Below are 72,089 nucleotides of genomic sequence, written 5' to 3'. Positions count from 1 at the left end.
GCTGAGCGATGCTGTGGTAGTGCTGCGTGATGCTGTGGTGGCGCTGAGTGATATTGTTGTGGCCCTGAGTAATGCTGTGGTGGTGCTAATCTAAGCAATATCACTGAGTCCATAGTCACAGAAGAGTCCACCACAATTTTGGGCGACTTCAATTTTTATTTGGAGCAAATCAGTGATAGGGATACTACTGCCCTTATATCAGACTTAGAAATAATGGGCCTCAGACAATTGGTCATGATTCCTACCCATCAGGCAGGCCACACGCTGGATGGAATTTTTACAAATGTGGAAGGTCTGTGCATAACTTCAGTTCTCCCCATGACCTGGACAGACCACTCAGTCATTCTTAGCAGCCTCACTATTAAAGGCTCGTTGAGGAAAAAGGCTGTTCACTCGAAAATAGGTACGTTTAAAGCATGGAAGGACATTAACCCTAATGACCTAACGTTGCTTTTAAACAACACCAGCCCGGAACTATCCACTGATCCCAATATTGCAACTAACCAATTCCAGAAATGGCTGGGCGATGCCACGACTCAGTTGGCACCTACTAAATCCCTCTCAAGAAATAGAAGTTCGCCAACGGCCCAGTGGTATAGAGAAGAATTAAAAATCCCAAAACAACTAACTAGGAACAGGGAAAGGCACTGGCGAAGAACCTACAACAGCGAAAATAAGGAACAATATAAAAAAGCTCTCGCCTCTTACAAAGCAATGATAATAGCAGCAAAAAAACATTTTTTCACACTTCATATAGAGACTGCGAAAAACTCTAGCAAACAGCTATATAACATTGCCAAAACTCTTTCTGGTAATACCCCGGACCGTAATCCGCCCCCATCACAAGTATTATGTGATGCCTTATCTAAGTTTTTCTTCGCGAAGGTAAATGACATTTACCAAGCCTTTAACTCAGACCCTGGCAGTAGTAGTGCTACCACCCCCATGATTACTTTAAAAAATACCATGACCAGTTTTAAACCCCTTACCACTGACCAAATTAAGGGCATAGTTAAATCAATTAAAGCTGGGTCAGCCCTGGATCCATGTCCAACTTCTGTGATCGCGACGGTGCCAGATACGATCATCCCTATCATCACTCATGTTTGCAATACAATTCTGACATCTGGAATTTATCCTGACTCTTTAAAAAACACGCTGATCAAACCCCTGCTCAAAAAGCCTAGTCTAGATAAGGGTGAACTAAAAAACTATCGCCCCATAGCGAGTCTCCCTTTTTTAGCTAAAGTTACAGAAAAGGCTATGAATCAGCAGTTGTCGGAATACATAGAAAGCAACAACTTGCTGGATGACACCCAGTTCGGTTTCCGTAAACACCATGGTACGGAAACCGCCCTCATCAAAGCAGCTGATGACATAAGAGTCATCCGCGATCAAGGAGGAACAGCTTTGCTTGTCCTTCTTGATCTATCAGCAGCCTTCGACACGGTTGACCACAAGATCTTGGTCGATCGTGTCGAAAGGATGGGTATTCAGCTCACTGCAAGGGACCTACTCGCTTCCTTCTTAGCTAACAGAACCCAGGCGGTTACACTGGGCCCTTTTCAATCGGCCCATCTGTCGTTACCGTGTGGGGTCCCCCAAGGCTCATCCCTAAGTCCGACACTATTTAACATATATGTGTCGGACCTTGCTAGTGTCATCAAAGCATATGGGATGAGCCTAACCTCATACGCCGACGACACTCAATTGGTGTTGGCCATAAAGGGTGAATGGCAGGAGGTGGCAGAGAGGTTCCAAAGTGGGATGATTGCTATTGGTGAGTGGATGGCAAAAAACTGCCTGAAGCTCAATTCCGATAAAACGGAGGTGGTTATCTTTGGCACCCTTCTGCCAGTCTGGTCTGTAGCCTGGTGGCCATCGGCTCTAGGTAATCCTCCTTGCCCCACCGCTAAGGTTAGAAACCTAGGAGTAACATTCGATGACCAGCTTAACTTCATGGCTCATGCAAATAAGGTGGCAGCAAAAGCCCATTTCAAGCTCAGAATGATAAGGAAAATTATACCTTATCTACCAGATTCGGCCGCCAAGACGTTAGTCACCTCCCTGGTCCTGACATCTCTAGACTACTGTAATGGTCTTTTGCTTAATGCACAAAATAGAGTAACCAAAAAACTACAGACCGTGCAGAACGCGGCGGCACGTGTGCTGTCCAAAAAACCTAAATTTGCACCCATCTCGGATACCTTGAAAAGCTACCATTGGTTAACCATCCAAAACAGGATAAAGTTCAAATCATTGTGCACAGTTTATAAAACACTGCAGGACCAAGGACCGCGTTTCCTTAAAGAGCAACTAATTCCCCATAATCCGCCCAGAACACTCCGATCCACCTCACTTAACCAACTAGTGGTTCAACGCAGCAGAACAGTCTCTTGGGGTGACTGCCGCTTCTCAGTTGCGGCCCCTAAAATCTGGAATACCCTGCCATACCACATAAAAACAAGCCCCTCACTCCTTCAGTTTAGGAAAAAACTGAAAACATGGTTATTTAATCAGTAAATCAAGCTTCTGGGTCACCTGTTCAGGGAGAGACATTATCGCAGATTAGCGCCGAGACGCCCACGGGTAATTGTATGCGCTCTATTAATGTCATTAAATAAATAAATAAATAAATAAATGCTGTGGTGGCCCTGATTGATGCTGTTGTGGCCCTGAGTGATGCTGTGGTGGTGCTGAGTGGTGCTGTGGTGGTGCTGAGTGGTGCTGTGGTGGCCCTGAGTGATGCTGTGGTGATGCTGAGTGATGTTGGTTTCAAAATCATATAATTCACTCGAACTCTTCTTGAGTTTCTTTGCGCAACCGTTAGCGGTCGCACTATGCACAAGTCCAGACACAAAAGAGAGCTGTGTGACACTGACATTTCCGGACAGGTTATGGGCACGGGTAGAGATTTAAGGGCAATAGGCACCCATCACTATGCGTAATTGGGGTATGTAGTGTACAGAAAGTAACATACGCGGAACACTGAAAAGTAAATGTTCCATCATGTTTACAACAGGCTTGGAAAGTGCAGGCGTAGAGGATTCCTCTGACGAAGTGAAGCTGAGGACCCTCGAGGAGGAGGGGCCAGAGGTTAGTGGAAAGGGGAATGAGCCATTCCTACAGGTGGAACAGCAACCAGGTCCTGCGGACGAGGAAGAGGAGCTGCGGCGTAAAACCCAGGCTCTGTGGGAGAGGTATGGACATTGAAAGAGGACGAGTCTATACCCGGATGGCCAAGTAGTAGGACTAGACTAGTCTGTGCTAGTAACATTTTGTAGAAAGAGCAATGAATGAATGAGAGGTTGGAGTAGTAGGACTCTGGCAAATCAATGTTAGTTTAAATTTTTTTTCTCACAAAGCGGCTCCAGTTATTGGCGAGCGTAAACGAGCTGTCAGCTACATGGGGTGGGTGGAGCTGCTTTAGATTTTTTTGTTGCCCGTAGACGCGCCACGTGAACCTACGAACAGTGTAGTTTGATTTTTTGTATCTACAGCGTGTCAAATCATGCACGTAGCAGGGCGATTGCAAGTGTCACAACCCATTAATTAGCATTGGCTGGCAATCGTTCTATTAAAGATAACCCTAGCTAAGATTGGCAGCCCTGCGAGTGCACATCTTTATGCCTGCGCAGTTAGACAACAGTGAAAACACTACCAAAGCCAACAACTCAGTATTGAGAGCCCGATAACTATTGGCTTTGCTAGTGCTTGTTTCAAATTTTGCAGTGTTTCAACATTCATTGCTTGGCCACTAGATGGCAGTGTCTGGCAGCCAATGGAGATTTTGGAAAAAGAGAACTGATGTAATAAGCAGTTGCGGCTCTCCTGATAACCCTTTTGGGCTGTTTCATGCATAGATGACTGAAGTTCCTCGAATGCACAGTAAATTGATTGTATAAAAGCAATTAAAATATGCATTTTTTGTTACGACTTAATTTAATCCAGAATCATCTGAAAATGTTTTGAAGTATGATTTTTTTTAACAAAGTCAGTAGGTAGTATAGCACAAACAAACAAGCAAATGGTGCACGCGAAAGTGATTGCGAGCAAGACGTGGGGACGCGACCTGGAATTGTGTGCGCGTGCGTGCAAAAAGTAAATAAAAAAAACACGCAGGCTGGCGAGTGGTGTGCGCTCACCATGACGAGAGAGGAAAGCCATCTGGTGCCTCTGCTCGTCATTGTGCTCGTAACCGCACGGTCTCTGCCAGCCAAAAGCGTGTGGTAGGACTTTTAAAAGCCCACACACTAAATGTCTCGCAAACAGCGCATGCGCTGGCTCAGCGAGACCTAAAAGGGGGAAATAAAACCAAGGTACGCAGAGGAGTGGGGAAAGTAGACGCTACACAGACACTTTGTTGAGATTTTAGTGCACAACAGTTACCGGTGCCTAAGGTGTGTGGATGATTGTCTCACCATGAAATGCCCTCGGGCTGGTTAATAGATGTGTGCTAAACCATATACACTGTAGAGACAGTCATGCAAGTAACCTACAATCTTGAGATTAGATTTGGGATCATAGGAAACACAAGAGTGAAAACAGAGGTTCTCCTTGAGAAGACCATTATAAAGTTTACAATGAAACTGCAATTTTAATAGGGATAAAAAAAGAAAAGACTCCTAGTGCCCCACAGCACTATAAGATCAAGAACAAGCAGGAAGTTTTGGATTGAAGGTCGCAAAATCCGAACTCTAATTGTTGTACCTTCAGTTTGAATAACATATGTTCAGGCTCTCTGAGACACAGTACAATCCGAAAGGTTGGAACATATTATTTCATATTACTTTTTGACCTATACTGCAGGCCCTCACAGATATTTTGGAGTCTGTTAGCCCTTCCATACAGATCTTGGATTATTGTTGACCGAGCCAGTTTGTCCAATGTATTGTTTAATAATGGCTTGTTACCCCAGTCTTCATACCAGTAGCGGCTGCTACCAGATGGGTTGGTGAGGCAGGAGGGGAAGGGACAGTGGGGAGGGAAAAAATAAAAAAAGACTTACCTGAAATGGGTAGCAGCCTCGCCTTCGTCCTCTTCATCTTCTGGTCCTGGCCGGCAGAACTAGGAAGCACCTGGGCAGCAGGGTCTCCTGAGCCAATCACAATGCTGCAATGCAGCACTGGGATTGGTCTGAGCACCATGGTTCGGCACACAGGGGAGTACAGGGAGGCTTTGCATGTTCCTGACCAGGCTGTGTAATGCAGCCTGGTAGGGAACATGCAAAGTTCATAGGACTGCTTGGCCGGCCGCAGAGGGCTGGCCAAGCTGTCATACGCACTTAGGGAGTGCACATCACTCCTCTCTCTGCGCTGCCCAGCCTAGTGAGCCACTATCTTCCATAGGAAAAATACAATGATAATAACGATAATATTTTCCTTTGGAGCAGTGGGGCAACGCTTCTCCGCCTTAGCGGAGGAGCCACCACTGCATTGGTTGGCTTCATTGCCACTCTCATTTCCTTGCTACTCTTCGGTCAGGGCATGCCATCATCTTTTCCTCTTCGTGTGTTTGCCCATTCCTTGGAGCATAGCCTAAATACTGCTTCCTTGCCCAGTGTCCTACCACAGCTCACGATTTTGGAGCAACTTTTTTCTTTTAGTTGCAGCATTTCATTAGAGTGTAGTATGTAACAGGCCATCACCCCACCTCCCGCACCTCTCCACTGCTTTCCTGTTCAACCCTGCATTGTTGCTTGCCAGTGTTGTTGCTTGCCCCTCCTGGAGTGATGTAGAGTAGAGTGGCATAGAGTGCAGTGGCCGTGGAGTGCAATGTTGCTGAGTAGAGTATCACAGAGTGCAGTGGTGTAGCGTGGTGTAGGGTGCATTGGTGTAGAGAGCAGTTGCGTAGAGTGCGGTGGCGTTGAATACAGTAGTGCAGAGTAGAGTGCAGTGGGGTGGTGTAGAGTAGAGACGAATGTGTAGAGTACGTTGGTTTGGAGTGTTGCAGAGTATAATGACGTAAAGTGCAGTGAGGTAGAATTCAGCAGTATTCAATGCACTGTCGTAGAGTGCAGAGGTGTAGCATAGATTGTTGCATAGCAGAGTGCAGTGGTGCACAGTAGTCTAGCAGAGTGCAGTGGTGAGGAGAAGAGTAGAGTGGCACAGAGTGCAGTGGTGTAGAGTGGCATAAAGTGGTTCAGAGTACAGCATAGTCCCATAGACAGCAGTGGCATAGTTTGGAGTGCTGCACAGTGCAGTGGCATAGAGTGGAGTGATGCAGGGTAGAGTGGCATAGAGTGCACTGGCCGTAAAGTGCATTGACATAGAATGCAGTGGCATAGAGTGCAATGCTGCAGAGTAGAGTATCATAGAATGCAGTGATGTAAGTGGCATACAGTGGAGTGGCACAGAGTAGAGTAGACGTGTGTAAAGTGTATTGGTATGGGCTCCTGCCGAGAATAATGGTGTAGAGGGCAGTGAGGTAGAACTCAGCGGGGTACATAGAAGCATAACAGAATGCTGTGGTGCAGATGAGAATGTTGTATAGTAGAGTGCAGTGGTGCAGACTACAGTGGTGCAGAGTGCAGTGATAAAGTTTAGAGTTGCATAGAGTGTAGTGGCGTTGAGTGTTCCAGAGTAGATTATAGTGCCGTAGAGTGCAGTGGCATAGAGAGTAGTGGTGGAGAGTGGAGTGCTGCAGAGTAGAGTGCTGTAGGGTGCAATGGCTGTAGAATGCATTGGTGTAGAATGCAGTGGTGTTGAGTACAGTGGTGCAGAGTAGGGTGTAAGGGGGTGGTGTAGAGTGAATGGACTGGTGTAGAGTGCATTGGCATAAAGGAGCGTATTTACAAGTCCCTTGCACCACTGGTGCACCACATTTTTTGACACACTGGCGGCACAGTGTGGTGCTCCATATTTACAAGGAGGCATAAAGCCACCCTGCGCGGCTTTACGTGGCCTTGTGAATACGGCCCCTTTTTATGTATTACAGTGTGTGAAAGGGATGTGCCATGTGTTTTGCTTTGGGTGTTCCCACATAACTCACATGTATTCTGCCAAATTTCCAGATTTACAGCATTTTTTAAACCTTAGAATGCATCGGAATCCTATGCCTCCTTAGAGGAGGCACAAGTAGACACAATGAGGAGAAATATGTATATTTTTCCTAGTTTTTTCCTCTTTTACTCTTTCTACGCGTGCTGCATTCTGCAGCACACAGGTGTAGAGTGGTTCAGAGAAGAGTGGTATAAAATGCAGTGGCAGAGACCGGTGCAGAGTAAAGTGGAGTGGCGTAGAGTGCAGTGGTGTAGAGTAGATTATTTCAGAGTAGAGTAGAGTGGTGCAGGGTAGACTGTAGTGGCATAGAGTAGATGGTTTCAAAGTAGGGTTAATTGGCATATAGTGGAGTGGTGCATGGTAAAGTGCAGTGGCATAACGTAGAGTGTAACTGTAATTATATTGGACTTACTACCCCTGATGAGGCGTCAAAGCACTTTTCGGTGAGTAGCCGCTACTGCTGAACCCAAAAAAGTAGTGGTGGATTAATATAGGTAAATATGTGTTAATTTTAGCAGTGGATATGTGAGTCTGTTAGTTGGATAGAATAGGATAATGGAGGTCTAGAAAGTGTTATTTGTAGTAAGATGATCTTGGGATGAGTAAATGAGAGATGGAGGAGGAAAGAGTCTCTAGAAAGGGATTATGGAAATCATAATGGTAAAATGAAGTTTGGGATACACGAGTAAATGATTTAGAAAGGGTTGCTTGGGAGATTATAGTAGTAAAATGAGGTTTCGTGTGAGCGAAGGAGGAATGGGGAAGGAGTCTAAAAAGGTTTATTTTTTAGAACATAGTAGTAGAATGAGGTTTGGGATGAGTGAGAGAGTAGAGATACAAGATATATTGAGAGAGATATAGGGTGAGACAGAGTAGTGCCTTGGAGAGTGTCAAAGGTGTTTTTTTTCTTTTTCTACATTAGGAGTAAAGTAATAAATGTATAGGTACAAACCTACATCGAAAGGGAACAAATGTATAAGGAAGATAATATATTGAGATTTAAAAGTTGTATTGTACAAACTCGAACTTTTAGGTGTTGCTGTACTTGAAGCTAATTTTTTTATTTAATCTTTTCCTCAATATTTCAACAATGAAGTACTCATAGATAAAATAGTTATGATAATATGTACATATTGTGTGCAGATGAATAAAATAGGGACCCATAAACATCTAATAAAAAATCGTATATGAAAACTATGAAGTGAATATATTTAACTATAAGTAATATATGAATTCCTTAAGCAGACCTAAAGATATATATATATATATTTTAAAACCATAGTTATACATATTTGTTCAAGAAATACACAAATCTAGATACATAGTTATAATCAAATTGTAAAAGAAGGTTAGTGCAACATTTTTTGAGATGTGTAAATAATGGCTTTTTTCTTTTGGCTCTGCTCAATAGAAATATTTTTAAAACAAAATATTTATAGTCACATTGTAAATATTTTCAAACACATGGATATGCTGTACATTAAGTTTGAGTATAGTGGTTTATGTACAAAAGAGCCAACTCTTGAGTAGTCTTCTGAAGGTAAGATAGTCATTGTGGACCATTTATTTGGGGGTAATGAGTTCCATAGTTTGGCTGCTTGAACAGAGAAAGAAGTACCACCTATGTTATTTTGCTTGTGTGGTTAGGTTTTGATGCGAGGAGCCAATCTTGAGCGAAGGTTCCTTTGTTGAATGTATTTGGCCATTTTATTCCAGATGAAAAGTGGTCGTGTTCCACGTATTGATTCCTGGGTGATACAAACAGATTGAAGGTGGATCTTCTGGCAACCGGTAACCAATGTAAGGCCCTCAAGGCAAGGGAGTTGTGAGCGTGCAAAAACCAGCAAAGAATGGCAGTAAGGATTGACCGGTTGCACTACCTACACTATACACCAAAGTCACGGCAAATTCTTATTTGCATATGTTGCCCACCTCTTAGGTCCACTGCCAATGAACCCTAGACATGCAAAAATGAGAAGAATAGAGAGGCATCAAAAACACACATAGAGAGTATACAACATATTTTTTTTTATGCTTTCATAAAACGAGTGCTAGTCCTTCATTGATATGCACAGGTCATTTTTATTGCGTTCTTCATAAAGTCTCTTGATAAAAGATGATCAGACAACACAGCCAACGCGTTTCGCCCAGGTTGGGCTGCCTCAGGGCTGTAAATGTAACAATAATATAATCAGTATATGCATGTCCATGATTCATACAGAACATCAAAATGCAATTACAGGGTTAATAAAACTATAGATCCAAATTAAATATGATTCATAATGTATTCATTTAAAAGAACAAAGACAGAAGGACCCACAGTGTTTCAAAGAAAAGAAAAAAACCACACTGGAAGAGAAGAAAGCAGGAACGCCCAATATAACGTGCGGAGTATGTTGGGATTATGCATCCACAATCATAACCAAAAATAAACACAAGAAGAGAGAAATGCGATTATAAAGGAAGACAAAACACAGAATTTAAATACAATCAAAAATAAAAAATAAAAAATACTAGAATTGGGCAAGTCAGACGCCTCGTTATACACACACATTATAAGCCCACGAAAAAAGAGAACAGCAGTGAATATACAAAAATGAGAGAGGAGAGGAAAAAGGGGGGGGGGACGGGTAAATGTGATATAGAACTGGTACAGAGAAAATATCAATGGGAAGCCCAAGAAGTGAGGGAAAACGAGATGGCGGTGTGAATCACACACTGCTGCACACCTTGTGAGCGTGAGGCTTTAAATGTAGGAGGAGTCTGGGAGAAGAGTTCTGATTCCATTTTAGTTTTTTTATAGTTGACAAAGATGAACCATGGTAGAGGCCATTGGTGTGATCAAGTTTAGACAGTACAAGAGAAATAGTAGCCTTGACCTTGTGTGGAAATCCCAGGTGGGGGAAGATGCGTTGCATAGTTTTCATGGTAATGAAGCTTGATCTTTCTAGTTTGTCTGCTTGGGCATTCATTGATAACTTTGAGTTCATGGCAATTCCAAGGTTTCTTACTTCCTTGGATACTTTAGGAGTAGGTCCTAGATGGTCAGGCCAGGCGCAGAGTGGGTGATTATTTTTCCAATTGCTACATGTGAGTATTTCAGTTTTGGAACCATTTAATTTGAGATGGGTCCATGTTATGCACCGATCAATGCCTCTGAGGCAACTGAAGATGTGTGAGTTTCCAATGTCTTTGGAGTTTTCCAGTTGAAGGAGTATCTGTGTGTCATCTGCATATTTGTAGCATGTGAGCTGAAATTAATTGATCTCTGCATTATGGTGTAAAGTGGTGTAGAGTGCAGTGGTTCAGAGTAGTTTAGAGTGGCATACAGTGGTTTGCTTGGAGGGCAGAGACGTAGAGTGCAGTGGTACAGAGCAGATAGAATGTACTGGCTTAGAGTGTACTGGCATAGAGTGAAGTAGCATTGAGTACAGAGTGGTGTAGAGTGCAGTGGCGTAGAGTAGATTATTTCATAGTAGTGTGAAGTGGTGTAGAGTGAAGTGGTGCAGGGTGCACTGCAGCGGCATAGAGTGGACTGTAATCGCGTAAAGTGGTGTAGAGTACAGTGGTGCAGAGCAGATTAGAGTGGGGTACAGTGGATTGGTGTAGGGTGTAGTGATTTAGAGTAGAGTGGAGTGTTTGCAGAGTGGAGTTGTGTAGAGTGGAATGGCCTAGACTGGAGTGATGTAAAGTGCATTGGCATAGGGTAGAGTGTGCAGAGGAGAGCAGAGATGCGTAGAGTGCAGTGTCATAGACTGAAGTGGAATAGTGGAATAGAGTGCAGTGGTGCAGAGTACAGTTGCATAGAGTGGTGCAAAGTGGAGTGGTGCAGAGTAGAGTGGAGTGGCATAGAGTGGTGTATGCATGGTGTGATAGCACACTGTCATTACAGACAACACATTTTCAATTGAAACTATCATTATCTTTGCACAAACATACAGTTTTCCGAATAAAACTATATAGTGCACAAACAACAATGTGTGGAATTGCATCCTCTAACATATTGATTTGTGTTGATTATATTAAAATATTTGTTTCCAACACACTTCAGAATTAACAAAAAATGTGCCTCATTTGTGCTTTCCTAATCCTGATATAGTCTGAAATACTTGCACATTTCATTTAAATGTTGTTGGGTGGTAGAAAAAACCCTTTCCTACCCCCAGAATTCAGCAAGATTGTCACATAAAACCTCTCATTTTGAAGTCAGAGAAAGGAAAAAAAGTACTAGGCTCCCTTGAAAGACAAAGCCCGAAATGTGACCTCTGACTTTGAATGTATAGCAAACGTGACAAGATACGAAAAACATTTACAAACCTGTTTACAGAAAGGAGCACTTGTTGAAGTATAAAAACTAGGTGGTGTGAAAAGGCTTTGTTCCTTGGAGGGACGAACTGAAGCTGGGCAGCCTAAAACAAATAAAGCCTGCAAATAGAAAACTAGAAAATGTGAGTTACAAAGCCAATGGTAAGCAACAGAAGGACTGATTTCCCAGGGAAGATTCTGAATGTCGCCAAGATGTATTTAGCAAACCAGGACTTCCACCTAAAAAGCGTTATGATGCAGAGAGCGTTGCGTACATAATAGCAGTTTTCATTAAGTTTCAGCCATGCTGCACAAAAAACGCATTGCTGTACTACATGGCTATAAAAATTGAAAAAGGCAACATTTTGTACAGGCGAGACATATAGGCTTTGCCAATGCATGTTTGGAGGGCTGGCCTCTTAGGATTACTGTAAGGGGCAGACTATGTCCCAGATGATAACCCAGAATCCTAGGGCCACCTCCTCTTCTGGTGTTTTTTTTTTGTTCTTGGTAGTCCTATTATGCTCTCGCTGCCTTTTTCATTCTTTATTGAGTGCTCCATGTAACAGAGTTGTTTTCCATTTTTTAGGTATCGCCTGGCGTTAGCAGCACCATGCAAGGACTTCTTGGAATCAATACGATTCCAGAAGCTCGCTTTCTGCTCTGCCTGTGTTTTGCATTGATGCGCGTCATTTTGCATCACCAATTATGCAAAACCGGGTGTTACGATTGTCCAGGAGGGTTTTTAGTCCCTCCTGGTTACCACCCTGTCCACTTTTGGCCCCGCCCACTCGGATTGGATCTTTTAATTGCGGCGGGAGACAGTGTCTCTGAATTAGCCGCTAAGCACTTTTTTCTTTTCTTTGTGAGCCACTATCACTGCAGGCATGATGTGTTTTTTTTTATTAACGCAGCTTTGTGCTTTAATGCGCTTTACATTTTAAATGCAGTACTGGGCTGTACAGAGCCCTCATTGCTGTGCGTGTGCTACATAAACGGATATTTGTTTGTTGTGTAGTGTGCAGTACTGGGCTGTACAGAGCCCTCTTTGCTGTGCGTGTGCTACATGAACAGATATAATAAGCTCTTGCTCTACAAGGTCTGCTGGCTGTTTGTTTAGCAAATTCATGCAGGGCAAACTGAACTCAAGAGTAGCAGAGACCTTTACAAGACCCCCAGTTACATTACACAAGAGCACATTCACACAGGAACACATTGCCTTTAAGAAGGCACGGGAGATTAACTAATTTGCCCAGAATCACACATTGGTTAACCAACAACGTGACTAGAACAACACCAGCTTCCACACGCGATCATCATGCATGATTGATCAATGAATCGCACGCGATCATAATGCATGATTAATCAATTAATCTCCCCATAGTCCCCCTGTTTACTAAAAACGGGGTGCTAAGAAACATTCACATGTGCTATAAGAAGGGACCACCCTGTTAATTCTGTTTCGTGTTCTATCTACTTGACGTTTTTTGTTTCAAATTTTCGGCCTCTTTCTTCTCTCCCATGTGCTCCCTTCGAGATCCTCCTCTCCTTCCTCATTCTGCCAGAACGCTCCTACCCAATAGTTGTCCACCACCACGTCCATCACCACTGCCATTTCTACCACCATGTCCACCACCACCACCATGTCCACCACCACCACCATGTCCACCACGTCCACCATGTCCACACCACCACCACATCCACCACCATCATCACCACGTCCACCACCACCACCACGTCCACCACCACCACATCCATCACCACCATGTCCGCCACCACTACCACGTTCACCACCACCACGTCCACCACCACCACGTCCACCACCACCACGTCTACCACCACCACATCCACCACCACCATGTCCACCACCACCACATCCACCACCACCATGTCCACCACCTCGTCCACCACCACCACATCCACCACCACCACCACATCCACCACCACATCCACCACCACCACATCCACCCCACCACACCCACCAGCACCATGTACACCACCACCATATCCACCACCACCACCAAGTCCACCACCACCATGTCCACTACCACCACCACCACCACATCCACCACCACTACATCCACCACCACCATGTCCAACACCACCACATCCACCACCACCATTTCCACGTCCACCACCACATCCACCGCCACATCAACCACCACCACCATGTCCACCACCACGTCCACCACCACCACCATGTGCACCACCACATCCAGCACCACCCCCACATCCACCACCACCACATCCACCACCACCAAATCTACCACCACCACATGCACCACCACCGCATCCACCACCACCACATCCACCGCCACCACGTCCACCACCACCACATCCACCACCACGTCCACCACCACCACCACCCATGACAGGTAAAGTGTCACTGGAGGGCGGAGTAATAAGAGTGTCAACCCCAGCTGTACATGGGACAATGAAGGATGCATTGGGTGCAAGAAGACGGGAATAGGGTCTAGAAGTATTACACCAGACTCAAAATACATTTTGAAGAGGCGCAATGTCACAGGGGCTCCAGTTAAAGCACTCGTAGTATCTCTACCTCGCAGTGGCATACCTGCACAATCCACTCACTCAAAACAAGCATTGGCATAGCCAACAGGTCTCACCTTTGGGACCTTGTAAGTGTTTAGCCATGCAACACTTGATGTTGTTGCACCAAGGATATTGTGCTGGATAACTAAACACTTATAAGGTCCCAAAGGCGCGACCTATTGGCTATGCCAATGCTTGTTTTATTTGCCCTCCTGCACCTTGAGGCTTGTTATCTCAGAGTGCTGTGCTGACAAGGAACAGTCTGTCATTTAGAAGGCAGCAACAGTTAGCCCACTTATTCCATTAACTTAAACAAGTCTGATGAGATTTGGAATATATGGCTGTGTCCATGGATGTATGGATGGATTATGGTGACATTTGCTTTCTTGATGTTACTGTTTATGTTTAAAGTATTTTATTGAAGCAGGGTGGGGTAGGAAACAACAGGGCAAGAAAAAGATAAACCACAGGAGCCGCACAATCGGTGCGTATGATACAGCAGATATAGCAAAGCAGTTACATCTTTTCAATAGGCTTCATTCGACTCGGGAACACAGCTTCGCACCTGTGGTCACATACAAATAACGAGGGGGGGGGAAGGGGGAGGGAAGGAGGGACGGGGGAGGGGAGAAGAAGAGAAAAATAGGGGGAGCAAAGAAAAAGAAAATAAGGGGGGGGGGAAAGGGGGAAGGGTGGAGAAGCATCCCCGCTCCAAAAACCTACCTAACCATACAGAACCCCCCCAACTACCATACCCCAACCCACCCCCTGTACTGTGCCATTACCATCAGCTCTCTCTTCATATCGACCCTCCAGTAATCCCCGCTATACAATGCCAGCCCCGTCCGATCAGACAGGCGGGTCCGGTGGCGGCGTCAGCCGTAACAACCTAAGATATCTGGGACAGGTGATCTCCCGAAACTCAGAGCACAACAGGCTATGAAAGGGCGCCCACAGTTCCTCAAAAGTATCAGTGTCTCCCAGGGCTACTAAGGACATCTTCTCCATTCCAAGGACATGCCATAATCTATGCAGCCAGCCAACTACAGAGGGAAGTGTGGTAGAACGCCAATGTATGAGAATATTTTGCACCGCTGACCCCAGAGCAATCGCAATCTGTCTACCCCTCCTGGACCTAAGGGGATACATCAACCCGTTTGGCAATCCCAGTAGAACATAGGCAGGGAACCTCGGCAGCTCTATCCCAAAACATTTGTCCACCTCACCCAGGACCTCCTCCCAATAAGGAGCCAGAAGGGGGCATTCCCACAGTATGTGTGTAAGTGTACCAGTATTGCCACAGTTGCGCCAGCACGTCCCTGGTATTGCTCTGTCCATCTCGTGCAGTTTCTCCGGGGTGCGGTACCAGTAGGTCGAGATTTTGGTGAAAGTCTCCGTAAGACCCGTGTGATAGGCAGAGTGGCGTGCGCGGAAGGAGATGTGTTCCCATTCCTTGTGGCTCAACACTCGCCCGAGCTCCCGCTCCCATCGTTCCCGACCGGGGTTGTGAATATGAAAGGAGGGGGGTTGCAGCATTTTATACAAATCTGAGATCAGTTTGGCGTCCGACGTGCGAGTGATTAACCAGCGCTCATACACCGTGATCTCCCGGTTTGCCGTATCGCGCACCTGGGGTTGTAGTGCCCAGTGACGCGCCTGCATGTATCGCATGCGCTTCGCCTCTGGGAGGCCGTAATCCCGCCGCAAGTCCTGGAAGGGGACAACTCACTCAGGGCTGTACAAATGATACAAGGTGCAGCAGCGGGCCGCCCGCCAGCGCTCATAAGCACCATGCTCCATCCCGGGGCCGAAGTCCGGGTTGCCAATGAGCGGCGTAAAGGGAGAGGGGAAGGTAGTAAGCTCATGCCTAACAGCCACCGAGTCCCACGTCCGAAGCGGGACCCGCGTCACCAAAGACGCGTAGAGGTTAGGGGGTCGATGAGCCCGCTTCAAGAATGGTACTTCTTGTAGCGTCCTACCCGCCACCGCCTGATCCTGGAACAGCCAGTGCTTATCAGACTCCCACCGGCTCCATTCCACCATATAGCGGAGTTGGGCGGCCTGGAAATATTTCCGCAAGTCCGGTATCCCCAGCCCCCCAGAGTCTGGTGCCAGCGTAGCTATGCTCCTCTTAATCCGCGGCCTGCGGCCCTGCCATACAAACCGTGCAATGGCCGACTGGGTCTCCGCGAGCCACCCCGCGGGGGGCTGAAGCGGCAACGCCCTGAAGAGGTAAAGCACCTGAGGCAGGAGGGTCATCTTCACCGCGGCCACCCTGCCAAGCAGCGACAACGTGCCCTTATCCCACCGGCCTAGTTCCTCCCTGATTTTCGTGCTCAAAGCCGCATAATTGGCCGTGACCATCGCCGGGAGGGAGGGCGACAACAGGATCCCTAAATATGGAATCCGGTCCTTGGACCAGCTCAGAGGGTAAAGCCTCTGTAGTTCCGCTCTGGTGGCGCTAGCAAGCGAAATGTCAAGGGCGGCTGACTTCCCTAGGTTCACCTTGAAGCCTGCCACTTCGGTGAATAGGTCCAATTCCGCAATGCAAGCCGGTAGCGACCTCCGCGGGTCATCTAATGTCAGAATGACATCATCTGCGTACAGGCTAATCGCATGATGGAATTCACCCATCTTGACTCCGACAATGTCGGGGTTCTGCCTGACCCTTTGAGCAAATGGCTCCATGTATAGGGCAAAGAGCAAAGGGGACAGTGGGCACCCCTGTCGCGTACCCCGTTCAATGGGAAAGGGCCGAGAGCTGCCTCCGTTCACCCGGACCACTGCAGATGGGAACCGGTAGCAATTGAAGATCAGATGACGGAACTTTTCACCTATCCCGAACTTGCCCAGGACCTTCTCTAGGTAGGGCCAATGCACCCTATCGAAAGCCTTCTCCGCGTCTATGGACAGGAGCATCCTCTCCCCTGGGATCCTGGAGGCCTTCTCAAGAATGTGGGTCACCCTCTTTGTATTATCTACCGTTTGCCTGCCAGGCACAAAGCCCGCTTGATCCGAATCAACCATGCCCCGGAGATGCAGTGCCAGACTTGCCGCCAATATGCTGGTGAACACTTTCAAATCCGTGTTCAGCAAAGAGATAGGACGATAGGACCCACAGGCGGTCCTGTCCTTGCCCGGTTTCGGGATCACGGAGACCGTGGCCTGAAGAAATTCGGAGGGGATGGCACCCGGCTCCGCAAAGGTGTTGAAAAGGCGGGTCAGCAGAGGCGCCAACTCCTGACAGAAGGTCTTATAAAACAGAGGGATAAAGCCATCCGGTCCTGGGGCCTTGCCCGGTTTGAGCCGGGATATCGTCGTGATCACCTCCTCGACACGGATGTCACGTTCCAGATACTGAGCCTGTTCTGGCGTTAACGACGGGAGCGGCACCGATTCTAGATAGTCCACCTCGGCCTGGCCAGAGGAGGCCTCTCCAGTGTAGAGGTCAGCGTAAAAGCTGCGAAAGACGTCTGCTATTTGCTCATCAGCCGTGACCAAACCTCCGGCCGAGTCAACCAGTTCCTTCACTCGGTGCTGTTGGTGCTGCACCCTGAGTTTGTTGGCCAAGAGCCGCCCGCACCGATTTCCCCCCGTGTAATACTTGTGTTTCAGGCGAAGCATCGCATACTCCGCCCGGTCCATGTCTAGGGCAGCCAAGAGTTTCCTAGCTGCCTTCAGCTGCCTCCAAACCCTGGGGGCCCCCGTCCTATGATGAACCTGTTCCAGCTCCCTCACCTGCCGGGTAAGCTCATCCCTCTTGAGCTGTCGGTCCTTATTCTCAGCCGAGGAGATTGCTATAAATTCGCCCCGGAGCACAGCCTTCAGGGCTGCCCACTGTGTCGCGCGAGAGGTATCATCGTTATCGTTCACACTCTGAAAGTCCAAAATGGCCGCGCGGATCTGGTCCACTGTCGACCGCCTATGCAATAGCGTGTCTCGGAGCCGCCAGACCCCTCTCGGCCGAACCACCGGTGGCAGAGTGAAAGCACCCTCCACCGGCACGTGGTCGGAAAGAGAGAGGACCCCCATATCCGCGTTCGAAGACAGAAGGAGCATTGGACCCGACACAAGTAGATGGTCCAGTCGCGCATAGGACCTGTGGGCATGAGAGAAGTAGGAGTATGCGCGGGTGGTGGGATGAAGGTGGCGCCACATGTCATGCAAGTCCAGCTCCTCAAGTCGAGTGCGAATCGAGCCCGAAAGCTCACCCAACTGGTGGCGCCGCTGCACAGACCTGTCTATTGCCACATCGAAAACTAGATTCAAATCACCCCCCAATACTATGTGCCTATCAGAGGTGGACGCCACGTCTTCTAGTGCCCTGTGCAAGAATTGGTCCTGGTGGTCATTGGGGCTGTAGATAGTGCCAACAGTCAGTACTAAGCCCCCCACCCTGATCTTATATGCCAGAAGTCTCCCTTTCTGTTCCGCTACTTTGTGCAAGACCTCTCCCCTGAACCCCCTAGAGAACAAGAGCGCCACCCCTGCCGTTTTAGAAGCGCTAGAGGAGAACAGCTGCGTGAGGAACTTGGGCAGTCCTTAGCCAGCAAATGGGTCTCCTGCAGCAGGCAGACATCCGCCTGGGAGTTCTCCAACAAAGATAATACAGCCCGCCTTTTAACCGGATTATTCAGCCCTTTCACATTTAGAGTGATCACTTTAAGAGCCATCAAGGAGGGGAATCATTGGAGCACACACCAAGAAGTGGAGCCCAGCAGGTCAACATGGAAGTCACCACACGAGGCCTCAGCACAGAGCAACTACGAACATTCCCATGGCACAGTACAGTCCCCGAACCCCAACACCCCGCAACTGGAAAAGCCCCCCCCCTCCCCCCGGGACCCCACACATCCAGATCCACACCACTCCCAACAACAAACCCCCCCGCTAGTCCCCAAATTCAAAACATCCCCCCGTCGGTCCCGTTCCCGTACCCCACTTCTCAAACTTTGCAAAAAAGACATTGTCCCAGTCCGGTCCTTATCGGACAAGGTCGTGGTAAAACAGTCTAGTGGACGTCCAGCCACCACCTCCAGCACTCGCCATTCCCCCCGCCCTCCCCCTGAATCCCCGCACCTGCAAGAAGAAAAAGCTAGAGCAGACTCCCCCCGGAGTAAGTTCAGGCCGTCAGGGCCACTTCGCCATTCGCCGCCACTCTGGAGGCCTCCTGGATGGCGGCCGCCATGTCCGCCCGGATCGTGGGCAAGCCCGGTCGTTCCGACGGTGGAGAGCTCCTCTCTCCCACCTGCTGCCATCCGTCATGAGTGCTTCGTCTACGACGCGGTGCCGGGGTGTCCGTATCAGATGCTGTGAGGCCCAACACCGCGCAAACATCCTGGAGGGACCGGAGCTGGTGCAAAGTACCGTTCGATCGAAAAATCAGGCGGAAAGGATGCCCCCAAGAGTACTGTGTCCCTTGCTCCCGAAGGAAGTCGGTAGCGATCTTGAACGATTTTCTCTTTTGCAGCGTGACCGTAGATAAATCCTGATACAGGGCCACAGGGTGGTCTCGGAAGCGGAAGGCTGCTGCCCACGCGCCTCGCGGAGGATCCGCTCCTTCAGGGGGAAGTCCGGGAGGAAGGCCAGAATGTCCGGGGCGGGCGCCGTGGCTCTGCGGGGGCGACCCACCCGGTGTGCCCGGTCTATACGGATCCAAAAGTCTTCCGACTCCCCCAGAATTGCACGGAAGAGGGCCACCAGGTATGCAGTCACGTCTTCACCCTCCTCGCCGGACGGCACGCCACAGACCCTAATGTTATTCCGCCTGGATCGATTTTCGAGGTCCTCGGCGTGGGCCTGCAATTCGATCTGTTGTTCCCGCAGCCGCAGGACCTCCTGCTGCAGATGGGTGATCTCCTCGTCTCTAGAGTGACCAGCTTCCTCCACGGTGTTGACACGCTCCCCCAGGGAGTCCATCTCTCTCCGTACTTCACGGACCTCCCCGGCCACCTCACGCTTCAGCGTTTGAAAGTCCTCCCGCAGGGAACTGAAGAGCGACTCAAGGAATGATCTTGTCACCGGGGGTTCTCCGCCATCTGCACCCCTGCCCGGGGCCGGGGAGGTTGTGGTGGGCTGAGTTCCTCCACTACGCAGGGCGCCGCGCCCCAGCATGTCCGGCAAGGTTCGGTCACCCCTTCTCTGTCCTCTAGCGTTCGACATTTCAGCTGTGTAGGGGACGTCGAGGCTTTCCGTCCGGCAAAGAGAGCAGCCGTGCCGGCGCAGCTATACACCAGTCGGGGGCAGCGCCACACCAAGAGCACTAGGAAGGCCGAGCCGCCAGGCCGGAGTTCACAAAATGGCCGCCCTGTAATATCAATAGGCCAACGCCCAAGATGGAAGGCCTATCCTCGTCTCGGGGCCGGAAGCGAGAAATCCAGCCGGGAGGCAGACTCACGAAGCGATGGTCGCCGGGGTCAGCAATCCCGGGGAAAGATCTGCTCAGGAGCACAATTCCACTACTCCACCACCAACGACTGGCCGGAGCGACCTCTCAGGACGAGCCCCTTCAAGCCACGGACCGGCGTAGCAATTCGATGCCGGCTCCGCCTCCGCCTATCTCCTCCGCTCAGCTCCGCTCCCTGCATCCACCGCTGGCCGGCTCCGCTTCGCTCGCGAAGTCGCCGTCGACTCCCACTCCGACAGCACAGGCACTTCAGCGGGCCTCGCACAGGCGGCAGAGCGCTCCGTCAGGTTCCGAAGCCCGGAGGTCTTGCGGCTCCCGGCTCACACACAGGCCGCTCAGCGGGCTCCGACCCAGGCTATTCCGGACAGGATCTCACCCCGGACGGGGCAAACAAGGCTCAACAATCGATCCACACCTCTACCGGGGGCTCCAGGCTCAGTCACCGCGTGATCCGGGGGGGAATCAGCGGTTACGAGCGGCGCAGGATTTCAGGGGTCCGGGAGCTCTCGGCGAGTGCGACCTCTCAGCCCGCCATCTTGGCCACGCCCCCTCGATGTTACTGTTTAACCCAATTCTATCACATGGTTCTTTACTGACCAGTTTTCAGGCAGGATTGTCCCCTTATTGGTGTAGAGGCAGATGAATAAAGTTAAGTTGAGTTGATCTTGCCCTTATGTCAGATTCTTCCAAGGACATGAGATTGTGTCCCTAATTACTTGGTGTAAAGCGTGTTCTTCATTGCTGTGTATCTTCACCCTAGGTGGGAAATTATTTATTGACCCTTTAAGATCTTGATTGTGGGAGAACCCTATAGGCCTATTACAGCTATGTGTGTCTGTATTAATTCATGACAGAGTGTTGAGAGTGGAATCTTGCCATTCTGTGATTCCATGCGCTCTGGTGGAATGTAGATTTTCCCAATCGGGACAACTGCTGCCTGCGACACGTCTCTGGTGGCTTGTTGTATGCTGTAACCTGAAATAAACATCCTTTGATGAAGAAACCTACTTTGACTTAATTTTTCATTTGTGACATCTTTTTGGAGAAGAGTGAGAGAGTCACCAACAAAAAACCCTACCATTGAGGCCAAAGGTCTATGGAACTCTCTATGAGTGCATAGATCACAGTTAGAAATTGGCTGGTGCGTCTATGCGGAACGGGCTGGTGGGTCTCTGGTGATACTTGACGAGACTGTTCGGAAAATTGGAGTGCTGTAGTACGCTGAACCGCACTTGGAAAGGAAGGCCTAGGAACTGTCTACGCGTGGGATGGTGAAACACACTTTCTTTGTGTTGCGTTCCAGCTTCAACCCAAACTAAGGACTTCACATAACTGTGTATCAGCCATCGGCATCCATTTTGGAAGTTAGGTGTCCATTTTGTTTGTAAAATGGTCTCTATGTGTCTGTTGGCTATCGGCCAATCAACAGCCCAGCTTATTGGGAATCAAGCCTTCTCCAAGTGCCGGCTGGTTGTTTCTCTCTTTACATGCTGGAAGGTTGTTACTATGTTGACCCACAAACCGAGTGGGCACAATATTGGTTCTCACGTGGCCTTCTCCAAAGGCCGGCAGGTTTTTTCTATGCTGATATGCCAGTAAGTTGTTTCTACGATGACCCGCAAGCGAGTGGGCATGAAATTGGTCCTCTCACGGCATAGCAGTTGGGTCCTGCTCATTGGTGTGCTGTGTTCTGCATTGTATTGATTGAGAGGAGGAATTGATGATTACCTAGAAATGATAAGAAACTCAAAGTTAGGTTTGATATTCAACCAGCTTGATAGTGTTGCATCACAAATTCTTTCTAAGAACTTGAAATGCCGGCGATGATGTGGACACCTATATTACTGTGTTGAGATGGTTGGTTGCAGAGTGCCAATTTGAGAACTTTACGGATCAGTTAGTGAGGAATCACTTTGTCTGTCACTACAATGATACGATGATTAAACAGAAGTTGCTGGCAATGGGTAATCCAACATTGGAAGCAACAATTATCTAAGAGTATTGAAACCTTGCAGTTATCACCAAAAGAACTGGAGGGAAAAACTAGTAAGCCAGAAGCTGTTGTTAAAATGAAGTGTTGGAAAGATGGGAAGGACAACAGACAGGCAGAAAAACCATTGTCAGGTTATTTTAACAAATCCAAATCATTTTTTTTTGCAGCAGAATATTTGTGTCCATTGTGGGTATTGTACACATGTGAAAGGAGGCAAACAATGTCCAGCAAAATATGTAACATGTGGGTTGTGCAATAGGCAGGGTCATTTTGCGAAGGTGTGTCAATCTTCCAAAGCGAAACAACAGTCATCAGTCAAATGTGTTTCAGATAGTGATATTCAAGAAGAAGATGAAACAAGTATAGCCAAAGATCTAAGAAATATGGTTATGGTTGTACAAAATGAGGAGGTAAAAATGGGTAATGCAGTGTTGTGTGTTGATACATACATGGAGATCATAGTGGGTGACAAAAAGTAAAGGATTTTGGTAGATTCTGAGACACTGATCACCATAATCACTTAAGACGTATGACAGCGTTTGGCCGTTCTGGCAGCTTTTACCACCTAATCGGAGAGTGGTATCTTATGAGGGACGTGATATCAATTTGTGTGGCTACATTGAAGACATACTGGAGTTCAAAGGTTGAAAAATAGCTGAAAATGTATGTAGCCCACAAAAGACTGAACATCAAAGTGTGGTTCCATCAGGGCTTATTTTGAACGATTCTCAGACCATGGGCAAAAGAGCAGGTGTTGACTGTGAGAGACAACATAGAATAGGAAAAAATCATGAATAGGTATCCCCATGTATTCTCAGGTGAGTTGAGAAGGTCCAGGATTACAAGCACAACATAATAGTGAAGGAAGTATTACAGCCATTGAAACATAAACTTAGAAAGATACCTTTCAGTATACAGAAAGTTATGGAGAAACAATTAGACTCATTGGCCAAAAGTGGGATAATCAAGCCCATTGATTTGTTCTTGTGGTTATCTCCCCTGGTAGTTGCACGCAAATTAAGTGGTGAATTTAGGATTTGCGTGGACTTGCACCGTCTTAATAAAGAAATCTGGGTATATTCCCATCCTTTGCCTAATATCTCCATACCACCAAATCGAGCTGGAATCAGAATCTAGGCATTTAACAGCTTTTGTCTCTACTTTTGGTACCTATCAGTGCTGCTGCATGTCTTTTGGGCTTGCTTCTGCAGCCTCAGTCTTTCAGCAGGTAATTGAAAACATGCTGAAGGGTATCAAGAGGTTGTTTCTATTTCAGGATGACGTGCTAATATTGGCACCAGATAGACAGACAGATGATATTGTTCTTGAGGTGGTGTTGAAAAGATTCCAGATGAACGGTGGAGTGTAGTGTTAAGAAGGGATAAGTGTGTTTTACTCACTGACAAAGTTAAGTACTTGGGACATTTGGTTACTAGCAATGGTATCACACCAAAATCTAGTTTGGTTGACAGTATAAATCAGAGCAAACCGTCTGAAGACAAGGCTGACCTTAAATCATTTTTAGGCCTGTGTGAATTGGAACTTAATTGAGACTGTTGTCAAGTATGCTCATGATGGGGGTTATGTTTGTGTAGGATGTGTAATATCAAGAGATGTTTGAGTGGGTGAAATGTGAACTTGTTTCACCTAAAGTTCTGAAATATTATGATCCCGACTTGCAATTTGTATTAACTGTTGATACCAGCAATGTCAGGGTATGGGCGGTGCTTAGTCAAGTGGATGGTGGTGAGATGAGAATTTTTGGTTATGGTTCATGTGTGTTAACAGGGGCAGAAAAATTGCATTCAGTGATCGAAAAAGAACTGTTAGCTGTTAGTTGACAGTAATAAAGTTCAGAAATTATGTTTGGGGCAAGAAGTTTCAAATACAAATGGATCATAAACTGCTGATTTTCATTTTGAGCGGATGGAATGCTAGAGGTTGTTAGGTAAGCTGCTGCAATTTGATTTTATCCCGGAGTATTTTCTGGGTTGTAAGAATGACTGTGCAGCCTACTTGTTGTGGTCCTCTGAGTGTGTTGAGAAAGAGGATGGAGGACAGGATCAAGACACAGAAAATTGTATAATACAAACTGTAGACCTTCCGGAGATGTGTGCTGTTTCTAAATGTGAATGGATTAAAGCAGTTGAAGAGGATTCTTCTATGGGACAGTCATGAAACACATGGAGTCTGGGTGGCCTGTGAGAGGAATCTTGGCTTTGAACTGAAGACAGATGTAAAAGTGAAAGAAAATCAGCTAGTAGAAGATGGATTGTTGATGAGAGCTGACAAGTTGGTACTATCTGTTGTCTTGAGAAATGCTATCATAATCCATGCTCATGAAGGCCATTTTGAGGCTACCTGAATGAAAGACCAGATGAGGCTGTCTTTCTGGTGGCCCTTCTATGGATAGAGACATTGACGAGGTAGTCAAGGAATGTAGGATATGTGCTATTTTTGACTAAACCATGAAGCTGCTCACTCCTCTTATATGTCCAATTGATTTACCTTCTGCACCATGGGAAAAATTCAACATTGTAGGACCATTTAATGCACTGACATCTTCATCTACGTTTGCATTGAATATGATGGATTATTACTCTAAATAGCCAGAAGTAAAGTTTGCAAAGAAGTAACGTCAGGAGTGGTTGCTGAATTCCTGAAGGATGTGTTCCCAAAGGAAGGTTTTCCAGCTACACGTGTGTCTGATAATGGTATATAGTTTATTTCAAGTGATGTAGAGAGTTTCTTGAAAGCTAGTGGTGTAAAAAATGTGAAAATCTCGCTGTATCATCCTCAAATCAATGGCCTGGTTGAAAGGGTGAACAGTGTGTTAGGTGAGTGTATACAGTGGACTGTGGCCAACAATTGTGTTGTCGAGAATGTGGTTAGGCCTTTGTTGTGGTTCTACCGCACTACTCCACATGCATCTACTGGGGTGTCAGCATTTGAGTTTTTGCGTGGTTGTAGTGCCTCCACAAGTTTCTGCTCAGTTTAGATGAACAGATGGGTCAAGCAGGGCAAGTGGGCGGATGTAAATGTAAGGAAACCTGTTGAGATATGCAGGAAAAACAAAAGAATTACTTTGATGAGAAGGATAAAGACAAAGATTTTGAAATTGAAGTTGACAATATTGTACTGTAAAAATCTGTACATTTAATGAAAGGGGATCCAAGTATGGTTCACATGTGAGAGTGTTGAAAGTGAAAGGCAATAGTGTGCGAATCTAAGGAGGATACTGGTGGAATAGCTGCTGGTTGACTAAAGTGTATGGTGGAAAAGGAGAGGGTGGAGATGAGCGTGATGAATGTGCTGAAGAGATGGAGGTAAAGAATGGTGGTGGTAGTGTGTGATTAACTAGTAGAGTAAATAATGTACTCTTATGCTTCCGAGAGTGATGTAGAGGCACCCTGATTTAATAATCATCCCCAGTCTTTATGTCATTCAGAGAAGTGTCATGGTGTGAGGTGTTACTGCATGGCGAAATCAGAGCTTTGTTTATGAAGATTTTCTGTGTTCATAAACGATCTTTATGTGACTTTTCCTTATTGTTCAATTAGTTATGTAGTGCTATTGTTATATCTGTACTGACGGAGCCACCCTGCCCGTCCACACACGCACGCACGCACGCACACAGCCTGGGGGCGTCTCAAGCCCTCAGGTATAAATAAACGGGCGCGAGACCGTCTCGTGGTCTTCGGCCCCTAACCTTTAGCCAGGCATCCGTGTCATTTATTTGCACAGGGTATTGTAGGCCCCACTACGAGGAATAGGTGTCCCCTGCCCCGAGCAAACTCTACACTGGCAACGAGGCGGGTACCTTGCCCACGCCTCTCCCCCGAGGATGCGCTTGCCGTGTCCTGCGGTGTTCTGGTCACTCCCGCCGAGTTGGCCAGTCCGGCCCTACCTGGTCACCTGCTTCCTTGTCGCGCCTGCACTGGCGCTCAGGTGAGCCCCCCCCCGGGGGACTGCGTCCGCTGCTTGCCGCGCAGGACGATCCGCGCGTGTAGCGCCCACATCCGAGGCCCAGCTCTGCCTCGTTGACGGCCCGGCGACTCGGCTCTCCTGTGCCTGGGGAAGGAATCACGCGGCTGTGCGCCTGGCGTCAACCGGAGGGACTGTTTCGGCCCTCGACGCTTACCCCTCCTGGCATGAAGGGCGATGTAGCTCCGGCGCTTCAGTCTCGCCGGCACAGAGGCCAAGGGGCCTGGTGGAGAGACAACGCACGGATGAAGCACGGTCACCGCACCCAGAGCGACGGCAAGGGGTCCACCATACTGCCGTCACAGCAACCAGCCAAGTGCCATCGCCGCAGGCCTACATCGGCGCGTAGCTCACGCACCACCACGTACCAGGGATGAATCATCAGGCAGATGCAGGCAATGCAGCAGCTGACCCGGCCCTGCAAGCTCCGGCTCAACAGCCAGTGGTACCACAGAATTTGCAGGCTCCTGCCCCCATCGTCAACGCCACGCCAATCCCGCTGGACACGCCATGGCGGCCCCGCTCCCGCCATTCAGCGAGCTGTCAGACCCTCCCACGGCTGCCGCGCGGTGGCGCCTCTGGTTAGGCCGGCTGGAACACTACTTCATTGGGGTTAGAGAAACAGACGAAAAAGTCAAACGCTCGTTGCTCATGTGTTACGGAGGCGTTGAGCTGTATGAACTATTCCAAACCTTACCGGACAGAGGGGACGACAACGACTACACGGCCGCCATCACGGCACTCAACCGCCACTTTGACCCCCGCTCAAACCCGGATTATGAATGGTTCAAGTTGCGCCAGGCCCGCCAAGCGGAAGGCGAATCAATCAACGTTTTCTACGCGAGGCTTCGCAAACGGGCAACCTCCTGTGAGCTACCGGATAGAACCCTGTAAATCTGAGCGCAGCTCATCCAAAGCTGTCGGTCAGTTCAGCTGAGATGCCTCATCCTACGTCAACCCCGGATAAGCCTGGACGAGATCCTGGTGTTAGCAAGGTCGCACGAACTTTCGAATGCCCGAGCGGAAGCGATGCAGGCCGCATTGGACAGACCTACGATGCCGGCCAAACACGTGTCCGTTAAAGAGGAGCACGTCGACGTCGTCCGCAGAAGACCTTTTCCGTCTGCCCAGAAAGGCCAGCAGCCGGCAGCCTCGCGCTCCGCATGCGGGAACTGCGGAAAGGACCACCCTCCGAATGGCTGGTGCTTTGCGCGGGGGAAAACGTGCTCCAACTGTGGAAAAATGAATCATTTCGCGAAAGTGTGCCACAGCAGCGGCAATCACCGTGCTGGACCGAGCGGAAGGAGCGTTAGCCAGGGAGTGTGCCAAATCTCACTTAAAGACCCCGGACCTTGCGGCGACACCCCACAAGCAGCATTCCGCATGGACGAGGATGAGGACAACAATGTATTCTTCGTCTCTTTCATGGGTTGTGATGGATCGAGGAGACGGCCCCCACCAATGTGCGAAGTCCAGATTGAGGGCTCCCCAGTACAAGCGTTGATTGACACGGGGGCGTCCGTGAATGTGATGGACAACTCACAGTATGAACAACTGTCCCCCCGCCCGCCGCTGGCACCCTCAAAAGCCAGGATATACACGTACGACAGTGATGATCCTTTGCCTCTACGAGGAGTAATCTATGTGATGGTGTCATGCAACGGCCAAAAGGTGAACACGAAGTTTCACGTGACCGGAGGCAAGCGAGGCACGCTCCTCAGCTGCCACACGGCGGAGGATCTCCGGCTAGTATTTTTCGCCAACCAAATACACGAACGGCATGCAGACGCCATGCTGAGTGAGTTCACGGCGCTCTTCCAAGGACTAGGCCGTCTAAGAGGGAAGATGTTCAAGCTACATATCGACCACACTGTGAAGCCGACAGCATTGCAACACAGGAGAGTGCCCTTCCACCTGCGGCCGCAGGTGGAAGAAGACCTGAAAAAGCTGGAGGACCTTGGGGTAATCGAAAAAGTGCCGGTCCCTACGCCCTGGGTGTCGCCCTTTGTGGTGGCCCCCAAGCCCAAACAACCGGGCGCCATAAGACTCTGCGTGAACATGCGCCTCCCTAATAAGGCAATCAAGAGGAAGTGACATCTCACGCCAACGATGGACGATATAGTGGCAGATTTAAATGGTTCTCCAAACTGGATTTAAACGCAGGCTACCACCAGCTTGAGCTACACCCCGACAGCCGGAATATCACAACGTTTTCGACCCACGTCGGCCACCGCAGGTACAAGTGCCTGAGTTACGACATCTCCTCGGCCGCCGAAGTGTTCCAAAATGCAATCAGGGAGACGCTATCGGGGCATCAATTTGAGCGATGATATTCTGGTCTTTTCAAAGACGCTGGAAAAGCATCATGGACACCTTCGGACCACACTTCAACGACTGGCTGACCATGGGCTCACACTACACTGCGAGAAATGCTTGTTCTACAATGAGTCGGTGGAGTTCTTTGGGTATATATTCTTCCGCGACGGCCTGAGAGTAGACCCGAAGAAGGCCGACGCCATCCGGCCAGCACCCAAGCTGAAGTCTGCAACCGAAGTTCGCAGTTTCTTAGGGATGGCCACATATTGTGGCCGCTTCATCCCCAACCTGGCGTCCCTATCAGAGCCCCTGCGCGCACTCACCAAATTGGGCCACCCATGGACGTGGTCTGCGAAAGAGGACGAGGCATTCCGTGCCGTAAAGGACGCCCTCATAGACGAGAAGGTCATGGCATACTTCAGACCACACAGACAGACAGAGGTCGTCGTAGATGCTAGCCCGGTAGGACTCGGGGCAGTCCTGATGCAGAAGACAGAAGATCAAGAATGGGTACCCACAGCCTACGCCAGCCAAGCAGTGACAGCGACGGAGATGCGCTATGCGCAGATAGAAAGGGAGGCGCTCGCCATAAAATGGGCGTGTCAACACTTTCATTTGTACCTTTTTGGTCACGATTTCTAGGTCGTCACAGACCACAAACCACTAGTGCCGCTGTTCGGGGGGTCGGCCAGGCTTGCGCCACCCCGGATTGAGAGGTGGGCCGTCCAGCTTCAAACCTACAGATTCAAAGTCATTTTCTGCCCGGGAGCAGACAACCCGGCGGACTTCCTGTCGCACCATCCGGGACACTCCTCCCTCGCATCGGAGCTGGACGATCTGGAAGAGGTGGAGGAGCTCGTCAGGTGCTATCGCAAAATGCCTGCCCCAAGGCCCTCATGCTGGAAGAGATTGGGGCAGCCACGCCCGGGACGAATGTCTCCGTCGGGTGAAGACCACGCTCGAGAATCGCAACTGGAAGCGTTTCCTGGATGGGGTCAGTGTGTTGACGCAGGAGGAACAGACATTTCGCCAACAGATGTGGCGGGCCCAAAGTGAGCTCTGCACGGGGCCCCACGGTGAGGTCCTGCGTGGTGGTGCCACCATTGTCATCCCCTCGAGCCTACAGCGGGAGGTCGTCCGCCTCGCTCATCAAGGTCATCAGGGAGTGGCCAAGACGAAAGCTCATTTGCGTGGCAGGGTGTGGTTCCCAGACATCGACGGTGCAGTGGAAGAGGAGATCCGCAACTGCCTCTTGTGTGCCATCACAAGCCAGGAGCTGGCGTCACACCCCGTCATCACGGAGGACCTTTGTGACATTCCATGGTCAAAGATAAGTATTGAGTTTGGCTCATTTCCTGATGGACATCAAGCCTTGGTGCTGATCGACTCGTGCTCCAGATTCCTGGTGGTGGAGGTGATACCTTCCACCGCGTTCAGCCACGTGAAACCAGCTTTGGACCGGACATTTGCCATGCTAGGTTTTCCTGATGAAATAAGGTCAGACAATGGGCCACCCTTTCAGAGCAGTGACTTCAGGGCGTATCTAAGTAGGTGAGGAATAAACCATTGGAAGATCACGCCCCAGTGGCCTCAAGCCGACGGCGAGGTCGAACGGTTCATGAGGACAATGAACCGGGTGTTGCATATCGGCGTGGAACAGGGGGAAGTGCCAGAGGAGTGTCTGGCGCAGTTTCTGAGCGCCTACAGGCAAACACCACACTGCACCACCAAATGTGCTCCGGCTCATGTCATGTTTCGCAGAGCACCATGCGACTGTATACAACGAGCCCAGCGTGGCAATCCCCGGAGCTGAACCTCGTGGCAACCCAAGACAGAAGGCGACACACTAACGAAAGAGCAAGCTGAGCGCGAGGGGCCCGGGTCAGGCCGCTGGCGGTAGGAGACTATGTGGTACTAAACACCCGCCACCGCAACTGGAAGTATCTGACGACGTTTGAACCCGAAGTGTGGGAGATCGTGAACTTCCACGTCACTATGGTGTAAGCCTCCCACGGCACGAGAGCCGTGACGAGGAATCTATTGTGGTTTAAGCATGTCTCTGCAGAAGGAACCCCGAGGGGACCGACGCCGGAAGATACGGCGTGCGGTGACGAAGACCCAATTCTCCCCGAGATGCCAGAGAGCCAACAATACCGGGAGCTGTCGCCGCCCAGGCTAGCAACAGAGCCAAGTGTCACCCCGACCAGTCCCGCACGAGACGCCGAAGAACCTATGAGAGAAGAAATGGCCTGAGGGCAGCGAAACCAAAGGTACCATCTCCGACCAAATCCGACCCCCAGTCAGAGACTCAAAGACTACGCATGGGGTCTCCGTGCTGCTGAAACACCAAAGTAGCCGGGACTGAATAACTGTGAGTTTGGAGGGATGTACTGACAGAGCCACCCGGCCCGTCCTCATATGCACACACACACGCACACAGCCTGGGGGCGGGTCAAGCCCTCAGGTATAAATAAACGGGCGCGAGACCGTCTCGTGGTCTTCGGCCCCTAACCTATAGCCAGGCATCCGTGTCATTTATTTGCACTGTGTATTGTAGGCCCCACTACTATTAGGCATAGGTGTCCCCTGCCCACAGCAAACTCTACAATATCTAAATCGGTTATCATAGTGGAACTTTTGTCTAAGTAGGAAATGTCATTTATTCGTTTTTTTCCGTATAGTTCACTAGTCATACTGTTGGGAGATAGTTGCAGGGATCCTAGTTTTTAGGTTTCGCTGTGGAACGGAGCCTTTAGGCTCCGCCTCCAGAGAAATCTTATGTTTCTTAGTGTGTACTCTTAGTCCCTCCCTCTGTTTCATTGGCTAGCTCCATAAATGGAGGCTAGCCATTGGAACAGAGAGGCGTCCGTCATGGCCGGAGGAGACTCGGGGGCGTTCCCGAGATTCTTTGGCTTTGGTGACGTCACGCGACGCCGGGAACGCCCCCGAATCTGGTCCGGCCAGGCCGTGCTTGCTGCTGTCCTGGGCATCGTGAGTGTTTTTCCCCGGCACGTTCTCCCGCCGTTCGTGTTCTCTCCCGCCCCCCTCACGCCCCCTGTGTCCTCTCCCGCCCCCTCCCGCCATCCGCCACTGCTTTAATGTTAATTTTTTTGTCATCATGGCGCCAGCTTCATGGGTTGCTGCTTTCATATTTTGCCTTGCCGTTCCCGCCCCCCCTCGCCCACCCGGCATCTGGACCGTTTTGTGGCGGACTTGTGGGCCGATCGAGTGCCCACCTCGATTGATGGTTATCTTTAAAGAGCCGGTGCCCACCCGGCATTTGCCCGATAAAATCAGCCCCCGCCTGCCTGCCTAAGGAGAAGGGCCGCTGCGCTGCCCGCAGCAACCCGGAAGTGGTTGGCCGGAAGTGCCAGCCCCCGCAGCCCGGGGGGAAGAAAGAAGAAGCCTGGCGGCCGGTTTGCAGGGCTCCCGTGATGCGAGGGAGCCCTGCTGCATCTAGGAGAGCCCAGGAGGAGAGGAACCCCGCCCGCGGCCCCAAAGCGACCGCCGGAGGAGTGCTGCAGGGAGCAAGGCTCCCGTGTGAGGAGGTTAGCCCCGCCCGCCAGAAGACAGCCGGTGAGTGCGGGTGCTTTCAAAGAGAGAGGGGGGGGCTGTACTTGTAAATGCTTGTTGATTGGTGCCTCCTCTTGTTATTATATACCAGCATGAATCCCAATTGGGTGCAGTCTTTAGTTTTCCCCACAAATGCACTCTGGCCACATTTTCACTTAGTTCTTACTCCCGGTTGTTCTACTGGAAGGCGTTAGTCTTATCTCACTTTGAGATGTGACTCACGCAGGTCAGGCGATCCCTCTGCTCTTCTGTAAGTAGGCACTGTACAGAGCGAAGACTTTCCAAGGCCACATGTCGATCAGTCCGCCTACCAGTCTTCGGCTTGTGGTGCAGTGGCCCTAGTGCAGGTGTGGCCCCAGCTGCTGCTGCTTCCTCAGACAAAGTATGGTGTTGGCCCCACCCAGGGTCACGTTGACAGGTACAGCCCCAATTGCGCCAATGTAGGTGCAGCCCCAATTGCGCCAATGTAAGTATCTCGGCTGGTGTGGCCACCATGGAGCCACAGGCAGTTGAAGCCTTGATCAAGTCAAAAGTTTAGTAACTTGAAGAGGCTCCTGCCAGCAATTGGTGGTGAGAGACTACGGGAAACCCTCTTATGTGCAGGTCACTCCTAGCTCCTATACTTCCTGCAGTGCATGGACTGTTCTCCTGGACAGCCTTTCCTCCTGCCAGGCATACTATTCCCTTTCTCAGCAGGTAGAAAGGCCTCTACTCATTTCAAGCAAATACTCGTTCCCTCCCGTCTGGTCAGCCTGGCTATCAGGCGGTCCTTCAAATACTCTGTTGCGCATTTGCTAACCTGGTCATGAAGGACTTGAAACTTGAAAAAAAACTGGAATGTTTTGGGTCTTGATTTTATACACATTTTCCAGACAGGGATGTGGGTTCATTGTCCCAAACTGTTATAACCTTTGTGGGGTAGTTTTTCAAGTGATTTCTTTAGGCTGCTTTCAAAACGGAGCCTTTGTGTAGAGTGATAATTCTCACAGCAAGGAGCACTGGGGCTGTCTCCAAACTAAAGCACCCACAACAAAGGTCAAGTAAGATGTGAGGTTTCTGAACCTTGCTGTCATCAGCCCAAATGAAGTTGCAACTGGAGATAGCCAAAAGGACAGACCTGACATAGAAGCGTTCTCACCTCACACAACAGAACTGCAGTGCCTCACATACAGACAGCCAAATGACAATGCTTCAAGGACTAAGCAGCTTGGTGCTAACAAAACGTTTTGCATTTTTGACTCCTCACTTCAGTGTCATGATCTGCTCCCGAGTCACAGAAATGCAAGCAATAAACTTCCATTGAATAGTAGAGTGGTCTTTCACCCTCTGGCATGTGCTGTTCCAGGCTAGATCCCACTGGCCTCAGTACTCCCGCTCGCTCCCTCACACACCAGCTTAGATTCGTGTGACATCACGGCCAAAATAAAAGCCAGGCTAGCAGATGTGCATGCATTCATATTCTCGGGTCAGGGGGACGCCCGTATCTCATGCAGGGGACCTGCATTCATGTGTGCGCAGTCTGTTCATAGATTTGACATGTTTCCTGCATTGGTAACACTGTGTTGGCTGCTGGTTGTGTTTCGCGCTCCTGCTCCCACAGACACATTCTCCAACCAGCCAGGTAGGTTTAATTATATAGTGAGATCCTGGTAGGAGACACTTAACCCGTTTTAAACTCGGCTCCACCCATGAGGCCAGTCCCCCCTCTAGTAGCTGACAGATTCCTCACATTCTTCGGATGAGGAGAGCCATCGGGTCGTTTAGTAGTGTCGACCCATCCCCCGCCCCTCTACGTTGTGTCCAGGGTGTCTTTACTCTGGGATTGGAAGCATGCAGGCAAAGCAAAGCCACTCCCCGCCCCTCGCCCGGATCTCTGACTTCCGAAGGGCTGGTACGGCCCACAATTTGCCCAGACTTGAAGCTGGTTCTTCACAAGCTAGTAACATGTGACGTTTTGATCACGTTCACTCTGCGCTTGGCCTTGCGGTCTTTGTTGTGTTGTCGCTTCCTAGCTCTCAGATGACAGTGCCCAGTCTGTGCGGGCATCGGTTCAACCTTAGAAGAGAAGAGATGAGGACAAGCCATGCAGAAAGGACACGCCACTGACTGCTCAGAACCATTCCAGTGTGTTTATTTATTTATTTGAACTAAACCTATTTATTGGGTTACACTATTCCTTCATATTACCAGCCAGTGCACCGCACCACACCACTATCCCACTGCTCAGACTTGCCAGCAAGCGGCTGTGGCCCTTGGGTAACAGTTGTGTCACCCTTCCTCTGAGTACCTCCCAGGGATGCACAGTGCTATAGCACAACACCAGAGCAGGTCAGTCCACAGCACGTCGGTGTGAGGTACAGATGCTCATGCTACTTGCAGGTTGGTTGCTGGGAGCAAGTGGAGTGACGGCTCAAAGAACCAGAATTGGGGAGCTGTTGAAAGAAGAGGAGAGCGAGAGAAGTAAAGGGCTGTCAAAGTAAGCCTGGTCCCTGGGTGGGCAGGGTGGACTGCAAAGTGAAACCCATGATGGAGGGAAGGATGAAGGGGAACAAAGATATAACTTCGGCTCCAGTGTTGGTTAAATGTTCTATTGCTAAGAATGAGCGTGGTGAAGATGTGTATGAGTGGGAAATTGTTTAGATTGTGGGGGGAGATGGTCATTATTTGTTATTTTTAAGTGGGTTGTTTAGGGATGTTAAAATGTGCGGCATAGCTCAAGGTTGCTAGTATTGTGCGCCTGACTTGCTCCCAAATATCACTGTTTCCTCTCCCAGTGATCGACAAAGCGCGGCCCTCGACATGGGCGTCCGCATGGGGGGTTCCTCCCCTGCAGACACCCATGAAAACTGTGACTTCAAGACGGGGTTCTCACTCTCTTTCCTCTCCTTTTTTAGGTTTCGACTTGCCGAAAGCTGCGCAGCAGCGTTTCGCGCAAGGCGAAATCTTTTGAGAAGAGTATGCTGGCTTAGTCCCACCTCTGTCTTCCATTGGCTAGCTCCATAAATGGAGGCTAGCCATTGAAAGACAGATCGGTCCGTCAAGGCCGGAGCAGATTCGGGGGCGTTCGGCGATTTTTAGGCATTCAGCCCCTTTGGTAACGTCATTGCGGTGGTGGGCTGTTCCTATTTATTTGGGGGGGAAGGTTTGTTTTGGTCATTGCAGGCCGACCGCCGCCGGAAGAAGTCCAGGTGAGTGCTTTTTCTTGCCTTCTGCTTTGCCTTTCTTGCCATTTGCCATTCCCGCCCCCCCTCCCGCTGTCCGTGCCGTTCCCGCCCCCTCCCGCTGTCCGTGCCTTTCCCGCCCCCCCTCCCGCTGTCCGTGCCTTTCCCGCCCCCCCTCCCGCTGTCCGTGCCTTTCTGGCCCCCCCCTCCCGCTGTCCGTGCCTTTCCAGCCCCCCCTCCCGCTGTCCCTGCCTTTCCTGCCCCCCCTCCCGCTGTCCGTGCCTTTCTTGCCCCCCCTCCCGCTGTCCGTGCCTTTCCTTGTCTAAAATAAGATTCTAAATTTACTTTTGCATTACAATAAGAAGTGATCAAAGGCACACGGTGCGAGCATTTACGGTGCGAACATTTAGGTAGGTTTCAAAAGCTCGGTATCTGATCCTGGAAATGCTTACATGTGTTTAATTATTCAGACTGCGTGCTCGGATGGCTACAGTATGCAAATGAAATATGTGTCTCTGCTGGAAAAACTGGCTTGCACAACCCTGCATGATCCAGAGTTACATGCAGCGTGATGCAGAAGCAAAGGGTATTTCAATTTATTTTTAGGTAAAAGGAGGCTATTTTTTCAATCGTTGGCGCTGGTGAGAGAGAATTCCTCTTAGCAGGGTGAAGGTTTCCCCAGCATCCGAGCAGCTGTGTCTGTGTAGGCCTGTCTAGTCTGTCCTTCCCTTGCGTGCCCTTCCACTGCCCGCTCCGAGCACTTTAAGCGGTCTCCCGTTGCCCCTCTTTTCTATCAGTGCTATTTCTTGTGCGTGAGACACTACACTTGTATCCCTAATGTGCTTGGTCTTCAGCTTTGCCCTCTCTTTCGGAATTCCCTCCTCTGTATCGTCCTCTCAACTCCCCCCTCTGTTTCTGCCCAAGGCCTTTTTGAAATCATTCCGATTGATAGAAAGCCAAGAGGCCCTCCGAGATGAAAACATTATTCAAATTTAGAGCTGACCTTTCCGACGGAGTGTCCCGTGACCTGTGAAATATTTCTACCTGCTGCAGGGGATTGCTGTGGGGTGGGGGTGGTGGCCTCGGGGGTCGGGCCCGTTTTTCCTGTCGTCCTTTGGTCCGGGGGAGATTGTTGGCGCCTCGGCCAGGAGCCGGAGGGCACACTGCTGGGTGCTGGCTGGCACGCCACTAATTCAGGGCACTCTGCTTGCCCTTGGGCTAGCCTCGGATTCTGGCTTCAGTTGAGCATACAAATTCACCAAGCCTGGGAAATCCTTGCTGGAAGGAAACAGCTTACCTGGAGATGTGCACGTAAAATCGTGGGTTATGAAGCTGAGTTGAACAATGCATGTGCTGCACAAATCTTTCTGCAAGCAGCACATCACAGCTTTAAATCTCAAGGTAGTGGGGGGGGGGGTAAGGCAGCAGCTTTGGGGGTGCGGGGGCACTACGTGAAAATGTCGGGCTAGGACTGGCCAGGAACCCGGAGTTTAGGCAGCTTTGGCTGTTACGCCACATCATCTCCCCTGTATGAATTGTGCCGGGGGACACAGGCATCTGCTGGTCAGTAATGCCCTCCAGCTTTAAGAGAGAGGCTTATCGGGACGAACAGAAGGGTCTTCTTCGGAGAAAGGTGATGGTACAGCTATTTAATGGGAACGACGTGGTCAAAATCAAACGACCAGCGCAGCCTTACAGCCTGAGACAAAAGACAGAGCTGGACACCAAGTAGGATTCTGTTTCAGAAGATATTTTAACCATTCTTAAAACGGTCTGCCCAATGCTCCAAGTCTTTTCAATTGTAAACCCTATAGCATGATTATGTTGCGCAAATATGTGGCATTGTTTTATCAATTTAGAGGCTGTAAGTGTGTATGCAACCCCAGTTTTACAAGCCATTGCATTTACGCAAGTTTCAGCTATTGCCAATGTAAATGACAATACCATTTCTTTATCTGTTTTCAAAACCAACACATAAATACAAATGTTGTCATTTACAATGCCAATAGCTCTAACTTTTCCAAAGGCGAAACCGTTGCATTGTAAATGCTTGTTGTTTCTTCTCTTTATGCACAGCTTTTGTTCTTCTCATTGATGTAACCAGCGTTGATTGTTTTACTGTTTCATTATTAAAGGGTGGAAATCCATGTAGTATTCATGACAGAGTGTTCGGGTGGAATTTTGCCATGCAGCAATTCCATGCTCTCTGGGGCAATGTGGATTTTGACAGTTGTGCGAACTGCTGCCTGCGAAGTGTCTCTGGTGGCTTGTTGTATGCTGTAAACTGAAATAAATATCCTTTGATTAAGAAACCTACCTTGACTTCATTCTTTAGTCGTGACAGTGTCCTAGTGTTCCCTTGAATTCAGCCTAGATTAAAGAAGATGCATGCTGGATTCTGCTTGAGGGTTTTTGATATTGTTCCTGAAACCTGTATAATTGTTTTGGGGTTGTGCATTCCGCAGCACAGTTTCCAGTTTCCATAACACCTAACAGCTTTTTCCAAGGACTTTTGAACATAGCTACAGAAACGTAGGTGGAAAAGAATTGAAGGGGTTGGTTCATGGAAATGAAGATTTATGATGTTTTTGCTGAGGTAACAGAGGAAAGTGTATTGTGCATGACCAGCTTGGATACGGGTGGAGGGCTTGGTTTGGGGTGAGGCTGAGGATGGTGGGATCATTGAATCCCGGGATGGACTGAAGATGTTCCATTGTGTTTCATACCTTTAGTCTCTGTACACGAAAAGCTCAATTCCTCCTTTGCTTACCCATCTATTTTAGGTATTCAGACTTTTGTTGTAAGATGGTCTGAGCGTGAAGTATGTGCTGGAAGTGGCCAAATCCTTCGATCATTTCCGAGGCTAAGCTTTCAATATGCTGCTTGATCTGCCATGCATCCCTGCTGCTCTCTCCTACAAGCTCCATTGCTGACCTTCATTGAGACATGGGCACCAGTGAAGAGTGAGCTTTGAATGTACACCTGCTCCCTGCAATGCGCAACAGTTTTGCATGCTCTATACTTGTGAACTTTTTGGCTCACCACTAGGACCCCTTCTCATTCTGCAGTAAAACAGTCGGAGGTGTCGTAGTGTGGGCCTGAAAATGGTGAGGCCGAGTGGCACCAGAGATAGGACTTTAAGTAGCCTTGGGCGAGGTTTGGTGAGTTGAGGTGTCTTATGCAGAAGTGGAGAGGGCTGGCTAGCTTTCTTGTACCCTTGTAAGTGCATATGGGCTCTAATATGAAAGTTGTTTGCCATGAGAGCCAAGTTGTTGGAGAAATTTGATAAAGAGACTGTTGGCAACTTGGCATCAATACCTCGATGCCTTAAAAGATATTGTTTTGACTTATACTGGGTGCTTCCTTGTGTCTGTAAAAAACTAAAGCTCTCTGAAGAGCTATATTGATTGCAAAACACGTCAGGGGTTACTTTTTTTATTTCAGGTTGGCTTTGATGGCATTTTACCAATCTAAAGCTATGATACTGTGCCTTTATTGATAAAAGGCTTTTGTCATTTTATAGTTCAACATTGACTGAACTATGCTAATCCTATGCTCAAGGACTTTGCTGTAGAAAGGGCATGAGACTTTGTTCCTTTCTACCTCAGTTGTGCTGATACTATGCTAAAAAACGTTGATCGAAAAGCAGACATTTGAGGTGAGCAAAATCAGAGTGTCGCTGGTGTTGTAGGATGCTCTATACAGGAGCTACTCTCCACCTAAACATGGAAACTACCCAGAGTTATCTGCTATTTATTTGCGCATATATATATATAAATATATATACACACACACACACATATATATATATATATATATATATATATATATATATATATATATATATATATATGTATATGTGTGTGTGTATATATATGCGCAAAAAAATAGCAGATAACTCTGGGTATATATATATATATATATATGTATATTCCACCGCTTGGCTCACTTTCCCTTCGCTAGGCGCTCCTTGATTCTCGGTTGCGTTTCTCCTGCGGTAGAGCCAACCGCTGCAAATTATCACAAGATCTCCCCGGTCCCTGGGAGGAATGGAGTCGCTGAAAGACGGCACTGACACGCTTCTTTCAATAAAGAAAATGTATTTCATCAATCCATGTGGGGGATTTAGCAACAAAAAGAAACCAACGCGTTTCGACAGCGTCCGCTGTCTTGATCACGGTCAGTTAGGGAAGTGAGGCTTGCAGTTTTATGAAACAAACAAAACAATTTGGTTACACCCCTTTTAGTCAATGGTAACACCCATACATTTGGGTGTTGTGGGATATGTAGTCCTCATGCAAATCATATTACTTTTTCCCGTGAGAGTTTTTGGGATACATGTCATTTGTACATTTAAACATTACAATTGCTGTTTAACTTAGTTCTGTCCACATTTAAAATAATAATTTGAGGGGATGCATATTATTTATACATTTCAATTGCTGTTCAATTTTAGTTCCGTCCACATTTATTTTAACAGTGGCGATGCATTTTGGTATTGTGAGTGTCATGAGAAACCCGTGCATTTTATGGTCCCGCCCTCCAGTGGGCTAGGGCTGTGCCACTGATGACTGAGTTAATAATCATTTAACGCCCACCATTGCTAGATTTTTGGCATATTACCCCACCTATGACCTACATTTTATATGTTGGTAATTAGGCATAACATTTCATATGGGCCTGATTATTTATACCATTATTTACACCATGGGGCGTGCGGGTACAGTCCTTGGTTTTAATGTTCGGGTTCTCATTAGCATGATCCTGCCCTCTGGTGGGCTGATCAGTCCATTGAAACAGCAGTTTGTTTCATTTGTAAGCATAGTTCAAGTGAAAAATTAAGTGAAACAGTGAAAAATTAAAATAAATTGGGTTAAAATTGTTCATGGTCTGCGGGAAGTTAGTGGAGACTTGTTTAGTTAAAGATGTATGTATAGTTCTTCCGACTGATTGAGCCCGAAGGGGGTCATGGTCCTGAAGCTCAGGATATGTTTCGATTCTTTTCGTCGGAGTTCCTTCTCATTGTGTCCACCCCTTGTTGAGAAGCTTAAGGTTTCAATGCCCCAGAAGCGTAGTTTCTTCCAATCTCCTTCGTGATTCAGCTCCATGTGTTTTGCAACAGCGTTGCTTCTGTCCTTGTGTACAGTAGCTCTGACGTGCTCTAATATACATTTCTTTAACTCGCAGATTGTGCTGCCTATATATTTGAGCTTGCATGGACATTCAATCATGTACACTGTGTTTTTGCTGTTGCACGTGATGCATTCTTTGACTTTCCAGGTTTTATTGTTGGGCATTAGTATTTCCGTGGTTGGTTTGGCTATTTCGCAGATCTTACAATTGTAACATTTTACAAAACCTTTGGTTTGCAGCCATGATTTTTTGTTGGAGGTTTGGAAGTGACTATGAACCAGTTGGTCCTGCAGGTTTTTGGCTCTCCTATATGTTAAAATGGGGTGGTTACCCATTTTTTCTCCTATTACTGGGTCCAATTGTAAAAGCTTCCAGTTTTTTCTTAGTATTTGATTCAGTTGTTTGGTCTCTTGACTGTAATCCGTTATGAACCTGATAGGTTCTTCTTTTGTTGGTTCTGAGATATATGTATATATATATATATATATATATATATATATATATATATATATATATATGTATATATATATATATTTTGTGTTTCAAAGCGCTCCTGCTAGCAACCCTTCGCCTTCCATAGGGGTGGCTCGAACCGGCGGAGCAGCCGGGTTTAATATTCATAAAAAACGGCGTTCATAAATCTACGTGACGCGTTTCGCACTCCACGGAGTGCTTGATCACACGATATGTATATATATATATATATATAGAAATGTAAAACCAAGAACAGGAAGGATCTTTTATTTGCCACTGAACAGGCAAAGAAAGATAAACAATCCAATTCCACATTTAACATCCCTAGGATGATAACGGGGTACAACACTTACCATAACCATGTGAGGAGAATCTTGCAGAAACATTGGCCATTAGTACGAAATGACCCAGTGATAGGACATCTGAATGGTAATAAACCCTCTATCAATTTTCGGAAGGCCAAATCGATGCGCAGCCACCTGCTCTGCAATGCACCGACATCTGTGAAACCTGTCACATGGCCGCCGATCCAAAAAGGGTTCAGAAAGTGCACAAAGTGCAAAGCATGCAAACAGGGTATAAATACCAAAGAGGTCACAGTACTGTTCAGAAAGAAACCTTATGTGATCAGGGGCGGCTACTCATATAAGACCGATTACGCCGTCTATGTACTTGTTTGCAGCAGTGGGAAGCGCTACGTAGGGAGCCCAATTCATCAAGCTCACATCAGGATCCTACAGCATTTATGTGCCATTACTAACAATGACCCAACATACCCAGTGGCCCAGCACATTAACACTCTGCATGAAGGGAACATCAAGCACCTCTCCTATTTTGTGATAGACAGTGTCCCCAAGAATCCCAGAGGGGGGAATTGCAGTATGGCCCTAAGACGCCTGGAATCTAGATACATCATCTTGCTAGATTCAAAGATCCCCAATGGTTTAAACTCGGACGAAGCGTTAACAGTGCATTTATAATCCGGTTTAGCCTCTTCCCGTTCACAATCCCATTCCAGTAACACATCTGCTTCATTACATTTGTAAATACTTTCGTTTTTGCTGTATTATTATTTAAAATTATGTGTCTGATGCATGATCAAAATCATGACTCCATGAACGAGTGTGTAAGAGACATGGATACAAAGAGTCACGCATTGTGTGTCAATCTGGACAGGTGTCATTCATAGGTTCATATATTGATTTCTGCGCTAACAATGTCCTAAAACATGTTAAATTTCACTTACTCCACTTGGAGACGAGTTTAGTTTGAGCTGCCTTTATACAGATGGAACATTTTCCAATTATAATATTGTGTACAAATCATTTTACCCTACCAGACAGAACGGCCCAATTTTATGCTTTACAATTATTGGCATATGATTTCCCTGGTATAGGCATGTAGGTATATAGTTAGCATAACCCTACTTAGACACATATGAATCCAACCGGAACGCTTAAAGGTTCACCATGTCGCTACATTTTGTTCGACATTAAAATAACCAGAATGACATCACAACCATTAGTAAAATTGTAATGTTGTTATAATTTGTCTCTGTTTTCAGAGATGCGCCGACCATTTTGTTCCATTTACCTTAATTTCGGTTATACAATGACTCAAATTGTATAGATCGGCTTTGTGACAAACCTGCACTAATTGCCACACAAAAGTTGAGAAATGTCTATATAATTTACGAGTATACACAGATAACAATTGTTATTGTCAAAGTGGTCAAAACTCAACATGTTGTTTGAAGTATGTTTACAATTTAAACGCTTCTATGTCCGTCTCTTTTAAATGCATGACTCATGGTAACTATGGCAACTAACAACCACAAGCCATAGCGTTGTTGAGATGTGTCAGCATGATTATATATGCCAGCGTCACTATGAGCAGAGTGAGTGAGCAAGGCGGAGGCTTCCGCCGAAACGCGTCTGTGCAGCATGTTGGAATAAATACCTTTCTTGAGTCGAATTCACGTTGTCAGTGTCTTCCTTACATCGCTTTGGCAATTGGATTGGTAAACAATATATATATATATATATATATATATATATATATATATATATATATATATATATATATATATATAGTATCTGCAAATAATGTTGCACTCACGTGAATCCTTACAAGTTCTTCTTTATTCAGAGAACAGCGTTATTTTCAGATACAAAAAGTTTATGCGGGGCGTGGCCAATATGGCGGCGTGAGCGGTTGTGCTGCTCCCGAGCTCCCGCCGACGGCCTCCTTAAGCACAGGCTAAGAGCCTCTTATTGCCCCGTGTTGGCATGTGGTGTGGGTCCGGAGGTGTTCCTGACATCGTCTGAGACCGGAGCGGCTGCGATTTTGGTGGAGTTTGTGCTTCGGGGCAATAGTCTTGCGGCGGGGCCTGGGAATCCGGGCTGTGATGCCGTAGAGCCACGGCAGACGAGAGGCAGTGCCGAGCTCGGCGGCTAGGCGTGCCCGGAGGACGCTGAATCTTGTGGAGCAGACTCGGCTCACAGCTCCGTCAATAGGAGTGGAGTGGAGGTCGTCCGCGATGGACTAGAACCGGTGCGGTCCAGCCCACGTGAGATTCACGCGAGGACCCAATTGAGAGGCCTACCGAGGGCTGATGTAGACCCGCCGGATGGTGCTGCTACCCCCTGCCTGGAGAGAGGAGCGGAGGGAGCGGAAGCCCTGTCATCCCAGCGATGGCAAACGTGGCCGGGGAGTTCTACCCGCAGGTTCCCATGATGCCGAGAAGTGGAGGCGGCGTACCTTCAGTGGGAGGCCTGGTGAGCGGGGCTGGCCGCGGCCTACTATGGGTCCGGACTTCAGCAGGGTCGGTTGTGGGCCGCTGGGGTCTTCTGGTTTCCCTTTGCCCCCATAGCTGCCAGCCAAGGTACAGGTACAGGGATAGCAGGAGGTACCGGGCATGGTATGCCGCCCTTCATGACCCCTTGCTTGGACTCGGTGCCGTGGAGGGAGCCTCTGTGGCCCGAAAGGACTGAAGCCTGCTCTGCACTGGGGGGCTTCTGGAGGAAGGACGTGGCAGGAGCATCCGCAGGGTCATCCGCAGCGGTTACGTGCCGGGTAGCTTGCTGGAGCTGGGAACCCACTGGTCAGGTAGGCCGGCTTCACGACAAGTTTAGAGGCCCGGGGCAGCCTTCTCTGGTGCCGAGGGAGAGACTTTGGTTGGGCCGTGAGGTGGAGGGTGGTCTTGTTTGCGGGGCCGGTAAGTCTCTCCGGGTGTAGCGGGGCCCAACAGCCTTTTTCAGACTAAGATCCTACAGCTTCAGGGTTCGAGGACCTGTGGCCAGAGCGGACCCCCCCCCCCCCTACGGTAGGACGCTAGTGGTGTCACGGCCGGGCACTAGGAGGGTGTGTCAAGGTGTGGCAGGACATTTAGGAACATGCAGCCCTGACATGGTAGCGGAGATCCACGCGGGTATACTGTGGAGTGGAAAGCTGTGCAGGACAGGTGTCTGAAAGCGCCCTTCCTGAAGCCAGTCTATTGGGCCAGTACGCGCTTTTGTTGGGGGCCGACCTACGGGAGGCTTAGGTAAGAGTGCCCGGCTGACATTGGGACTGGTGTTGTTCTACGGAGTCGCTGAGCTGGATAATAGACGCCGGACGGTGGTGCGAGCACTGGGAGTGGGGTGCCCTGACATCCCTGAAGCTCGGAAGGGGAATCCTAGGCCTCTGTGTGCTAGTGAGGGCTGACGTTCCACAATCCGGTCTTATCATCTAGCTGGCCTCGGCGAGAGTGCGCTGCACCACCCGAGATCCCGGTGGGGGACTGATGTGCGCGATGTCCTCTACTAGAGGAAAGAAAGACAAGACCCTTAAGGAACTGTTTGCTAAAACACCGGCGTGCCAACAAACCGACCCCATGGCGGGGACGGTTACACCCCCCCCCAGTTCCGGTCGGGAGGACGGCTCAGAGCCTATCACTAAGTCATTCTTGGAATCCTTGTTTAATACTCTGCGTGATGACATAGACACCTTAAAATGGGAGCTCAAGGAGGAAATCAAGGAAGTCCGCCGGGACACGGATGCTATTGGGGAACGGGTGGCAGACCTCGAAGGGAAGCGTGAGGGGTGGGATGCCGAAGTGGAGGCGCTACAACAGGAAATAATACGGATCCACGACCAACAGGTGGATCTTCAGACCCACCTAGAGGATCTAGAAAATCGTTCCCGACGCCATAACGTCTTCAATCACGTCCTGGGGCACCCTCTGGATGCGGAGCTCCGTCTCGACAGGGCACATCGGGTGGGTCCCCCGCGCTCCACCTCTGCTCCACCCTCGGACTTTTTAGTATGCGTGCAGGACTATCGCACTAAGGAGGAGATCCTTCAAAAGGCCCACCAGATGCACCCTCTTACCTTCAGAGATCACTCGCCAGCCATTTTTCAGGATTTGTCCGCTCTCACATTGCAGAAACGCAGGACCTTCAAGCCGGTTAAGGCACTCTTGCAACGACACAACATTTCCTATAGTTAGGGCCACCCATTTCGCTTGGTGTTCAAATGGGCCAATAAAGTCTACCAGTTACAAACCCTGTCAGAGGCGTGCCAGCTACTGAGCATTGATCTACCGACGGACGAGAGGAACGTGACCGACCAAGCCGTGGATTGCAGCGATTCTAGACCGCAGTGGCGTCAGCAGAGACGAAGGTGTCGGGTGGGAAAGCCTCCTGCGGCAGTGATCGAAGAGGGTCAGCGGGCGGCTGTAGAGACATCGGCACCAGAATTAGCCTCCAACCCACCTGGCTGACTTTTTTGATATTATGGCCTACAGTTTGTATTTTTTTCTTGTAGGGCATGCCGTTGGCGGGAGGGAGTATGTTAGAAATTCACTACTTACCTGTATTGTTGTATTACCAAGCATCTACGGATGATGGACAATTTGTTTGCAAGTATTTCTTTTCTTCTTTTGGGGGTTGTGGGGGGGATGGGGGGCGAGGGGAGGGGTTTGCGGTTCTTTGTCCACCAAGTGCTTATGTGCGTACCAAACGCCCGGGGTTGGCCCTTTGTGGGCTCTGACACTTAGGGGGCGCACGGATTTTTCCTAATTAATGTGCCTTGGTTGCCGTCCCAACATCATGTGGTTAGATGTCAGTCACGGAATTGAAACTACTCACACTTAATGTGAGGGGGCTGAATAACCCCGTCAAGTGTTGCTCTGTTTAGAACAAGCCCACGCCAACATTTGCCGTCTGCAGGAGATGCATCTCTTACTGCGTGATTGCCATCGTCTCCGGTCCCGGAAATTCCCCTTACAGTTTTTCTCTTCTAACTCCACTAAGACGGCGGGTGTGGCTATTCTCGTGTCCCAGACATTCAAGGGTAAGGTCCTGGATAAACTGGCAGAGATTAAGGGGAGGTTGTTAATCTACAGATTCCCTTTAGGCACCACTGTGTTCACCATTGGCTCCATCTACGCACCCAATGAAGGGCAGGAGGGTTTTTTTCACACTGTGCTTACCGAAGCTACATCTACACCAGACCGCCACATAATACTAGGGGGTGACGCTTGAGGAGAGGAATCGAGTGAGAAGAATATCGCCCTGAGGTTCTTTTTCTACACGGACAGACAACACTCGGCGGCACCCGACTGAATCAGGGTAAGCCGAGATATCTTCTGCCCGTTTTCTTGAACCTTAAAGAGATACTTCGAAACGACGAAAGCGTTGGTTTCAGCGCAGGGATTCTCAACGGAACTGTAGCAACAAGCGTGGTAACCCGGGAGCGGGAGACCCAACAATTTAAAAACAACAGCATGTTTAACATCTCACAACGTCGCGATTTGGCGACAGGAATGTTTAAAAATAAGAATCCGGATATTACTGCTCAACCGGTGACTAAAACAAAGACAACAAGTGCTCCTAGCCAGTTGGCTATACAGTTTGCCAAACTAGAGAAATTATACGAGCGGGAGCTTCGGAAGTGGTGGGAGGACACATCACTCCAGGGCTACATAGAAGTGAAAAGAGTGCCAAGAGGATTGCGGATTCCCGCATACGAACACCCAGACCCACAGCTTCTTGAAACCTGGGCAGCACACATTGCCAAATCCTGCGAGGGGATGCTAGAAATCCTAGTTCAATTCGCTTGGAGCGACAGAGATAAGGTCCTCAAAGAAATTGAAACCATGGAGGCAGAACTAGCGACCAACGAGGATAAGGAACAACAGGACCAGCTGAGAGCCCAGATGAAGAAACGCCTGGAAAAATATGAGCATAAAATACGAACACGTAAACAAGAGAAATTTGATAGAGACGAAAGGGACTATGCTATGGGACGAGTCCTGACGTTCTCTAAAAAGTACGACCAAACACGGAAGGATCTACTAAGAAACAAAGCTGCAGGTGCGGCTGCACCGACAAATGTTGAGACATCGGAATCTGAGGTTACGGAAGGTGAACTGTCTGGAGACGACACCGGAACCCTGCCACAAACTGAGGATACCCCTTTTCAAACGGAGGTACAAGTGATGCGACTAAACTGGCTGAGGGGGGGAAGAACAAACCCCCAGAAAACGAAGAAGAAAAACCAGACGGGGCGGTCGGAAGTGGCAGAGGAAGAGGAAGAGCGACGGATGTGGTGCCCCGCACGCGCAAAACACGAGCCAAAAGGGGATCCAGATGGTAGGCTCTGACACCACAAATGACAATCTCACCATCATTAATCTTTCTGAAAGGGCGCTCTCACCATCAGAGGAATCAGTCCTCAAATTGGGACTAACCTTTTGCCCTGACAGTAACCTCGAGTACACCCAGACCAGGATTGATTTGTTTCAGTTCATCAGAAGACTTCGCCTGCATAAATTCTTCAAAACCAAACCAACAGCGGATGAAGCTAAAATAATCCGATCCCGGTACAAAGACACTGACCTATTGAAAGTGAATGAATTGACTACTCTGGAACTGTTGGAAGAATTACGTCTGGAGAGCACAGCAGACACGATACCCGTGCCATCGGACAGCCTGACCCAGAGACTAAGGGCTGTGGATATCGAACAAGAGGCTCCTACGAGTGGTCTTAAATTAAAATCCAGGTTTGTTCCTCCAACACAAACCGACATGATAGACACTTTCTCAGAGCTGGTAATAAGGGATCTCAGGAGAATGCGCATACATAAAAAACCCTGTGGACGTCAGAACAACTTAACTGAAAAACAACGAATAGCTATAAAAACACTGGCCGAGGATACATCAATAATCTGTAAACCCTCAGATAAAGGAGGCAATGTTGTTATTCTTTCACGTGTAGAGTACGTCCAAGAGGCTATGCGTCAATTGCAGGATAAGTCTTGTTATGAACTGACTACCAAGCAAAGATACCAGTCCAGTATTGAAGAACTGCATGGACTACTTAAAAAGTGGCATGATAAACAGATGCTTGACACCGAAGAGTATCTCTTCTTGAAAACAACACACCCTATTACCCCTACCTTTTATTACTTGCCCAAAGTACATAAGAGGATGGACAAACCACCTGGGCGCCCTATCATTTCATCTATGGGCAGCCTAACCGAGAATCTATCTAAATTTCTGGACTATTTCCTGTTTGAAATGGTTTTGGGTCTAAAGTCCTATATCCGAGACACTGCTGACTTTATTCAGAAGATCGAATCAATTGAATGGCAACCAGGCTATTGTCTATTGACCCTTGACATCACAAGTCTCTACACGAGCATTGAACACGCACAAGGAATGAAGGCGATCCAGTACTTCCTAGGGAAGAGACCGATGAAATATGCCCAGCATAATGTTATGCTGATGGAGCTAATTGCATTCTGTCTATTTAACAACATCTTTTTATTTCAGGATGATCTGTTTAGACAGCTCTCCGGTACCGCCATGGGTTCCTGCTTCGCCCCCAGCTACGCGAATTTATTCGTGGGCTGGTGGGAGGAGCAGGAGGCCTGGGGCCCCGATAGAGAACAGTGGTCGAGCTGTATCGTTTCATGGTATCGTTATATTGACGATTTGTGCATAGTTTGGAATGGTTCGGTAGAGACTGCCTGGCAATATGTCAAAGTGTTGAATGATAACAACTGCAACCTTATTTTCACTGGTCATGCAAGTGTGAGTGAGGCGGTATACCTAGATCTAAAGATTAAAGTTATCGATAACAGCATTCAAACTTCCCTCTATAGGAAGCCCACAGCGGGAAATAGTACGCTACATGCGTCAAGTAATCATCCCCAGAAACTCATCAAGAGTATACCGTATGGTGAGCTTCTACGGTTGAAACGGAACTGTAGATTTGAGGCCAGGGGGTATAACAAGCAAATGTTATGTAATACCTTAGACAGAGTAAGGACACAACCCATACAGACTCTGTTTGTCAAGAAACAAAAACACATTACTGACACAGAAAAATTCAGGATGATAACATCATATTCTCAAGACTGTCAACAATTGAGGAACATCCTGAAAAGACATTGGCACATATTGCAAAAAGATAATATCATTGGGAATGATATACCTGTAAATCCCTTAATAACTTTTAGAAGGGCACGTTCGTTGAGGGATACTTTGGTACATAGTCACCTGTCACCAATCCCCACACGTACAGGGAAATTAAGAGATGCAAAAGGGTTCTTCCCATGTGGACGATGTAAGGCCTGTGCCAATAGTAAAAGGGTCTACTCTTACGAACTTGTGGGTTGTAGAAAGAAAAAGAGGATTAATCAATTCCTTACCTGTACTTCCCCATTTGCAGTCTATTGCCTCCTCTGTCCCTGCGGGCTTAGGTATATAGGCAGTACTATAAACCCGGTGAAATTGCGTATTTTAGAACATATGCGGGCCATAGTAAACAGAGATTTCACATACCCTGTTGCAAGACATTTTTCCATCAAACATAAGAGCGACAGGAATCTGTTACAGTACTTTTGCCTGGACGCAATTTCTGATAATATAAGGGGAGGGGACAAACTACAGAAACTTCGTAGGTTAGAATCCCGTTATATTATAGACTGCCAGACCAAGGCCCCCTTGGGATTGAACTGTGGGGAGGAACTGACTGTGCATTTAGGGAGTTAAATGTCAATATTGCAGTATCCCAAGTATGGACATCCTTGTTATCACAGCTTAACGATTATGGTTTCTATAATATGTGTTCTTCTGTGAATAATGGTTATGGTGCTTTAGAATGAATTGAGAGCTTTTTTCACCAACATGGCACCATGTACTTGATAATTGTTCAGTATTTTTGGTAACTTCTGGATTATTGTTTAATATTTGGCAACTTTTTTAATATTTTGATATTAATCATTCAACACTGTTTGGTATAAATTTGTATACGGGGCCAATGGAAATCTAAATGGCAACCTTCGAGTTGCCACAAGCCGATCCACGGTGAGATCACATTCCAATACCCACCGTACCAAGGAGAGGGTTACCTGCCGATCCACGGCAATATCACAATGTAAATTCCTCGTTGTAAATATGTGAGGTTTTTAAATAATGTTTCATTGACATTAGTAACCACTAAATGAATGTGTTATTTAATCTCAGTCATGCTACTGTAAGAATTACATGCACTAGCAAGATGGCGCTCACGTGTCAGTCCCCTCTCTATGCTTACCAACATGAGTTGTTTGTTATTTTGAAATAAAATGGCGCCAGATCGCGCATTGCGGTGTAACAAACATTGAGGAAGGAAGTGTGGCTTCCGAAACGCGTCTGTGCGAGTAAAGTTGCTACCAACGAGAATTCCAGAGTGTGCTGTCTTTATTTCCACCCGGGACCGGGAGGGAGAGAGCTTTTATATTCCAAGCGCGAAGCTCTGACGCGCTCAGACTAGCACCCGCTGCAAGAGTGCCCCGAAATTTGGAGCAGTGAGCCTGGATATATATATATATATATATATATATATATATATATATATATATATATATATATCATCCGCAAATTGCCCTGAAGCATTGGGAGAGAACACATCTTAGTGCCAGTGCTGACGCGTTTCAGGGGCGTGTTTTCGTTGCACTGTCCCTCAGTGCATTGTGGGGGATGGAGTTGAGATGTATGAATAATCGTCTTTAAGTAAGTTCTGGCATGAATTTTACATATGTTTTAAAATTGTTTCTCTGAGTGAGTCACGATAGGGTTCAGGCAGGCTTACTCCGCATATTGAACATGGCGCTGAAAATATCACGAGCAGTTCGAACAGCAGCCTCGTGTAGCTGGTGATGTGCGTTGTCTCCAGCTACCGGTGGTTCTCCTCCCCACTGCCGGGCAGCCGGGTGTAATAGATCATTCGCAAATTGCCCTGAAGCATTGGAAGAGAAGACACCATGCTCTCCCCACCGGCTGTACCATGCAGCCCGCTTGTTGCCTCTGTGTTCTCAGTGCCAGTGCCGACGCGTTTCAGGGCTCACACCCCTTCTTCATGGGTAAACAAAAAGCATACCAGAGACCTGCATCCTTCATTTTCCAACTTTATTAAATGCCATTCCCGCCTTCCGGGGGCGTGTTTTCGTTGCACTGTCCCTCGGTGCATTGTGGGGGATGGAGTTGAGATGCATGAATAATTGTCTTTAAGTAAGTTCTGGCATGAATTTTACATATGTTTTAAAATTGTTTCTCTGAGTGAGTCACGATAGGGTTCAGGCAGGCTTTCTCCGCATATTGAACATGGTGCTGAAAATGTCACGAGCAGTTCGAACAGCAGCCTCGTGTAGCTTGTGATGAGCGTCGTCTCCAGCTACCGATGGTTTTCCGCCCCATGGCCGGGCAGCCGTGTGTAATAGATCATCCGCAAATTGCCCTGAAGCATTGGGAGTGAATACACCATGCTCCGCCCTCCGGCTGTACCATGCAGCCAACTTGTTGCCTCCATGTTCTTAGTGCCAGTGCCGACGCGTTTCAGGGCTCACACCCCTTCTTCATGGGCAAACAAAAAGCATACCAGAGACCTGCATCCTTCATTTTCCAACTTTATTAAATGCCATTCCCGCCTTCCAGGGGCATGTTTTTGTTGAACGGTCCCTCAAGGCATTATGGTGGATGGAGTTGATATGCATGAATAATCGTCTTTAAGTAAGTTCTGGCATGAATTTTACATATGTTTTAAAATTGTTTCTCTGAGTGAGTTACGATAGGGATCAGGCAGGTGGGTTAATGTGTATGGCAGGGCTCAAATTGTTTTCTTTTTTTTTTAAACCGGCAGGTGTTTCCCAATGGGGCTTCTTTTATAATTAGCCCCAGGGGGGGCCGAATCTCAGGGCAAATTTTAACATTTTATGGGGGGCCCAGAGGGGCCTCTTAGTTCCAGGGACTGTCACCCCCAGGGGCTATGAAATAAATGTTAGGGGGCGTCCAAGGCCCCCCCTGAAAAATTAGTGGTGGGGGCCTCAATGACCTCCCCAAGCTCCGGGGGCCACCACCCCTGAGGTTTTCTGAATTGTGGGAGGGGGCTGCGTTGCCCCGCTTCTGTAGCCCTCGAGGGCCCTGGGGACCGGCACGCCCATGGCCAGCTCAGGGCCAGCTACTGCAGAGTCCCGGGGTGCCTACCCCCGGGACACTGCTGTCTGCTATGAGAGGGCGGGAGTCTCGCGGCTCCCACCATAGCAAACTTGGTTTAGATTTTGAAAGAGAGAGCAGGGAAATCTGTTCTCTCTTTTGAAATCCAAACCAGATTGCTTTTCCACGTGGGGAGCTGCATGTTAGCAGCTCCCCATGTGGAAAAGCACTGCCGGCTCCCAAACGCGTAGAAGTTGTGCACCAGATGCGCTGGAGTCGCTCACCCTACAGATTATGAGTTGTGCATCCAATGCGTGCATACCAGGGGGCCACACTAAGCGCCGCGCTGGGTGCGAGACTTCTAATTTTACAGTAAAAATATAGCCCTCATCAGTAATTTCTAATATCCTCGGTGATCCCATCCCCTGGGGCTTATAAAAAACGTTGGGGACCGTGGGGGGAGCCCCAATGCCCCATGGTCCAGCCGGCTCCCTGCGGGACCATGGAGTCGGCATTGCTTTTCCACATGGGGAGCTGCTAACATGCATGTGGAAAAGTTTTCTGGTTTGGATTTTATTTATTAAGGAAAAATTCAGTAGTCAAAAAAGATTACCCCCAGTGCGGTCTGTCAGGACCACGCATCGTAATGCTATTACAACAAAACTTTTACATCAAATATTCCATTACAACGCATGTTATTACAACACATGCCATTACAATACTTATTCAATCACAACGCAATTATTATTATTATTATTTTTAAAATAAGTACTTGCTTTAAAAAAATAATACATAGTTATTATTTAATAATATACAATTTAGTTTATTAACGCATTAGTGGAATTAGTTAAAACAGTACTCGGGTATAAATTAAAAAACTCGATAATTAAATAAGAGTATCTCTTGCATGGGATGCAGGGAAAATAGGGGTTTTGGGTGGGGTAGTGTATTAAAATCAAGACAAGAACTATAAAGAAAGATTATAAATATTAGATAAATAAATGTAAGAAAACACAGATTAATTGAATTATACAAATGAATACTAGGGTATGAATTAAAATAGTTGAAGAATAAAAGAGAGTATCTCTGGCACAGGGTGCAGGGAAAATAGGGGTTTTGGGTGGGGTAGTGTATTAAAATGTAGGCAGGAGCTATAAATAAAGATTATACATATTAGTTACAGAAATGTATGAAAACACGGATTAATGGAATTAAATAAATTAATGCTTGGGTATGAATTTGAATACTCGAAGATTAATAGAGAGTATCTCTGGCACGGGATGCAGTGAAAATAAGGGTTTAGGGTGTTAAAAAAAAGTTAGAAATAAAGCAGTTAATAGAATACTAAGTCGGGAAAAAAAAGGGAATGAATGTAAATACTCGTATTAAAAAAAGAGAGTAGCCTATAGAAATGCTTTTATAAGAAAAACGAGTTTAAATAAAGCATTTTGGAAATTATTTGAAAGTTAAAAAGTATGGAAAGAGGCACGTTTACATAAACACGTGACGTACTAAACAGTGGAAATGAGAGCACCTGTCAACTGAAAAATGTGAGTAACAGAGGGAGGAGCAATAAATTGATCCCTTAGAGTGTTAACTAACCAAAAAGTATATAAACCACACCAGTGGGATGATTAGTTTCGTTTCAGAGAATCAATACGGGTGAAGGAACTACAAGGAAGGTAAAGATACGGGGCTGCGGAAGGATCTTGAGAATATCTTTCATTTCTTCCGCAGGAACATACTGGTAATGTATATTTAAAAATACATAAAACATTATGTCCCCTCCAGAGGACTGGGATGAATTTTGACGGAGTAAGGAAAGAATATCAAAGAGAGGTAAATTATGTGAAATGGTATATTTTTAATATTTTTAAAAAGAAAGCAAAAATATTTAAATGATTATAGAATGTAGTATGTTTAAGTTTAAATGGAATATAATAACGAGTTGAGGAAAGAACCATTACAAGAAATATAGGTGAATAAAAGAATTACTTCGTGCAAGGTAATGATTCAGAGTGATGGTATCATCTTGAGTTTATCTTTCATTTCCACAGAGGGAACATATAGTTAATGTATAATTTAATTTACATTCAACTTTATGATCCCTCAAGTAGAGTTGGATGACTTTCAACAGAGGATTTGGAAGAATAATAAATAATATTTTTTTAAGAATGCAAGTATATTATAATGATTGAAAAATTTACTATAAATACACCATCAACGCAAAAAAGGAAATATTTTGGAATAAAGTAGAGTACTCTTTATCTCCTAGAGTGAAAATGTTTTTAAAGTATTTATATTGAGTAGTGCTTTTACCAATTTTCACTCGTAAAGAACAGGAGGATTATCTTTGCAAGCACTTTTTATGACAAAAATAATATAATTGTGCATTCAAATGTTAATTAATAATGCTTTTATTTGTCAAATATGATTGTTAAATGAAATATTTAAATGAAATGTACATAAAAAAGGAAAGATGAAGTAGTGAGGGAGTGTTTGTCGTAGCACTTCTATTCTACTTTATCTGAAAGTAAAAAAAGCCCAATCATTTAATTAAAGATGACGGGGCAACACTCATATAATGTAAACATAAGGAATGAGTGCTTATGATAAAATAAAAAATATGCGGTCTAACGCGTAATACTAATGAATGAAAAAAAGATTTTGCAACTTACCCATGTGATGATTTAAAAAGACTCAATAAAAATATTTGGAAAACTTGTGTATTTTTCTTTCAAGGATGGTTTGAAGAATTATACATTTAAGGAAAGGACACATTACTCCATGCTAAAGGGGAAAAGTCGGCACAGTTATGATAGAATAGAAAATAGAAAAATATTTCTAAATACCTTCACAGTCAACAAACTCGTGAGCAGACTAGGCAGTATCAGTTAAAAACACCATACCACAACTTGTTTTTTGAAACGCATTGTAAAATAAAGTGCATTACAAAGTGGCTTTGTACATGGTGAGGGTATCAGGAGGTCACATATAAAAAACAAGCCAATCAACATTAGGCTCTGGAAGCTACCGTTAAGCTCACAACAGCCAATGAAATGTTTTTGAAAATCGGCGCAAGGTAAGGGATTGGTCTGTGGTTTGGGCCTACATGAGGCATCCGAACCACTAGGACGGGCCATCACAGCGCTTGCGATGGGAGCAACTGTAAAATGGTGTAGAGCACGTGTGCCTGTCTTTTTTATCGGTAGGGTCACATGTGTAGTGACCCATGTGCTGGATGGGTGTGGTGTGGGTGTATACCAGGCATGAGGGAGTGTGTGTGTGCTGTTCTGACAACTAGACCTGGAACTAAAAAGTCAGTACAATGGAAATCTAGGCAATATTGCATTTTTGTTTTTTCCTGGAAGCTTAAGCGGAGTGGGCTGGCCTGACGTATGCCAGTGCTGCGCGTGGCTCTGAACCATGATTCCGGAGCTATGGGCGTACTTCCGTTGTGAGCTGTATGAGAAATCAAGTGATTTGGGTGTCCGTCTTGTAGTGCTGTCGTCACCCGGGTCTTAAACGCAAATGTGTCATTATATCTATAAAGTTCCCCAACATGGCCAACTTGGAAGGTATGGGGTATCACTGACTCTATATTCATTCAGTTGCATACATAAAAGATGGTGGACATGACACATTACTGCGATTATGAATGTTTGTTGTACATTCAGTGGAGTGTTGTAGCTGTAGTAATACAGGGCTGTGAAAGGTTTAATTTGCAGTTTTTGGCACATGAAATGCAGATAATATATATACCTATGTGGTCATTCAGATATACTGTTGAACTTGGTGTTGGAAATCAGTGTTTGAGGCTCGGAGTTGTGTCCACTTCCTGTTATTGTAGAGTAATGACGTAATCTACGCGTTCCTGAAAATGTACTGTAAATACAGTGCTCATGTAAATTGCTGATATAGTTTTGGGTTGAATTTGCGCTATATAAATATGCTAAAATATTTTTTTTTTAAAGGAGGAATATCCCACACTTACTGTCGGAGGTAAGACGGTTGTATACGCTATTTATATCACAAAATAATGTGGTAGGGCGTAGGAGCAGCATTTTACAAACATAATAAATACACAGACACAAATAGATAGATGAAGTGTGTATGGGCACGTGTGCTCAATTCCATTTTATTACTTTGCTGTTGGTAACAAGTAGAATAGTAATCATGATATCAAACATAGACATTCAATCGTAAATGGTTTATGACTTCTGCTGTACAAAGGTAGGAGCACTACATGTGAAATAATGCACAGAAGATTCTATCGTAAAGGGTTCATGAGTTGTGGTGCACTAAGGTCGGGTCGGTTTGTGTGGAACCTGCCATGATGTGTGGTTCAGGAAGACCACACTGCTAATAATGTCTTTTGGCTACTGAATTTTGCCTTAATAAGGCCACGTGGCGATTATTTATGGTGCACTTAGTTAGTGGTACATCTGGTAGTCAGCGTGTTGCCTACTGGACTGCATAATCTGTAATCACGATTGAAACGAAAGATGAAACATGTATAGAATACATTGTCGAAATGTGTAGGTTTCAGGGATATTATAGTTCAAGTTGTGACCTGTACTGTCCGCAGTGTAGACTGCCATTTAGTGTGCCTTTTGCACTTGCAGCGTGAATTTTGTTTTTCAACTAAACCTAGAACTGATATAAAAGAAGTTTTTGAAGGAAGGCTACTAAAGGGATATATTATAGGGTTCGATAGACGTTTTATTTAGTTTGGTACTGCATTCTGCAAATAATGAATGAAGAGTCAGTTGAATTCTGCCTGAATCCGGCCACGTGGCGATGAATTACAGTGCACTGAGTTATTAGTACCTTTGGGACTGAGCGTGTACGTAACATGCGATGATGCGTGGTCCGGAAAGGCTGCACTGAAGTTAATGTTTTTTGACTACTGAATTTTCCCTTAATAAAGCCTTGGGAGATTATTTATGGTGTACTGAGTTAGTGGTACGTCTGATGTTTAGCGTGTGTTCACCCTGCGATGATGCGTGGTCTGAATGGGTTGCACTCAAAGCATTGAATGTTGCATACTGGATTGCATGTACTTTGAGGGGAAAAAAAAACCTACCATCGATGGTTATCAGTTGTTATGCAAACTAGGTCTACTGATTGCTCCCCATAACAAACTAAACAATTGCACTTCACGCAGTGCATTCTAACTTTCTCAAAATGGGGACGTATGCTTAGTGGCGATGTTGCAGACATCGATTATAGTCTCTTACACAATTTGCATTGGTACTAATCTTGAAATGTGAGCCCTAACGTTAGCAGCATAGACCGGAGGCAGTCGTCAGGAAGGGCCCTCAGCCATGTGGCAGTGACTTGAGCTGTATAGAGTTAGTGGTAGGTGTAGCTCTCAGCGTCTACGCAGCCAGCGATGATGCGTGGTGTGGGCCAGCTGAACTGGGAGCAATGTTTTTTGCCTAGTGAATTCTGTCCTAATAAGGCCACGGGGAGATGACTTGTGATGCAGTGAGATACCTAAAGAACTCAGCGTGTGCACACCGTGCGATGATTCGTGATCCGTGCGGGTCGCACTGGTACAATGTCTCTTGCCCACTGGAATGCGTCATGTAAAATCGCCATTCCACCTGAATCGTGAGCCCTTACAATGTAGATCGAAAGTAGTAGTCATCACATACATCACAAAATTATTTTTGTCATATCTGTTAACAAAATCTGAGGACATAAAGTACAATTATTTCTACCTTAAATAAATCAAGGCTAAATTTCATGCTATCCGTAGTATAGATTCAAAGCTGAATTGAAGTTGTGAACCCTGCTGTCCACACTGTAGATCGAAGGTAGTGCTGAGCACAGATATGGACGAATGATTTTTGTCTCTTATTTTAACAAAAGCTGAACACTTACAGTATATTTGTCTCTGCATTAAATAAATTAAGGGTGAATTCCCTACTGTCCGTAGTGTAGATGCAAAGTTGAATTCAAGTTGTGAACCCTGCTGTCCACAGTGTAGATTGAAGGCAGTAGTCGATACAGACATAAGTCTGCGGTGCTGTTGCGCTGCGTTCACAATTGACCTGTATCGATGAGGCACTTGGTCATGGCGGCAGCTAGGTGGCAGGGTGAGGACCTTCGCTGTGGTAGAGTCTTTTCTCTTTGCAGAAGTGAATGACGCCCAAGGCATAGGCTAATTATTTATACTCTTACACTGGAGTTGCGTATGTTGGATCAGCCCACTCCTCTTCTGCTTCAAGGGGGGGAGACAACACAGCAATATGACCGAGATATTCCTCAGAGTCTGAGATAATATGGTTGCGTCCACTATGCAGTACACACGTATCAATGGCATATCTACACTTGGAAAAGTTTTTAGTTTCTATAGTGAGTTGTGTATAGCATTTCACCAGTAATCTTGGCATTGTGTAAATTATTGTTGATGTGCGAGTTCCTTCCCTTATACATATTTGGTTACCACATCTCTGAACATTGAGCTAGTGTGCTGTTGAGTGGATATATTATCTTGGGAAGGTCCGTTGTCCTGTTTTGCGCAGCCTCTGAGGTAGTGAGGGAGACGGGTGAGGAGGGTTGATTGTAGTGGTTGTGGCGCTGGGTATTGTGATTTTGTTGGGTTCGGAAGTGTATAATTAGTACCTCTATCACTTATTGGTCTTTAAATATGGGTATGAGTTTGATGTAATTCACGCAGTACATAGTTGACGTCCTTACACTAGTTAAATATTGATATTAATTTGTTAGTGGTGAGTGAAACGATTGCTTGTTTTTTTAGGTAGCATTGCAGATTTGGTTTCTTGTTGAAAATATGGGGAAGTGGTCAACATTATAATTAGGAATTGTCATTTAAAAAACCTTTGAAATTCAATGAAAAAATCATAGGTTTCAGGCAGGTTATAGTTAGGAATTATCATTTAAAAAACCTTTGAAATTCACTAAAAAAATAGTTTCAAGCAGGTTATAGTTAGGAATTATCATTTAAAAAAACTTAGAAATTCACTGAAAAAAACATAGATTTCAGGGGTGTTATAGTTAGCTGGGCATTTCACTCATACAAAACCATTGAAATTCCTCCGTTATAGTTAGTTCTGCTAACTATAACTCACGCGCCCGCAATGCACTGCTGATGATGTCACAAATTACATCATTCAGGACATGGTCAGTGACACCACTGATGGTTATATATATATATATATATATATATATATATATATATATATATATATATATATATATATATATATATATATATATATATATATATATATATATATATATATATATATATATATATATCACAAGCTCGCTCTGTCTGTACTAAAAACTGGGAGCCAGTCCTAAGTACAAGGCTAATCACCCCTCCACTTATAAATCACATCCAATTTTTTATAAACAGAAGCATGATAAGGAAAAAGTGTTCCGAGGTGGGAAGAGTAGCTGATTGGGAAAGGAACTTTCTTCATTCAATGAGTTTCTAGGAGAGCATCTTGAAACATTTGGGCGATATTCCCTGAAATTTTACTTACATCCTTTATCACCAAGCATGTATCTTGAGATTTTCGCATTAAGTATTGGAATTTTCCTAAAACTCAACAACTGACCCCATAAATAATGCCCCCAAAAACCTAGAAAGTGCAACATGAGATTTGCAAGCCCGAAGTCCCAATGTGGAATGGCCCCATGAAAATATCTTTGCATAAACTGTTCCCATTGTAACACCATAGTGCCTGACAAATTGTAACAGCTAATGGAATTCCTGATAAAATTGCCCCCAATCACCAGACTCAAACAGAAAACTTAAAAGCAGTTCTCCTGCATGCCAGAAGTTGATAATACACTCACAATATATAGGGTAGCAATTGTTGAAGGAGAACTGTGAGAGACAAGGAGAAAAAGAAAAAATGGGAAAAGAATGGAACAGGGGCACAACAGAGTTGTTGACGAAAACCCTCACTCTGCCCCTCCTTGTCTTATTGAGTTGGTACATCCAACACAAGCTTTGCACTCCTGCTCCTTCCCCCTTGGGTAAGTTGTAGCCCACATGGGGTACCTTGTGGTCCCCATGTGTTGGAGGAACCCTATGATGAAGCATGTCACCCTCGTGTGAGTGAGGGCTTTCGTCCACAACTCTGTTGTGCCCCTGTTCCGTTCTTTTCCCCCTTTTTCTTTTTCTTTTTCTCCTTGTCTCACACAGTTCTCCTTCTACCCTATATATTGTGTGTGTATTATGATTACGGAAGTGATATAGGATAGAAGCTTCTATATTGTAGCATAGTCCTACTTTAGAGTTTAGACCCCTTTGTGTTTGATATATGCCAGTAGTTGATGCCATTCCCCTCCAGAAGTGATGGACTGAGCTGCATATAAGGGCCACCATGTAGTCTGATGTTAGTTTTTTTCTTTTCTCCTTTAGACATTAAGTTGGAGATCCACAATTCCTTCTTCACTCTGCAAACAGATTTTTCTTCATACATTTTCCAGTATGCAAGGGACATCATCTCCTAAATGAGAGGATTCAGACCTTGTAGATATTCTTGCGGACAAATGTTTATGAAAGATCTGTGCCTCTGGCGTTTAGGTTCTTCACATGACTCCAAGGCCTGTGACAACTGCTTGCAGACGAACCCTAAGATTGAACAGAAAGTGAGGCAAAGCTCTACGTGCTGAAACACCTGCGTGCCCCATTACCGTCCCTTTCCAGGTCAAAGACAAGGGCCAGTTCCCACTCTCGCTCTCAAAGTCGTTCTCGAGGTAGATGTTTCTTGCGGTCAAAGTCTTTGGGTGAGTCATAGAAAAAACACAAGAAGTCCAAGTGGAACTCAGCCTCTTTTCACTACTCTTGATCTCCAGAGAAGGCGCAATGGCTTCACTGTGCCTCCAGTTTTTGCTCCCATTCTACTAAGGTGCTAATCCCATCTCACATCCCACGTCACCTGAAGTTTCCGGGATCCATCGGCGATGTCACCAGGGGTGGAGGCCTTTAATGGATGCAACCTGCACATCTCAGCAACATTTCTGTCTCCCTCTGGTGCACCTTTGGACCCCAGTGATATGTAGGGAATCTCAATTGGGGTACCGCTTGCGGGTTTTACATCTACACTGTCTGAGCCACTGTCATCATTTGGGGTTTTGTGCCAGCGTCAGGATTGGTCCCAAAATCTGCAACAGTTCCTCGACCATTGACGCCAGCACCAATGCCACTGGCAATGGAGGAAGACTCGCAAAACATTGTTTTTGCCCAACTACGAGCTGGCATTGTCTTGACCTCAATTGTGGCCATGTCCAGATCTTTATATACCGCAATCTCTGCTGAACCCATCTAACTCATACACAATTCCCCAGCCCTGAAGTGGTGAACAGACATTGCACCTGCGTGAAGAGAAGACATTGTACCTGCTTTTTTCTCTGACTCTTACTAGAGACAACCTAATGATGACCCATTCTATGATGACCATGATGTGTATGGGGACAACAGTTACATGGAGCTACAGGATGCTAGTGAGATGGATAACTCCCTATATACTGGGCCACCAACATAGGAATGCAATGTATTTGTTACAGTAATACAGAGGACTACTGAGGTCCTTGTCCTTATCCTCCCCATAATGGAAGTAAAACCTAACGTGTCGCCAGAGGTCCTATAGCTTGGCCATGTAGCAGGCAACCCTCTGTTGCCCTTCAATGAAGCCCTCATGGACATGCTGTTGGGCACTTGTTCTAAACCATTCTGTGGCCCACTAGTCAAAAAGCAGGTAGTGTGCTGCCATACATGCGCTCCAGGAAATCTGAACTTCCGCACACAGGACCCAACACTGAAAGTCATGTGGTCAGTGCATCCACCAGTACAGTCAACCCTAAAACCCTTCAAACCGTGTTTGAATAAGAGATAAAATAAAAGGACCCTTTTGGAAATATTATGTTCTCATTAGCCAGTCTTTCCTTGAGTTCAGTCATTGAGAGCTGTTTGTTATGCTGCTACACCCACGCATTGTGGGACATTGTGGGACATTGTGGGAGAGATCTTACCCACGGACCCAGGCATGTGGCTTCTCTAACCTAAGGTATTCAGGATGATCAGGATGCTGCCAATATTTCATCTGCTGGTGCCTGGACACTACAGACTATCAAGGTAGAGCTATGGGAACTAGCGTGGTGCTTCAACCCCACACCCCAAAGAGTTCCACTGGCTTCTCAGGAGACAGGCAGCTGTCTTTAATGGACATATCTTTCAACAGATCCTGCCTGTTTGGTGAGAACACTGATTGGGTGCTAGGGTGCTATAAGGATAGTTGGGACATCAAACACTCCTTGGGCCTTATCAGCCCCAGCAAGGCAATCCACCCAGCCATTTTGTCCTTTTCAGGGATATGATACGGGCTTGACATTTTGGCAGCATCAAACTCCTCTGTCTGCAAAACAGGCCCCATAAGGCTTTCAAGATGTGGGTCATGGGCCCAACAGACAGCAGCCTGGCCACCAGAGGCAACATTCATTCCAGTCTTTTGGCCATCCGGCCACAACCCCATGTCACTTTAGTGCCCCCTTACCAGATCACAGCTACCCCGTAGGAGGCAGGATCAGCCATTTCTTCCTGTAGTGGTGGCAATAAATCACATCCAACAAATGTGTCCTGCAGATTTTTCAATGAGGCTATGCTCTGCCATTTGTTTTTGACCCACCACATCTGCCACCTATTTATGACCACTTTGAGGAGGACCACGTGTCCGTTTTATACCAGGATGTGCAGGCTCTTTTGACCAAAGGAGCCACAGAGAAGGTAACAGCATTGGAGGTAGGTAATGGGTTCTATTCCTACTAATTACTTATGCCAAAGGATGCATGCCTCTGTCCTATCCAGGATATTTGCACTCTCAATACCTTTCTGCACAATGAAAATTTTTAAGTGCTCACCCTGGCCCAGGTCCATATCAATTTGCTGGAGTTACAGGTGATTCAAATGACATTGAAGGCCTTCCTATGCTTCTTCAATGGACAGCTGGTAAAGGATCTTATGGATAGAACCATCACCATATTTTACTGCAACAAAAAGGGTGAAGTTGGGTCCCTGGTCCTGTGCCTAAACACTCTCTCCCTCTGGAGCTGGCTGAATCAATAGTGGATCTCTCTGGTGGTACTCTACATGGCAGGATCTTTAGATACCAGTGGTCACATTTAACCTGATGTGCCCAATGGATCACAAATGGCAATAAAACCAGGTGTCTCAGGGTATCTTCTAACAATGAGGAGAACCCTGGCTTAATCTCCTCACCACCGCCGAGAATGTGCAGGTCAATAATTTTGTGCACTGAAGTGCCCAAGAAGGCTCTCTCTATGAGATGCATTACGCTTAGAGTGTAGCACAGGACTCCTGTATCCCTTTATGCTGCTACGGCTCTTGCCCTGAGATCTGAACAAGATCAGAAACAACTGGGCCCAGGTGTTGCTAGATTGGGCCTGGAAAGTGTAGTACTCAGACCTTCTCAGCTTGAGCATCCATCCTCCGATCCGGCTATCACTTTGACAGGATCTCCTAGTGCCACATCAAGGCAGAGTCCTGCAAGTGAGCTTGTGCAGCCTACAACCCCATGTGTGGAGTTGAGCAACAACATTTGATCCCCTCAGACCTTCTGAGGTAGTTGATGTCTTGTTGACAGCTAGGCGCCCTTCAAAGAAGTTTGTGTCTTGGAGCACTGCCCATTTGGCCCACTACAGGCATGCAGTGTTATTGTGTGTGGATCTGTAATTGCTTGCTTTGTTTTTAGTCCAGCAAGGACTTGTCCATAAAGGTTGCCTGTTGACCATTCCAGCCTTTTTTACATTTGCTGGACCAACTGTCCTTATTCAAATCACCTATTATGATAAGGTTTCTAAAAACTTGGCTTTTCAATTATATCTAGCTTCCTCCCTTCCTCTTTAGCAGTTGACTGCCTCAGAGCTGGGACGCCTCCGTTAGGGATAGCTGTGCGCTATACAAACTTCAAAATAAAATAAATAATAATAAATAAAAGTTTACAACACTGGTTTCCACCTAAGCCACAAGTAATGCTAAAGTGTGACTTAAACATGCTTTTCATGATTTTAAAGGGTACCCTTTTAAACAAATGAACAGTTGTCTGTTGCACCTACTCTATCGTAAAATGGTCTTCCTCGTTGTGATAACATCAAAACAATGGATTACTGAAGTCCAAGCCATTTTTGTCCAACCTCCCTATACAGCCTTTTTTCTAGACAAAATGGTGTTGAGTACTTGAGCTGCATTGCCACCAAAGGGGTTGGCGCCTTGTCATGTTATACAAGCCATCGCTGTTCTGACCTTCTTTGCTACGCCTCATCTCTCGAAAGAGGAGGAGGAACTCCACTGATTGGACCCCAAGATGTCACTCAGTTTTTATTCCAGTTATACCAGAGAAAATCAAGTGGATGATCAGCTCTTTCTGCCGTTCTTTGTGGTGAAGAAGTGCAAAGGGGGAGTAGAACAGAACATATAAAAAAAATATATATTTGTATTGGTGTCTTTATGTATAACCACATCAACAATAAGCTCACCACGATGGTGTATACAATCTGCATACAGTTCACAGGATTGTAGAAGTCAAACTCAACGAGGCTCCACCAAACTCCAAAGGATAATGTTAAAAAAGGTAACCGTATCTACTGGCAATGGCTCCCAATACTCCAGTCTCCATTATCCATCAGGCTGAGCTCTTTGTAGTAGGTCTGGGCTTTCCCCCTCAGGCATCACCTTCTCTTGTTGGGTACACAATTGACCATTGGGTTCTTAGTCTTAGCCGTAATGAGCACACCAGGTCCTCACACCTTGAGGAATTTGTTTGGGTAGCCCCTTGCAGTGTAAACAATTCTCTCCACTTCCATACAGAATGTCACACCATTAACCTATTGGCCTAGAGTAGGAGGAAGTCAGGGCACCCCATTCTATAGCAATGTCTCACTTCCCTAAAATAAAACCCAGTGCACAGACTATGAGCTGTCTCCAGGGTAGATCCACCTCACTGGGGATGCCCAATATGTGGAAGTGGGGGGTGCAAGGAACTTGCACCCCCAATATGGATGGCAATCTTGAGGGTATCGCCTTTCTATATGGTTGTGCACAGGGCAGTCCCAAAGTGTATGAATGTCGGAATCCATTTCCTCCCCACATCTCAGACATTTGGGCAAACATACCCTGCTCATTTGAAATATTTGATGCCAGTGGTAATATATACTATGGAAGACTTTTAACTGATTCTCAGACTTGAAATTATTGTTTTTTTGTCTGGGGTGCATCAAGTTATCTCCCAGTTCACGTCTTCCAAGGGGGGTACTCCTACCTCCCATCAAGTTCTGAGGAAATGGAGGTTATCAGGTCTATTATTTATCAGACTGCGATAAGTGTGGGATTTTTCCTTGGGATCAGTCCCTCCAAGAGTATTCTGCTGTTGTCTTCCAGATCCCCCAAGGGATGTCCTCCGTATGTAGAGTGTGTTGGAGCTGTAGGTATTTGAAGTGCTGGGATTAGTGTAAATCGTATTCTTCCTGCAATTCCCAAAAGGACTTCATGACCACCCCCCAGTTAGATTCCTAAAGGTCGACCAATGAGATTGCAATGTTTTAGCCAGAAAGGGACCTTTTCTTCTTGGGGGAAGTTCACAAGGCAAGGAATCAGCAGTTAGATAGAGTATCTACCAGAAAGAGTGTCCCTAAAGGTAAGTAACTTGTTCTTCAAAGCTCTTTTCTGAACCTATCACCCAGAAACTTAAAACTATCGGTGATTTAGAAAAAAGTGCAGCCTCTAGTTCAGGAACTGGACACACCACAAGTGCTTTAGCATCCTAATGGAAGTTGTTGGGGCAGAAATGTCCCCACCCCCATGGTAAACATCGTTTACAACGATGTTTTCACAACGCGGTACCTTTACACCGCGGCTGTGACAACGCAAGTCGTTACCACGACTTGCGCTGGAGGGCGCTCAAGGTCTAAAAATAGTTAATTTACTATCCTAACACCTTCCCTAGGGTCCACGGGGACTGGTGTTAGAATAGTAAATTAAACTATTCGAAATCCGCGCCCCCCAACGCAAGTCGTGGTAACGACTTGCGTTGTCACGGCCGCGTTGTAAAGGTATGCGTTGTGATGGTACGCGTTGTACCGTCATATATCCCACCCCCATGTATACAGGTGTTTACCCATGCTGTAAGTTACTGAATGCATGTATAATTGGCGTTGTGATTTTATTTCTGGCCAAGCCAATACACTAATCTAGCATGGGGATTGAGACCTAGGCAAGTCCATGGTGCAATTGAGCATCAGAACCTGTTGTGTGATCAAGGAGAGTACATCAAGCAGTTCGTCTCTAGTGACATGGCACTACTGTCTATTTCTTGGGTTGGTTGCATGCAATGGTGGTGGCAGTGCACCTATTTTTTAGAGTTATATTTATGGGAAGAAACATTTTTTTCTGGCTCAGATGATTGCAGACGACCTACTCTCTCATGTAAAGTTCCACTACAATATGACAACCCAACCCTTGCACTGACATGTCATGTGTTTGTTGAGTGTGTGTGTGCAAGTGGACTTCTGGCACATGTGTTTTAGCAAGACTCTACTCTTAAGTAAGGTAGCTGTAATCAGTGGGATCCATTTTGTCTGGCCACTGGATTCAATGACATAAGATGGAGGTTGTGTAATGTGTCTTACGCCAGTGGAAGTCAATATCCTGCATTCCTGGAACTAGAGAATCGAAATTCAGACACTGAAGTGAGAAAGGTTGGAGACCTTTTAAGTTGGATACCTATAGAAATTCTGTGATGGCCTGAGCACTGCAATTTGATGCTTGGAAGAGGAGAGGGTCCCGGAGGCAAGATGGCGGCCAGTCGTCTGGTCAAGTGAGCTGGTACTGGGGTCGCTCCCCTCTCCAGGAGCTGCTCTCATGTATGCTGTATAGCGCGAGGTCTTAATTGGTGCTGGACCCTTACCTTGTTGCGTGGTGGCGGAGGATCCTTTGGCAGTTTTTCGCTTCTCGTCGTGGCCCCTCGAGGCGGATTTTGGTGCGCTACCTTTCAGGTGGCACTCTGTTCGTGCATCACTGGGCTCAACACATCCAGCCGGGACAGTCTGCCCAGCCCCGCATTGGCAGGATGCCTCTGAAGAATCAATTGAAGAGCCTCCTGCGGGCTGTAGCGAAGCCTGCTGCAGCAGCAGCAGGAACATCGGCATCTACTCCAGCCGCAGCGTCAGCCTGGTCTATCACGCAAACAGCTCTAGCGATCCTGGACAACTTGAAAGAGGTCCAGACAGGAGCCAGCAAAACTACAAAATTGGGGGCAATTCTGGTTCCAGCCGTGTTCAAACCGTGGGGGAGTTCTGCAGGGAAAGGCGCTCAGAGTCCTGCAGTCTCCCTCACGGTTACAGCAGAGCTCGCAGTTGCAGCTGAGACCGGTAAGACGGACGCCGTTACTTTGTTTCCTTCTTCCTCAGCACGGGGAAAAGATGTCGGGGGTAAACTTGTAACTCTAACTGTGCAAAGTGACGATACACAGTCTGTGGATAATTCTCCGGGGGTACCCTCATGCATTGACTCCGTTTCGGGCTTGGAGGCACTTTTAAAGGGGGTTCTGGGAGATGTAGTTCCACAGGGCCCAATGCTTTACCCACAGAACGTTGCCTCTCATAATGCTTTACTACAGATTGAAGCACCCTCCGTAAGTGCTGACGGAGACATAGATGGTAATAACTTTTTTTCTCTGTCGGAACACACAGGGTCATCAACGGAAGATAACGGGCTGGACAAAGAATGGACTGACGATGATGAGTGTAGTGATTTGGGTGATTGGCGCACCAATGACGTATTGAATTCCATTACTATGTCTAACGGTCGTTCCACAATCCGCAAGGCACCTCAGGACCCTGCGGTAGCTCCAGGCTCTCTCGCTTGGGACTACTCATTTTCTAATCAGCCAGTGTTACAAAGCATTGCTCAAGATCAAATGCCCTATGCTCTGGAATCTAACATCGGCTCGCCCCCAGTTGAAATATCGCTGGCCGTAATTTATCAAACCATAATGGCCCACCGAGAAGAGATGCGCCAGGAAAGTGACATTCAAGGGAAACTCGTTGACATTCAGAATCGGCACGGAGGAACAATTTAAGAATTTTGGGGGTCCCTGAGGGGACGGAAGGGTCAGACACTCGTCAGTTTGTTGTTGACTTATTTTCAGAAGCTTTCCCAGAGGTGAAGGATTGGGACTAGCGGTTGGAGATCCAACGTGCCCATCGTTTCCCCATCAAACTGAAGCATCGCCCGGGCCAAGCAGAGAACAGGCCAGCGCTATTTTAATTTCCATGCAAAAAGGTTTAGCAAGAGAAATGATTTACGATCTAGCCAGGCCTGATAGGCAAAGGTCGGGAAAAGGCTGTCAGTTTTTTGTGAGGCCGGATTTCTGTCCAGCCACGGTAGAATGGAGGTGGCAGCTCATTCAGCTGATTATCCCGTTTCAATCTAAGAGGGCACAGGTTTTTTTTCTTTTTCCAGCTAAGCTTAAAATCATTCATCAAGGCCAGACCAGATACTTTGAGTCTGAGATTCAGGCCAAAGCATTTTTGGATTCACTGAAATAGATCAATTGTTTTAGCTTACAAACTTATGTGTTTCTCTCTCTCTTTCTTTTCTCTTTAAGCTATTAGCAGGGCTATTGCTCTCAGGGGGATGAATAGAATTCTCTCAAATATTTTTGGCAAGTTTAGGAGGCCCCGTCAGTGAGTAGCCCTCTCTCTGGCTTGTTTTTTTTTGCACAGTTAGCAGTATCCTTCAAGGAGGGGTTCCCGCTCATACCAGTCTCGCCATCACTGGAACCTTGGTTCCTGCCTAGCTTGGGGGGTGGCAGGGGTAAGGGAGGGGGGGTGGGTGGTCTGCAGAGTGGGGGAGGAGTGGGAGGGATGGGTTGGGGTTGCGGGGCATTCAAAAATAAAAAGCTTGAAAAATGTTTTTTATCATGGCAATCATGGCAATGATGGGTTAAATCAAAGAAGAACTGTAATTTTGATGTTTTCTTTAAAGATTTTTTAATGGCGTCAGTTAGGGTAAGCATTGCCTCATGGAATGTATGTGGTTTAAATAATGGGAAAAAGCGCGCCTTGTTTGCATGGGAAAATTCAAGCACTGCATTTAGAAGTGATGTGTCTGCAGGAAACCCACGTTCCCTGGAATAAGAGGGAGTGTCTCAAAATCCCTGGGTTTGATTTAATAGTATGTTCACAGCAGTCCTCTATTATACGAGGTGTTGCAATCTTAATGAAACGTGGGTTGGGTTCTTGCTTAAGATCTAGCCAAGATACCGGGGGAGATGGGCAATAGCTGAGTTGTTGGTTAATGGTTCACCCCTGACGGTCTGTACAGTGTATAGTTCCAATGTGGATGATCCTGCGGTATTAGATCATTTAAATGTGGAACTGGCTTTATGGCCCCAGCCCATCTGTCTTTGTGGGGATTTTAATATCAATTTACCTGCAAACTTCAATGTGGTAGGGGGACAGAACTATGTGGGTCGAAACCCAGAGTATATAGAGCGTTACAAGGTTTAGTCCAAGAACATCTTATGACTGATCTTTGGTTTTATCATTGCAAGAACATGGATGGCTCTACATACTTTTATGCCCCTCACAAAAAAATGGTTCGGCTCGATTATTTTTTTATTTCAAAACAACTGGCAGATACCATATTAATTTCTATTTCTCCTAGAATTATCTCGGATCACAATTTATTGACTATCAATTGTATTCTGACACGCTCTGCTAGAATTTCCAGACCCTGGACTTTCGAGAGGAAGTTGTTGCTGGAACCATTGTATCTAGATCACATGAGACCCTGGGATACTGAATTTTTGAATATCAATAGAGGCTCAGCCCCCAGTAAAATAGTCTGGGATTCGCTGTAGGCCGCAGTTCGTGGCGAGACTAAAAGTTTTTCACATTTCCGTCAGAAGCAAATTAAGGAAACAATCAAGCTGCGTATGGATGAATTGCATCACGCAGAGATTCAGCTTACAACTGCGATTACCGTGGGCCTTGATATATCTCATACGCAGTTACAGGTCGCTCGTATTAAAGCCTCTCTGCTCGAGTTCTTTGGCCAGGACCTTGCTGCTAAATACTTACAGTATCGATCAACGATGTTTGAGTACTGTGAAAGATCTGGCAGGGCCCTGGCCAAGCGACTTCATCAATCAATCAATCAATCAATCAATCAATCAGTGACATTTATAGAGCGCACTACTTACCCGTTGGGTCTCAAGGCGCTTAGGGGGGGGGGGTGCCGTTACTGCTCGAACAGCCAGGTCTTGAGCTTCTTCCTGAAGGAGAGGTGGTCTTGGGTCAGGCGCAGGTCGGCCGGGAGGGAGTTCCAGGTCTTGGCGGCCAGGTAGGAGAAGGACCTTCCTCCTGTTGTCGCTCTACAGATGCGTGGGACGGTGGCGAGAGCGCGGCTGGCTGAGCGGAGGTGACGTTTGGGAGCGTAGAAGTTGATTCGGGTGTTGAGGTAGCTCGGGCCTTGATCGTGTAGGGCTTTGTGTGCGTGGGTGAGGAGACGGAAGGTGATTCTTTTGTTGACGGGGAGCCAATGAAGGTCTCTCAGGTGTCCGGAGATGTGGCTGTTTCGTGGGATGTCGAGGATGAGTCTGGCTGAGGCGTTCTGGATCCGCTGGAGTCTCTTCTGGAGCTTGGCGGTGGTTCCGGCGTATAGGGCGTTGCCGTAGTCCAGTCGGCTGGTGACGAGGGCCTGGGTGACGGTCTTCCTGGTCTCCGTGGGGATCCACCAGAAGATCCTCCGTAGCATGCGCAGGATGTTGAAGCATGCTGAGGAGACGGTGTTGGCTTGCCTGGTCATGGAGAGGGAGGAGTCCAGGATGAAGCCCAGGTTGCGTGCGTGGTTTGTCGGTTTGGGTGCGGTGCCCAGGGCGGGGGGCCACCAGGAGTCGTCCCAGGCGGTGGGTGTGGAGCCCAGGATGAGGACCTCCGTCTTGTCTGAGTTCAGTTTCAGGCGGCTGGTCGTCATCCACTCGGCTACCTCCTTCATCCCTTCGTGCAGGTTGGCTCTGGCGGCGGCGGGGTCGTTGGTCAGGGAGAGGATCAGCTGGGTGTCGTCGGTGTAGGAGATTATGTTGAGGTTGTGTTGGCGTGCGATGGCCTCGAGGGGGCTCATGTAGATGTTGAAGAGGGTAGGGCTCAGCGAGGATCCTTGAGGGACGCCGCAGATGACTTCGGTGGCCTCTGACTTGTACAGTGGCAGGCGGACTCTCTGTGTTCTTCCGTCGAGGAAGGAGACGATCCATTCCAGTGCCTTCTCTTGGATTCCGACGTTGCTGAGGCGCTGCACAAGGGTGCGGTGGCAGACGGTGTCGAAGGCCGCGGAGAGGTCTAGGAGGATGAGGGCCGCTGTTTCTCCGTTGTCCATCAGGGTTCGGATGTCGTCGGTGGTGGCGATGAGGGCGGTCTCGGTGCTGTGGTTGGCTCGGAAGCCGGACTGCGAGGGGTCGAGGGATCCGTTCGTCTCGAAGAAGGCGGCCAGCTGTTTGTTGACGGTCTTCTCGATGACTTTGGCTGGAAACGGGAGTAGCGAGATGGGGCGGTAGTTCTTGAGTTCGGTGGGGTCTGCTGTAGGTTTCTTGAGTAGAGCGCTGAGTTCGGCGTGCTTCCAGCTCTCGGGGAAGGTGGCGGTGTCGAAGGAGGTGTTGATAATGTCCC

Source organism: Lissotriton vulgaris, chromosome 10, assembly GCF_964263255.1.
Source record: "Lissotriton vulgaris chromosome 10, aLisVul1.2, whole genome shotgun sequence".
Taxonomy (NCBI): domain Eukaryota; kingdom Metazoa; phylum Chordata; class Amphibia; order Caudata; family Salamandridae; genus Lissotriton; species Lissotriton vulgaris.
This window is presented reverse-complemented; position numbering follows the sequence as displayed.